We start from the raw sequence: 64,482 nt of genomic DNA, 5'->3' as shown, positions 1-64,482 counted from the left end.
GTGAAAAAACGACGTTGTTTTGTTTTTAAAAAAGAAATATTAGATGGTAAAATTATATATATTAGATAGTAAAAAAGAAATATTACATTTCTAAAAAAAATAAAAAATCATATATATTAGATAGTAAAATTATTTGTACCAATAAAAAAATATATAACAATTATTAACCTGTTTTGTTTTTAGTACAATAATAAAAAATACAATTTTAGCACAAAAAAATTAATTTTATTAATTTTGTTTTAAATAACATAATTAATCATGTGTTTGGTTTGTAGTAATTGTCATATGCGTCTTAAAATAAAAATATGTTAATAAGTAATTAACCTTCAAGGAACATCTGTATTGTGATGTCTGAATTCAAAATCCCTAGTCTTCCGTTCAGTTTAATTCCATACTATACTTAATTTATCCTTTAATTTTTTCAACGAATAACTAACTTATTAGAAATCTTCATTTCATTATCATAACATGAAATTTTAGTTTACTTTTTGTTGGTCTCAATGTATTACATTTTAAGATCTCATATATATTTTTTCTTCAATATAATTAATTATATATTATTTACACTTTAACCTAAGAATGTGATGCAAGAGAATCTTAAATTTATTGTCATGCACATTCGAATTGAGGAACTTATACGTGTTAAATTTATGACCAGGGTATCATCCATAAACTATAAAAATGCCCTCAATTATAAACTAGTTTATCATATATGTTTCTTCAAGAGTTGATGTTTTACCTCAGTTTACGCAGAAAAAACCTGTATGAGTCAGCTCATTTCATACTAAGACAAAAAACACCCAAAAGACAAGCTAATATCTTTACCACTCATTCCAGGGAGGGTGAATAGATTATAGGAGACTGAAATAAGAAGCAGTACTCAAATAATTCACACAAAGCAGTCTGCTTGACAGATGATAATTTGACCAAGAGTAGCAATTTATATGCAGAAACAAACATTAGAACTTCCGAATGTCGTTTAAGTTACTAAATCATCTTTCAAGTCAACCATTATTAGCCTCTATTTTTCCCATGTGAAATGTTCACATGAAATCTGTTTACTGGTTTTAAGAAGCTGTATTGTTCGTCCACGCTCCGCCATCCTCCATCTTCCTCTCCTTCATGCGGCTTTTTCAATAACAGGAGCACCATTTTGATAAGCGCTGGTAACCGACTACTCACTGCGTAACCGAATACGCATGCCTTCGTTTTCATCCTCTTCAGCGTAACCGGTTACACCCTCCAATAACCGATTACACCACCCTCAATTTTAACTTCCTTCACCCGTAGCCACATCTCTGGACCGTAACCGAATAACCATGGTTGTCTTCTTCCTCTTCAACCGCATGGTTCATCTTCACCCAACCATTTGCTTCCCTTCAAAACACACCACCCTTCTTCGTCTTCAACACCGGCCCTCCACCACACACATGCCTCCAACCTGCAACAACGTTTAAAACTTTCACACCTGTAATGGAAATAGCTCAGGGCAAATGTGTAAATGTGGTCACAATCCGCGCAAATCATCTCAGTAATGCGAAGATGGATCATCCCGTGCTTTCCCACAAATCCATCATTTTCTGTCTTCGACAATCGTTGCAAACGAACATGTTCAGTGCCTTCCATCCTCGCTCGCAAATCACTGTAAATAGTGAATTCCCTCCAACCGAACACACCCTAAGAGTGACAAAAAGAACAAAAAGAGTAGAATATGTTTCTCGGCATGTATTTGTCTCTTTTGTCTTCTTGCGTTTATTCTAGTTGTTAGAGTTGTCAAAACGGGCCACTTGGCCCGGCCCACCACAGGTTGGTCACTTAGTGAGTCAACCCAACCCAGCTCATTTATTAGAGAGCTAGAAAAATTCGAACCCGGCCCGACCCACCACGGGTTGGTGGGTAAACGGGTTGACTTACTTAATTACAATTTTTTTTAAATAAAAAAAATTACAAACTTTCTATAATTTAAATCTAAACAAATTTCACTCACAAGAGTGTTTAATTAATTTTGAAAATAAGGAACTTAAATAATTTTTTCAACCAAAATAAAATAATAAATATTTTTTTATAAAATTAAAATTAAATTTTAATAAAATAAAATTAGGTAAGTAGATTGGTGGGCCAACCCGGCCCACCACGGGTTCAACCCGCATGAGTCGGGTTTAAATGAGCTGGGTTGAAATCTGACCCGCATAAAAAATTTACAATTTTTTCAAACTCAACCCGGCTCAAACCCATGGTGGACCGGATTGGCCCGCGGGTTGTGACCCATTTTGACAACTCTACTAGTTGTATTACAACTAGAATAAACACAAGAAGACAAAAGAGACAAATACACGCCAAGAAACCTATTCTACTCTTTTTGTGCTTTTTGTCACTCTTAAGTCTCTTCATTGTTGCCCCATCTATGATCATATCACTTTAGATATAAACCTTTGATTTTCATTATGATTTGGCTTGAATCTTAGATGCTTCTAATCTTTAGACGTTTTTCTCTCTAACTTCTTTTTCTAATTAAGTGGGCATCTAGATGGTTCATTTGATGGATGCTTAAATGATTATATGTTGTCAGTTATCTAGTGTTTAAATGCTCTCTTTCATGACACTCGAGAATGTGATTTTATTCTCTGCATGATATATCTATGTTCTTTCCTTTTTTTTTTAGACATTTGATTACCCAAGGTTATTTTGTTTAATGTTGTTTGTTAAACTTTAAAATCAAAGATGTTTTAGACGATCTAATATCTCTCTAGACAATCTTGTCTCAACATGATGAGATTATGTACATACCCAACCCAACAAATATGCTAAGTGATACGACCTAACAAGACCTATTCAATATTGTTGACCTAAAGTGATTACATAATATTCTAAGATATATTTATTAGTGTAAATATTCATATATTAACAGAATATGTATGATCAAATCTTAATAGTTTGATTACTTTATGATATTCTTTAATACCATATATCTACATAATATTTTGTTAATAAAGTAAAGTATGACACTATTATGATTATTTTGCTAATTATCATATATATGATAAACTATTATTTTTATTGATATTATTTGATATCATCTTAATGTTATATGTTCTTACCACGTAAGTAATAGGGTTTGAAAATCCTATAAATACACATTGTATTTTACTAGGAAATATACATTCATTTTCTCTTTTACTCAAAAAGTTGAAACTCTCTTACGAACTTGAACGTGAGAGAGTCTTTTACAAATGGATCTCCTCCTATATTTCAATCCTTAAGAGTACACATCAATATTCTTTTACTTTCTTAGATCTTGTCACCTGTTTAAAGATCTAAGTTTAAAATCCCAACGAGAATAGATTAAAACTCTATAAAACAAAAGTAGACACCACAGTTTCAAATATCTATGTTTGCATATATAAGGAAACACAAATAAAAGTAGAGAAGAAAAAAAAAGTAGAGAAAGACACGTTATATATACATATAGAAATAAAACAAGAGAAGAATAGATGTAAAATTATAATATTTTTTTAGATAAGAGGTAAAATTAACTTTTTGATGAAAAATATGATATTTCGTACTATCTTAATTTACATCATAAATAATGTGAAATGAGAAATACATTTACCATATCTTAACACTCAAATTAAATATATAACAACTACTTATATGGTCGCTAACTTAAAAAATTCGTAAATACTAACATGTAAGAAGTGTTCTTTCATTCACGTTATTGGTCACCATCCATTCCATTTGAATATTTCACTAAATCACTGTTACAAAAATTACGTTAGTAAACTAGTATTTAATTATTTTTAGTATCGAATTTTGTTTTTGAATATTTCTATTTTTGGTCACTTTTTTATCACTTACTTGAACCTATAGTCTTAGATATTAGAAAGATGCACAAAATTACTCAAACCTAATTCGATTTTTTGTACACACAAAAAGAGAGAATGAAAAGGAAAATCTTGCATTGAGCTCCACAGACTCACTCGCAGTTAGCAGTTACTACTGATTTACAATGCAATCGCACCTTGTGGTGGGATCCATCTCCATAGGACGCTATGGTGGCGCCGCCGATTCCAGCCCCTTCCACTCCGCCGCACCTTCCTGCTGGACCAACCCTCCTCGCCGGTGCACTCCACTCGTCGTGGCCTCCTCCTCGCCCACTGCCATCAACGGCGGCCAGAATCACTACGCCGTGCTCGGAGTCGCCCGCAATGCCACCGCCGTCGAGATCAAACGCGCTTATCGCCTCCTCGCCCGCAAGGTATTCTTCGATTTCGCATGAATACTTGATTGATTGATTTTTCGTTTCGAGTCTGCGTTGTAATATGCTACGAGCTGTAGTGATTCTCGATTTGACGTGAACACCTAAGAACTGTGTTATATTAACTTACAGAAAATTGGATTCTTTGGCATTTCAGTATATTGTAATTGTTTCAAATTATTGACAATTTCTGGTGCCTGGTGATTGGTTATGTAATATTAGAATAATTTTATCTTTTCTCGTAAGAGGTCAAACCAAAATAATAAAATTACACTAGTAATACACTAAGTTTTGTATATCCATAACTTTAGTTCTTAATTTTATACTTTAACTAACATTCGCGGACATATTTGAAGGACTTTTTAATATCAGGGGATTATTTAGCTTGATTTTTTGTATCTGGGGATTACTTATATATTCTCTCTACTTTAGAGACCATTTAGGAGACAGGGTAATAGTTTGTGGATGGAGTTGATGATTTATATGAAATGGATTTCTCCAGGCTTGGTAACTATTAGAGAAGAGAGCATTAGAAAAGTGAATCTAAACCATATTACTATATAGCCAATCCTGAATTGCGCATGGCAACTTCTATTGCGAAGTCTAGCACAAAAGTATGCATATTTTTTACTTTTATATCATACACATATAAATACTGAAAAATAGAAAATTTACAAAATTAAAGAGGAAAGACAAAGTTATAATTAATCAAAATCAATTGTGATTGTCACTACATTCAAATCCAAGACTAAAAAAGGACTAATAATCAAAGTAAGTACTTTGCCTAGTGCTTATTACAAGTGATTCCTTAAATAGAATTTCTATATCCACTTTTAAGTTCTTCCTCATCACCATTCTCTTGTTTATCATTATCCAAGATGTTCGTTCTCCTCCTTCTCCTTAATATTTGCAATTGCGTTAAGTCTCAAATGCTGTCTAGGGACTCTACCCGGTTGTCTAGCTCACCCAGCCAAACCCACTTGTATCACCAAAAAAATCCCCATGTCAAGCTATCATACCAAAGATCAGTTCATCTTCAACTACTTCTCCATCTTCAGCCATTTCTCCTACCTACCACTTATTTCAATCATGAATTTCATCTAGGAGAATAAGGTCAATACAATCCATGCTGTCACCACTACAATCTTTAAGGGTTGATTGTACTTTAAAAACCATGTCTTGGAGCTTTTTACGGTCAAACTTGCTTCTCTTCTTAGAATGATGACTTTATATTATATAGTTTTTTTAAAAAAAGTTAGTTGTGCTTTAATGTATTCCAGTTGTGCTCAACCGTGATGTGCTACATGGGAGGCTTAACACTTCAGTTGCAATTGTTTGCAAATCTGGAGCATGTTCCCCATGATTAGGTATCTCAATTTTCATTTACCATCTATGCCCAACTTCACAGATTGAGTCCATTCAATGAAATTTTTGCCATTATTGTAAACTTAGTTCTGCGAGGAAGCATCAAATGGTACTGTGAGAGTGCTTTTTAGAGGCTCTGTTGAGGTGTTTGGTGTATTTCGTTACTATGGTTTAAAGGTGTTATAGCTGAAGCTGTGACATCATCTAGTTTAGAGAAAAATATAGTTTTTCTCTATTGACAAAAAGAACACAGGTAGCCGTGGTAGTTGAACTTGGATACAAATTGTGAATCAGAATCCTTTTTTCAAGCAAATCGAATCATGAATAGAAAACCTCATAATAAAGAGGAAGAATCACTTGTAATAGGCACTAAGCAAGCATACTTTGATTCTTAGTCTTTGATTAGTGTTGAATTTTTATGTTACTGAAAACGGATATTGATTGTTAATATTGACCGTGTCTTGAATTTTGTCTATTTATAAAGGCCACTATAGATGTAGCAGTGTATTTGGTATATGAGTTTGTAAATACTACTTTCACATTTTGTCTTGTCTTTTATTTTGCTGAGAGTGCAGTACCATCCCGATGTTAGCAAGGATCCGCATTCTGAGGAGTTATTCAAGAGCATCCGTCACGCATATGAAGTAAGCAATTGCTTTTCAACTTTTCTTGATATATCGAAATAGTTTCTGTTACAATGGATTTAATTTCATTTTTCTGGGGCAAGGAAAAGTTATACATTTTTAATTAGGGACCGTACTGTACACAGTGCAGTCATACTGGTTCCACAACAATTTACTTCGGCAGAGACTAAAAAACCAGAATAGAATGTGACTAATTGACATTCATTAATGGTTTTTGGATAGAGAGCATAGCAAACTTCTTTGCTATGCTCTTTTTCAGTTTCCAGATTCAAAATAAGATGACTACAAATGTAGTCAAGTTTTTCATCCAACAAATTTAGTACATTTATAAAGTAGTTTATGAATTTTGAAACATTTTATGAAGTTCCTAGAATTCCTTCAGTAATATAAGGATTTCTTATTTGTTTTTCTCGGGCTTCGGAGCATATCTCGGTTTATAAATCAAATGACAGTTTTGGTTCTGTATATCCATAAACAGGTACTATCCAATGAAGCAACTAGAGTTCAGTATGATCAAGAACTTCACTTTAGTCACAACTCTCACAGGGAAAAATGGAGTTACAGTACTGAGTTTGAAGATCAGGTAAGAGTCTATAGATGGGCTCACCTGAGGAAAAAAATGCATAGTGAAAGATACTGGGAGCATGGCAATGTTAGTGAGGATTACAACAGTGAAACTGAGGAGGAAGAAGATGAAGAAAATTTAGATGAACAGAGGGGTTCTTTTATTGAAGTGCTTAGATCAGCGTTCTTGTCATTATTTTTGTTTCAGACGTTTGGATCCCGACTCTCTCTTACATTTAGTGGCCTGACAGCATTGCTTGATCAAAAGTTAGACACGGGCTATAAAATTGGGTATGTAATAGCATGGATTTTGGGCGGGAGGGGTGGCATATTGCTAACATTGTGCTTGTCTTTTGCAAGTTGGGTTTGCGGGAAAACCAGTAGTAGTGTTGTTGCACTAATTGTGGTGGCCATGTGGGTTGGCTCCTACCTTGCAAGGTATGCACCACTTCCCCAAGGTGCTCTATTGGCGCTTCTCTACATGTCCATTAAGCTACAGTCTGACCTAATATAGACACATTCTCGCATTGCAACTAGCATATTTTCTGAACTTGTATATCTGCTATGTTATCTATTATGGTGTTTGTACAGTATACCATATTCTGGTAAATGTAAATAATTGTATTTTCTGATTATAAATAAAGTGCATAAACGGTTGATTAGTTGGATTACGCAAATTTCCATATAGCCCCTGAGTTTGAACATGTGTGCAGTGCTGGCATAGAAGGGAGAAAAAAGTGTTGAGAATGAGGCACTAGGCTTTGGAAAATAAACACCGAAATTAGTTTGCAAAATTAGTAGAATTGTACAAGCTCTTTCCCATTTACCTATCAAGCATTTGCAGAAAGAAAAGGATGACAAGAATTTACAGGTTTCTTCAAACTGGGAGTGAAAATAAAACAATGAATTAAAAGTTTCTGCATCAACAATCAAGATTTGAGAAGTTCCAACATCTAAGAGCTCTTTACTTGAACAACATCTGTCCTGGATATCAAATTTCTCCATATATACCTCCCGCTGGCCATGTCAACAAATACCCAGAATCCATTCTGAATCATCTGAAACCGAAGAAAAAGGGTTAAAAAGAAGAAACTCATGAATGGTGGTGAATTTTATTAGAAAAAAAAATGGAACAGAGGGCACCTTGTTGAAACTGAAATGATCCTTATTGGAGGAGGCTTTGTTGTTCTGGTCTTGGGTGGTGAGGTCAATCTCTGGGGAGGAACGTACGGTGGTCCAGGCAAAATAAGCTGCCAATGCGGCGGAGAAAAAGACAAGGATGAACCTGAGAGGACACATGTCTTGCAAGGCAACAAAGATAACTGAATTTACAACAAGAGTGAGAAAGAAAGAGCGAAAACTGAAGACAACCGAAGCAAGTCAAGAATTGTTTGTATGATATGTGCTTTGAGTATTTGGAGGTGGAGTTGTTTTTATATGAGAATCACCATAGTTGGAAGAATGAATGAATAAGTAAAAAACGTGTAAAGGCAGACGCTGCGTTGTACGGGTCTTTGTGACTTTTCTTTAAGAAGCAGTGTTGTTTATACTCTCAAATGTAACGCTTTCCCTTTGTGCATGTTGGACTTTGTAAAACCTTGGAATGTAACAGCAATGGTATACGTATTATGATGCATCAGCCGGCCCCCCTGAAAATCTTTTGGATCCACATCTTGGTTATGCATCTACTCCACTGACTTATTCTCTGCTGCATTATTGCGTGGTTTGATATTTCTTTTGCTTCCTATGTTTTGTTAAACTTGAACATATCCTTTTTGGTCTCACCAAAAATTTCATTTTTCCCATTCAGGCAATATTCATTATTAACATACTCACTTGCACACAGGGACCGAGTCTCAAAAGTTTGTTGAGGGTGATTGAAATTTAAGATATGAATCAATCACGATCTATACTTTTTTTATATAAATTAATTTATTAATTAATGTACCAAATTCATTGCAATTTATAACTTAACATATAAACGAGAAAACCTATTTTTAAAAGATATTAAAATTGTATAAAAAAATAATTTACCAAATTTTATGGGGGAATAAACTCCTCTCAATTGAATTCCGTTTTTTTATATAAATAAAAGGAGTTTAACGTTAAATCAACTCAATCAACTTTTTTTCAATGTCGACATGTATTCAATTAAGTCGTCTAAATCGTGAAGCATACCATTAGCATCGAGTATATGTCTAGGGGCTATATGTCCTTGGAAAAGTATAGTTATACAAATAAGAATTTTTTTTTTCAAACATTTAATCAATTATAATAAAAAAGTAATTAAAAATAAACAAAGCTTATTTAACAATTTCTTTTTTAAAAATCCAGTGGATTGCGCGGTTAAAAAACCCTGGTGTAGCACATAGCCAGATTCCTCCGTCTTCCTCGTTTTCTCTCATTATTAGCGGGTAGAACACAACACAAGGGGTACTTCTTTTTTCCTCAATATTTTTAACGAAAACGCACAACATAACCCTCATGCAATGTTCACCTGCACTGATTTTACTATATAAAAGGAACGGGAAAGATAGATTCTTGTATAAAATGATGTTCACTTCCAAATGTTGAAAGGAAGAAAATAAAGTAATTAGCGAGATACATATTTAATTTATCACCTAGCAAGAAATTTACAAAAAATTGATATAAAATATAATTTTTATCCTTATTTTATTTTATAATTTGTTGCATATGTAATCATTGAAATGTGATATTTTTTCATTTTGTTTGTTTGAAATGGGATATTTTTAATATTAATATTTATTATTTTCAAGATATAATTTTTAAGATATAAAACAATTTGTTTTCCACTTCAAAGAGCACTTTGTTTCTTTCCCCGATCAAGATAAAAATGTTATTTTATTTGATTTTACTTAAATTAAAATTTATTTTATTTTAAAAAATAATTTTCATTTTTCTCTCTTATAATTTTTTTTCTAATAAATATATTATTAATAAATATCATTTTACACTAACAAGTATATTTTGGTAATCTTATTTTCTATTAACTAAAACAAATTTTTATCTATGATCAAATTCTAGTTTAACTTTTACAAATTTCTTTTCTAAATTTATTCTTGTTTATTTCTAAATTCTTTATAAAAAAAATTATAAATTTAGTCTTAAATTCTCTTTTACAAACTTTCTTTTGATGGTCTATTCTAACTTACCTCTAAATTTTTTTTTAAAAAATTAACAATAAATTTAATATTAAATTCTCTCAATTTCATGGCCACTCTCGTCCTGCGTGAACACAGCCTCAGCCTCTTCTTCTCCCCACAAGAGACGCAACCAAGCTTTCTCCTTCACTCCCTCATCCACCGCGACCACAGCCGCCTCCGCCTCAGTTCGCTGGTCGTCGCCGCTGCCAAACCCTAGCTGGTTCATGTCCTCCTCGACGACCCTAGGCCGCCGCCAGACCCTCACCGCGCGTCTACAGCCATCCCTCGCCGGAGTCTTGATCACCTTCATCGGAGCTGGAACCACTTGCTAATCGTCGTCGATCTCGTCCTGGAAGCTTTCTATCTCGAGCTCGCCGAGGTTGCAGAGGACTACCTTAGCCACTGCCTTGGGTCGCCGCAGCTATCTCCGGCGAAGCTTCTCAGAGCTGTGGTGAGTTGATCTTATCTATACCCTAACTTCTGCTGGTGTTGTTTGGGGTAATTTGAAATGTCATTTGGTTTGTGTTTCTGATTTTTGGTTTTCGGCGAATGAACATAATACAATTTTGATTGCTCTGTATTTGTGTATGGTATTGTGTTATGCTTGTGATTGTGATTAAACTTTTGTTAAAAAGCTGACAAAATCACAGATTCAGTGCTTAATTATTTATCCGCATTCCTCTGGACACTAGAACTAGTAACTCTAAAAAGAGTTAAAAATATACCTCTAGATACAGGACTACCAGAACTAGTAAGTACCTCTAAAAATTATACCCGCCATAATATAAAAACAAGTAAGTTCCGTGATTTGGAAGAATCACATTGCTGTAAGTACCACGTCGACTAGGCCAATTTAGAGTATATAACAGGATGCAATCCTCATTTTACAAGCTGGATTTGTGGGGTTGAGTTAGACTTAAAGTCCAGTCTTAACATGATATCAAAGCTATGGTTAGAGCTTATTCTAGCGATAATGTTGGAAGTCTTATATCGACTAGAGATAATGCTAATTTAGAGTATATAAGTAGGTGCAAACCTCACCTTACAAACCGGTTTTGTGGGATTGAGTTTGGTTTAAAGTCTACTTCTTAATGCACATGATACCTATTTATAGGTAGAGAAGAGTTTCCGAGATGAGCTAAATCCCATGAGTTGAGGAAGATGTTGGGATAAACTTAAATTTTAGGGATTCATTAAAATCTTATTTTATTAGTTTTGGGTTTAGCCGTCCACTAGGCCTTCTCATGCTCGTATCACTTACAGCTTAATGTCGACTACTTGGTGATCGACCATTAAACAGTAATATAGTCTACTAAACGATCGACACATAACCCAACCGACCATTTTCTGGGTTTTCTTATGTTCGTATCATTTAGAGTTTGACGTCGACCACTTGGTGATCGACAACTAAACAGTGATGTCGCGACAAAAGTCTCGCACGACAGTTCGCATAGTTACATCAGTATATAAGGCGCTCGACATATGACGAGCGTTATCTTAAACTTAAAAGGTGTAGCGGTTAGAAGTTACCAGCTACAAATATCGGTCAATGCCATAAATCACGGGAATAACTGACCCAGTATCAGACACGATCTAGCAATTATAACTTCCAGATAGTAAACTTTGGTAACCATCCGGACTTTCAGGTAAACGGTTTATTTTACTGTTTTAAATACACAAAGCACACGAGAAAAAAGGTACGTTTTCCCCCTTAGAGAAATTAAGAGAGAGAAATTATTCTTCTTCTTCTTGATCACTTTGAACTGAAAAGATTCAAGAGATCCCTTTTCTGACTTGAGCGTCGAGTGCCTTTGCAGGTACCCAACCCATTTTCCCCTCAGAGAGCATAACACAGAAAGAGAGATATCACAGTAGCGGCGTCACAAGAAGGAGCAGTTGAGATTTGTTAGGTTCGTATCTTGGTTTCACATCCATACTGAAACATGTTCTCCTCTTGGCCTGAAGATAAGATGACGATTGAAGAGTTAGAGGCTCTGAGTGTGTTGACCTCGTTGCCCCGTCCCTTTTCTTCCCGTCAGCTTATAAACTGCCTTGAGTTCGATGACGCTGATGCGAGGGTGTTTGGTATGTGTCTTTGCTCGTTAATTTTGTAAATTGCTTTGTTGTTGCTGACTGTTCTAGGTATACCCTTGTTTTGCAGAGATAATGGGGAGAAAGGGAAGTGGCAGAAATTGGTTCCAGTCCATCGGCAATGAGAGGGCTGAAGGTGACCGCCCAGGGTCGTCTTCCAGACATGCACCTGGTCAACAACGTACCCAAGTGCAACCAACTGGTCCAGCTGTGGTGTCGGTCTCGATGGACGAAACAACGGGTGTTGAAGAGCAACCTTTGATACGAAAAAGGAGGGTGAAGGCGGTCGACGCTGGCGGAGCTGCGTCGAAGAAAAGAAAGGAGGTAGTTGATGAGACAGAGCGTCCCCTCCCACTCGGCATATGGGACCCCTCCTTTATGCTGGGCCATAAGGTCGATCTCAACCTGGACGACTCGGAGAAGAAGGTTGTAGAGAACATGACCGAGCAACAAATTGCCGACGCCATGCTGGAAATGACGACTCGGGCTCAAATGTTGGCTTGGCATATGGCCTACGCCTCTGATAGAGGTATGCTTCGGGTTGAGCTGGAGAAGGCGCGGACTCAGCTGAAAGAACTTACTGAGGCTCATGCCGGATGCGACTCAAAGCAGAAGCGTTCAGAGCAGCTCGTTAGAGAGGCTGAAGTGCTGTTGAATGAAGCCCGGAATGTCGGCCTGACCTTTAAAAAGGAGCGTGATCAAGTGTCGTGCGAGCTGGAGCAGGCCAAGAAGGCAATGGCGGCATTGATCAAGGAGAGGGATGACTGGCGGGCGGAAACCTTAGAAAGCAGAGAGCTAGTAGAAGAACTGAAGGATGCGATAATGATTGAACATACCAGGGGCTTCCGGAAGGCTCTGAGGCAAGCCGGACACTTACTGGAGGTGTCGACGGAGGGAGTGGAGTTTGACGTTCGGAAGGACGTGTATGAGGGTCAATTGAAACCTCTTAACGAAATTCCTGAAGATGCCTTCATGGACGTGGAAGAGGATGAAGAGGTGATTGCGAACGATAGGCCTGAGGAAGCGGCCGCCGTGGATGAACCGGCTGTGGAGACTGTCGGAGATGCTGCTGGCGACACGCCTAATATTGTAATAGACTAGGATCTTACATGGGGATGTAAATGTAAACATAGATGTTTGTTTGAATGTTGAACTTGATTTCTTTGAAATTTTGACGACTATGAACTTTGTAAATTGTTTAAGTGTTCGTGGATGTTGTGAACTTTCTTTGTAACGAGTTACGTGTTGAATATTTGTCTGAATGAACGAAATGTGCTGAACATGCGTCTGAATGAACGAATGTGGAAAAGGATGATCGACTAAGAAGATCATATCTTTAGTGTCGATGTCGGGCGTGTGAATAGCGCCGCGTGTGACCGTCGAGGGTGAGGGTCGAGTAGGGGAATACCGGGTGTTCATGGGAGAACAGTTACCCGTGGGAGTGTATCCCGAATGGACTGGGTGTTCAAGGGAGAACAGCTACCTATCCCGAATGGACTGGGTGTTCAAGGGAGAACAACTACCAGTGGGAGTGTATCCCGAACGGACTGGGTGTTCAAGGGAGAACAGCTACCAGTGGGAGTATTTCCAAGGCGTTCGGAAGTGGACGTACTTGGGGCGATCAACGATGACCCTGGGACTCGACATGCGAGAAATTATATATGAACTGAAATGATAATAATAATGAAATATACTTCTTATTTGAAACTGCAATGAGTAATGTGTCAGCAAAAAATGAATGCTAACTGAAATAATATTTAAGATGAGTAGCATTCCACGTGTTGGGAATGGGCTGTCCGTCGAGGAGTTGGAGGCGGTATGCACCATTCGCCATGTCCTCGACGATGCGGAATGGGCCTTCCCAGTTGGCAGTTAGTTTGCCGTGCGCTCGATTCTTCCTAGCTTCTCCTCGTTTTCGCCAGACCAGATCGCCACTTTTGAACGCTCTGGGTTTGACCTTGGTGTTGTAACAGCGAGATAGCATTCGCTTTTGTGCCTCTGCGCGGACGGTAGCGACCTCTCGACGCTCAGGAAGAATGTCGAGATTCACCCGTATCTATTCGTCATTAAGCGTCATATCAGTGATATTCCGTCTTAACGAGGGTTCGCCGACCTCGACCGGGAGCATGGCATCATGGCCATAAGTCAGGTTGAATGGTGTGTCCCCTGTGGATCCGTGTGGAGTGCACCGATATGCCCACAAGACCTCTGGTAGCTCTTCTACCCACAACCCTTTGGCTTCGCCGAGTCGCTTTTTTAACTCAGTAAGTATGGCTTTGTTTGCGGCCTCGGCTTGGCCGTTCGTTTGAGGATGCTCGACCGAGGAGGTGACGTGTTTGATGCCCAAACTGCTGAGGAATGCCTCTAGTTTGCGTTCGACGAACTGGCGACCGTTGTCCGTAATGATCTTCTGCGGTAGGCCGAATCGATAGATCAGGCGCCAGATGAACTTCTGCACTCGCTGAGCACTGATGACGGACAACGGCTCAGCCTCTATCCATTCTGTGAAATAGTCGACCGCCACGAGGAGGAACTTGTTCTGTGCTTTGGCAAGGGGTAAAGGTCCAACTATGTCGAGACCCCATTGAGCGAAGGGCCAGGGAGAAATGATACCATGGAAGTCTTCGGGAGGTGCGTGGATGTCGTGATCGTGGGCTTGACAGGAGATACACTTCTTGATGAACGTCTCACAATCTCGGTCGAGCGTAGGCCAGTAATATCCTGCGCGGAGTATGCGTGCTCTGAGCATTCGCTTACCCGAATGAAATCCGCATATGCCTGTGTGCAGCTCGCGCAAGACATAGTCGGCTTCCTCCTCTGATATGCATTTCAAAAGAGGAGTACTGTGGCCGCGGCGGTATAGGTCGTCGCCTATGCACAAAAAATGCGCAATTCGTTTTGAATCAGTCAGACTAATGCTCTCTCCCTGTTCCTGTTGCACCATTAGAGCCTTGATCTTCTGCCGCCAGTCTGTTGCCGGTGTCGACATATCGGTGACGAAAGCTTCCACGACTGGATGGTCGAGCGACATCTTGATGATTGATGATAGCTGTGCTCTCTCCTTAGAGTGAGTTAACTTAGACAAGAGATCTGCTCTTGTGTTTTGCTCCCTGGGTACATGGACGATGTTAACCTCGGCGAAGTTTTGAAGTAGAGTCTGAGCTTTGTGGAAATAGCGCAGTAACTGATTATCTTTAACCTGATAAGTTCCGTTCACGTGGCCGACCACTAACTTTGAATCCATCCGACACTCTAGACGAGGGACCGCGAGCTCTTTGGCTAAGGATAGACCAGCAATCAAGGCTTCGTACTCGGCCTGGTTGTTGCTAGCAGAAAATTTGAATGTGATGACTTGCTCTATGACTAAACCATCTGGTCCTTCTAGGACAACCCCGACTCCTCCCCCTTTTGTCGGAGGATCCATCTACGTTGAGGAGCCACTTTGGTGTTGAGTCATCAGGTGCGGGTATTAATTCAGCTGCAAAATCCGCCAAATGCTGACCCTTGACGGACCCCCGCGACTTATAACGTAATCCGAACTCGGAAAGCTCCACTGACCAAGAGACCATCCGTCCTGCTAAGTCAGGCTTGCGGAGGATCTTGGCGATCGGGTGATCGGTCCGGACTACTACTTGGTGGCTCTGGAAATACGGTCGGAGTCGACGCGAAGCTGTGAGTAGGGCCAGCGCGATTTTCTCGATGCGAGAATATCTTTCTTCCGCCCCCTGTAGCGTACGGCTGGTGAAGTATATTAACTTGAGGGAGGGTGCTTCTTGTATTAAGGCAGCGCTGACGGCTTGGTGGGATGCTGCGATATACAGCTGTAAGTCGGACCCAGCGTCCGGTCTAGCCATAATTGGAGGACTAGTGAGAATGTGTTTGACAGTGCTGAATGCTGTTTCACAATCACCATCCCAGTGTCGTGTGGTGCCCTTCTTCATGTTCTTCAGGATGGGCTTGATGTGTTCGACTAGCTTCGGAATGAAACAAGAGAGGGCTGTGAGTCTACCAACTAGACGTTGTACCTCCCTGAGGGTTGTTGGGGCTGCCATGTCGAGTATGGCTTTGCACTTGTCGGGGTTGGCTTCGATGCCTCGACGAGTAAGCATGAAACCTAGAAACTTACCCGCAGGGACTCCGAAGGTGCACTTGGAAGGGTTAAGGCGCATGCTGTACCTTCTGATTTGGCCGAATACTTCTTTTAAGTCTTGCAGGTGTTGTTCCACAGAATTGCTCCTGATTACCATGTCGTCGACATAGACGTCCATGCATTGTCTTATCTGATGATGGAAAACTTTATTCATGAGGCGTTGATAAGTAGCCCTGGCATTCTTTAAACCGAACGACATTACTTCATAACAGTAATTAGCGCGTTCAGTAATGAAGGCTGTTTTGCTCTGATCGGACGCGTACATGGGGATTTGGTTGTATCCCGAGTATGCGTCGAGGAAGCTGAGTATAACATGACCGGAGGCTACCAACCGATCGATGCTAGGCAAGGGATATGAATCTTTAGGGCACACTTTGTTGAGGTCGGTGAAGTCGACGCACATTCTCCACTGGCCGTTCGACTTCTTGACCATGACGACGTTCGACAACCACGTAGTGTAATTTAACTCTCTGATGAACTGGGCGTTCATCAACTTCTCGATCTCAACCTGAATGGCTTTGCGCTTCTCTTCTCCGAACCGTCGCTTCTTTTGCGTGACAGGGCGTGCCTCTCTGAAGATGGACAACTTATGGGCCATGACTCCGGGGTGGATTCCTGGCATATCGGAGGTCGTCCACGCGAACAAGTCTGCGTTGGTCCGGAGCAGACGTCTCAGATCCTGTTCATCCTTCAAAGCGAGGTCCCCGCCAAAGTTTGTGGTTTTGGAGCCGTCCGCTGCCAATGAAAGGAACTTGACATCGCCTTGTGGATGGAGACGCTCGTCTATGTTAGTTCGGGGGTCCAAGTCGACCGCCGCTGTTTCAGCTCCTTTCGCCCTTTTGGTTGGTACAAAAGGGGTGACTTTAAGCCCGACAACATAACACTGTCGAGCCGTTCGCTGATCCGCTCTTACGGTGCAAATGGTGCCACGTTCCGTGGGAAACTTCATGGCCAGGTGAGGGGTGGACACAATGGCTCCAAATGCATTCAAACAAGGTCGCCATAACAAGGTGTTGTATGATGTGTTGGCCTCGACCAACAGAAAGCGGACTCTAAGTTCCGGTGCCTCCTGACCCGTTCCCAGGCGCGTTCGTAGGTCGAGGTACCCCCGGGTGTCGAGTCTTTCCCCTGAAAAGCCTACAATTTGCTCGTTGAAAGGAGCAATGAGGTCCTCTGATAGATCCATCTTTTTGAAGGTGGACCAGTATAGGATGTTGACCGAACTCCCCTGATCGACGAGTACCTTGCTGACGTCGTATCGAGCTATTTCGGCCATGATGACCATGGGATCATCGTGATCAGGGTCGGGCGCATGGAAATCTGCATTGGTGAAGGTAATATCAGGAATTGACCGAGGTTGTCGATCCACCATGTGTACCGACTTCAACTGTCTTAGATGTCGTTTCCTGGCGGAGGATGACACTCCCCCCCGGCGAAACCACCCGATATGGTGTCGATTCGACCTCGGACTGAACGTTCTCTCTCCGTTCGTCGGGGTTGGCTGCGCGATCGCCTGCGGCGTCGGTCATCCCGAGGAGGTGATCGCTCGGGGCTCCGTCTGGAGGGATCCTTACGGTGAGGAGTTGTGGCTCTGGTGGAGATTCTGTCCTTAACGTAGTTCTGGAGGTAGCCTGCTCGGATGAGTCGCTCCAGCTCGTCCTTCACCAAGTTGCATTCTTCCGTATCATGCCCATGATTCATGTGGAGGCGGCAGGCCTTGCTGCTGTCCGCGTTCTTGGGAGTAGCTCTTCGCCGCACAGTTAGGAGTTCGGCGTGCAAAGCCTCCTCAAGCACCTTTGCTCTGGGTGCGTTGAGGGTCGCGTAGCGATCGTACTTAGACGTCCACCCTGACTCTTTTCGGGGCGGTCGGTCTGATTTATAGTCGTTGGTCGGTCGTTTGGCGGGTTTCTTAGCATCATGGTTGGAGGTATCCTGCTGCTGCTTCTTCCGAGAATTCCGAAGATCCTCGATGCGGATGAACTTTGCAATTGTGGATTGCAGTTCTTCCATAGATGTTGGAGGGTCAGCATATAATTGTTCCGCAAAATATCCTGGCCTTAAGCACGAGGGTAGATTGCTGATGATGAAGGTGTGATTGATATCTTTCACACGCCGGGCCGTCTCGTTGTATCGTTGCATGAACGGTTTTAGGGTTTCATCCTTCTCCTGCTTGGTATTCACAAGCTCAGCAGCAGTCATCTCCGATTTTCTGTTGGTTGCGTACTGTTTTCGGAACAGAGTTTCGATTGTCGCAAAACAATCTACTGAATTCCGTGGAAGAGTGTGGAACCACTCCAAGGCCTCATCCTTAAGGGATAAGGAGAAAGCTCTGCAAATGACGGGGTCATTGTCTGTGTAGAACGCCATGGCGTCTATAAAGTTACGCAGGTGATTGTCGGGATCGGCGGAGCCATCATAACGGTCCAATGCTGGGGGAGGTTTATCTGGCATGTGCGCTTGCATGATGGTCTCCGTGAACGGGAGCAAGTTGGTGAGACGCATGGAAGGAGGACCTTTCTTGCCCCCGCCAAATGGGTCAGACGACCCTCCATGGTGGCTCCCTTCATTATTGTCATGCCGATTAGAGGCTGACAATTCTGGCGGTGGTTGTTGCACCCTCAGTGCCGCCAGCTCCTCTGCCTGCTTGCGCTGGAGTTCTTGCTGCTCCCGTATAGTTTGTGCTTGTGCCTCGATCTGTGTCTGCAGCTGCTGGATCAAATCGCGAGTGTTGAAGTCTTCCATAGCTCCGGTGGTCGTCGTTGGGATATCAAATCTCGGCCCCACGGTGGGCGCCAAAATGTTTCAGTATGGATGTGAAACCGAGATACAAACCTAACAAATCTCAACTGCTCCTTCCTGTGACGCCGCTACTGTGATATCTCTCTTTCTGTGTTATGCTCTCTGAGGGGAAAATGGGCTGGGTACCTGCAAAGGCACTCCGACGCTCAAGTCAGAAAAGGGATCTCTTGAATCTTTTCAGTTCAAAGTGATCAAGAAGAAGAATAATTTCTCTCTCTTAATTTCTCTAAGGGGAAAAACGTACCTTTTTTCTCGTGTGCTTTGTGTATTTAAAACAGTAAAATAAACCGTTTACCTGAAAGTCCGGATGGTTACCGAAGTTTACTATCTGGTAGTTATAATTGCTAGATCGTGTCTGATACTGGGTCAGTTATTCCCGTGATTTATGGCATTGACCGATATTCGTAACTGGTAACTTCTAACCGCTACACCTTTTAAGTTTAAGATATCGCTCGTCATATGTCGACCGCCTTATATACTGATGTAACTATGCGAACTGTCGTGCGAGACTTTTGTCGCGACATCACTGTTTAGTTGTCGATCACCAAGTGGTCGACGTCAAACTCTAAATGATATGAACATAAGAAAACCCAGAAAATGGTCGGTTGGGTTATGTGTCGATCGTTTAGTAGACTATATTACTGTTTAATGGTCGATCACCAAGTAGTCGACATTAAGCTGTAAGTGATACGAGCATGAGAAGGCCTAGTGGACGGTCGGTTGGGTTATTTGTCGACCGTTAAGTGGACTCAGGTATCCTACGGTACAGTAATATTTGATTTGATTTTGATAGAGATAAAATAGATATAGGTAGTTTTGATTTTCCTTTTATTTAGGAGAATATTATTTTATTTTATAAGATATAGATAGATTAAGAGATTTTATTTTTAAGATAGTTGATATTTTATTTTTATTCCTCGTAATATTGTAAGTGTTATGGCTATTTAAAGCCCTTCAATTATAATGAATAATAAGACTCAATTTCAAGAAATTATTTGAGTGTGTGTATTGTGAGATTTTCCCAACAGTGGTATCAGAGCCGATGGTTTCTCTTGGTGACTGGCTCAGACGAGTATAATGATCCCTATACCGAAAGTCTTCCTGGAAAAGGGTATCCAGGTAAGTTCCGTTAAGATACGGCGGTTGGAGAGGGCTACTCATAGTTGGGGTTGGTTGGGAATGCTTCCGCTGGAAGGGGAATTTAAAAATTTGAAGGAGAAAGTGGTAGATCAACTCGGCAGAAATGGAGAGTCGCTGCCTGCCAGTCGAGTTGTGGAGAAGAGTTTGAAATCATTGATAGATGATTTCGAGAGTTTTGTGTGCGTCGTCGAGGAGTCGAAGGACCTATCAAAGCTCATGGTTGAAGATTTTGATCAGGTTTTGGAGGCGTACCGACAGCGGAAATTTTAGCCACTAGTTCAAGTGCTTCAGGAAAAGTTTCACCTGAAGGGGAGCCTACTGAAGGAAGGAAGAATTTAAGTTTATGAGGGAGTTTGTTGGGATAAACTTAAATTTTAGGGATTCATTAAAATCTTATTTTATTAGTTTTGGGTTTAGTAATATTTGATTTGATTTTGATAGAGATAAAATAGATATAGGTAGTTTTGATTTTCTTTTTATTTAGGAGAGTATTATTTTATTTTATAAGATAGAGATAGATTAGGTGGATTTTATTTTAAGTTAGTTGATATTCTATTGTTAGTTTTTATTATTTGTACTTGGTTCAAGGCCCTATTTGCACCTATTTAAAGGTTGTCAAGGTTCAATGAAAAATAACTCCAGTGAATTGAAGAGTATTATTATTTATGTGGGTCACGTTTTTCCCAACAGAAGACTCCCTGCACCACATTGTGGCTGAAAGCTAGCAAAGACCTCGTGATACTTGCGGTTGCAATTATTGGGGATTGTCAAATAACAAGTTTGTTTTAATGAGTTCGGCCAACAAACAAGCTTGGCCAACACGAAGAGAGACAATGATGACTTTTGCAATATATATATATATATATATATTTATAACACAGGTTTTATAACAATCACATATTGTAAAAGATAAAAAAGAAAGATTGAAAGAATAAAATCCCGAGTCTGATGTTTGGTTAAGCAGAGGGTTTGAGTTCATTTCTAGGATAATTGCAGATGTGTATCTGAGAATCGAGATTGGGGAAAGAATTGAATCCTGAAATTTGAAAAAATACGGAGTATTTTGTTTGATTGGTGAAAGTTTGAATGTCCCTTTGTTTGAGGGGAGGATGTTGGGTATAAACAAAGTCCCACATCGGATAAAATACGAAATAGACATAGGTTTATATGCACATAAGATACTTTCCTTAGTAAGAAGTCTTTTGGAGTGGTACCTGTTAAAATGTATTATGTTTATGTTGTTGTTTGATGTTGTTTGTGTGTGTACCCAACTTGAGAAGTGGGTTATATTGTGTCATTGTGTTCTGTCATGGTATTCTATATATATATATATATAGAATACCATAACCTTGTAACTTACACTTTTCATATATGAATAAAATGTCTTAGTGTTTTAACATGGTATCAAGAGCCAGACCCAGTGTGCCACTGCTGTAGCCGCCAGTTTCCGCCGCCGCCGATGCTATCACTGTCGCCACCGCCGCCGTCCGCCGCCGCCGTTTGTCAGGCAAAGTTGAGGGTTAGGTTCGCCTAGAGAAGCGCGACCCAACCCTGGTGGCCGCTTCCTCAGAAACCTCCACACGCTCCTCCACGCGCAGCTTCTCTCCGATCTACGCCGGCCACCGTCACGGTTTTGACTGGTGACCAGCAGATCTGGACCGTCTTCTCGAGCGACGGCCAACCTCGTCGGAGTCAAGAGCAGACTCCTCTTCACGCGCCGCTACGCGCCACCTATCTCCATCAAGTTCCCGGCGCGTGGTCCTCACGTGCCGCCTGTTTCCGGCGATTCTCCGGCGCGTGTTCCTCACGCGCAGTCTTCTCTGTATTGGGTCGACACTGTGCCGTTGCAGACAGTTTTGTCGTAGCTTCCTCAGCGTGTTTTGGCCCTTGCTTCGCTTGTTTGGTAGTTGTTGTTTGCACCTAGGGTTTTCTCTCTTAAATTTCACATTGATGAGCTTCATTTCTTAGTATGGTTGAAGAGGGATTCTGATTTCCCATAGTCATAAGACCTTGTTTCTTTTTGGATCCTACTCACAAATCTAGAATGACATCGTCTACTAAAACTAATTTCTCCTTATCTGCCACTTCAAGGAACGGAGCTAATGGAGGATGCCATAGTAGTCGAAGTGGGTATGTGCAATGTTCAAATGAAGAGTATCAAGAATTTTTGAGATACAAGTTTGAGAAATCCACTGGCCATTGTCAGTTTCCTTTAGTGCCAAGTGTGTCAAGTGTACGTATCTCACAATCTGCGGAATGTCAAGGTTCATGGATTCTTGATTCAGGTGCCTCAAATCATTTGTCTGGTAACACTCGTTTGTTTTCCTCCATTACCTCTCAAAAAGTTCCTCAGTTAGTTACTATTGCCAATGGATCCAAATTGACATCTCAAGGAATCGGCAAAGTGTCTTTATCTCCCTCACTGAACTTAAATTCTGTTTTGTATATTCCTCATTGTCCTTATAACTTAATGTCCGTGAGTCAATTGACACGTTCATTAAATTGTTCTATAACCTTTACTGCTACTTCCTTTGTCATACAGGAACATGGTACGGGTCGTCGAATTGGAGAAGGATATGAGTCAAGAGGATTGTATTTCCTAAAACCTACCTCTTTTGTTTCTTGCATTTCAACTTCATCTCCTAAAATTTTACATGATCGTTTGGGTCACCCAAATTTGTCTAAGCTGAAGTTGATGGTTCCAAGTCTTAAACACATTCCTGTCTTAGATTGTGAGTCTTGTCAGTTAGGAAAACATGTTAGATCTTCTTATCCAAAGAAATCTGAGACACGATGTAAGTCTATTTTTTCTACCATTCACTCTGATATTTGGGGACCGAGTCGGGTTACTTCCTTTGGTTTTAACTATTTTGTAACCTTCATTGATGAATTTTCTCGATGTACGTGGGTTTATCTTATGAAAGAGAGATCTGAACTTTTAGCCATTTTTATGTCCTTTGTTAATGAAATTCAAAATCAATTTGGAAAGACAATTAAAATTCTCAGAAGTGATAATGCTAAGGAATATTTTTCTGCTGCATTTTCTTCATTTTTATCTTCCAAAGGAATTTTACATCAATCAACATGTCCTCACACTCCACAACAAAATGGCATAGCTGAGAGAAAGAATAGACATCTTATTGAAACAGCACGTTCCCTGATGTTAAATACTAATGTTCCTGTTCATCATTGGGGGGATGCAATCCTCACTGCCTGTTTTCAAATCAATAGGATGCCGTCTTCCTCTCTTGAGAATAAAGTTCCTTATTCTGTTATTTTTCCAAATGACGCCCTATATCATATTCCCCCACGTGTATTTGGGTGTACATGTTTTGTCCATAATGTTTCTCCTGGTCTTGATAAACTTTCTCCCAAGTCTATTAAATGTGTCTTTTTGGGATATTCTCGCATTCAGAAAGGATATAGATGTTATTCTCCCTCCACAAGAAGGTATTATATGTCTTCTGATGTCACCTTTTTTGAGGATACACCCTTCTTCTTGTCTTCCAAGGAGTATCCTTCATTTGTTGAAGAGATGCTTCCTATACCATTATGTGATCCCTTGGTCATTCCCGCTTCTCCATCTTCAGCTTAAACTCAGAATGCACAAGATATTGTTGAACCACCTTCCTCCGTGCCTGAAGATCCTCGAGACTCAGCTCCTTCTCCATCAGATTCTCAGACCATGGATCCTTCATCCTCCTCGTCCTCTCTTGACTCAAATCAGGCTTGGCCTATTGCTCTTCGAAAAGGTATTCGATCTACTCGAAATCCTTATCCTGTTTATAATTTTTTAAGTTACCATCGTCTGTCTCCTACATATTTCTCCTTTGTTTCCTTCCTTTCTAACATCAAAGTTCCTAATAATGTTCATGAGGCACTTGATCACCCTGGATGGCGACAAGCCATGATTGATGAAATGCAGGCACTTGACAAAAGTGGCACTTGGGACCTTGTACCTCTTCCTCCTGATAAGAAACCCGTGGGATGCAGATGGGTATATGCTATTAAAGTTGGTCCTACTGGTGCCATTGATCGTCTTAAAGCTCGTCTAGTCGCAAAGAGATATACTCAGGTTTATGGTCTCGACTATTGTGATACTTTTTCTCCGGTGGCCAAAATCAGTAGTGTTCGTCTATTTCTTGCCATGGCTGCCATTAGACAATGGCCACTTCACCAATTGGATATTAAAAATGCCTTTCTTCATGGTGATCTGGAAGAGGAGATATACATGGAGCAATCTCCTGGATTTAGTTGTGTTGCTCAGGGGGAGTCTAAGTTAGTTTGTAAATTACGTCGTTCACTCTACGGTTTGAAACAATCACCTCGAGCTTGGTTTGGTAAATTTAGCCATGTTGTGCAATAATTCGGATTAAAACGATGTGAAGCAGATCATTCAGTGTTTTATGGGCATTCTACTCCTGATAAATGTGTTTATCTAATGGTTTATGTTGATGATATTGTAATTACAGGAAATGATGTTGCGAGAATTGCTCAATTAAAGGATCCTTTGTTCAACCACTTTCAAACCAAAGACTTAGGTCGGTTGAAATACTTCCTTGGTATTGAAGTGGCACAATCAAAAGAAGGAGTCATCATTTCACAAAGAAAATATGCCCTGGATATTTTGGAGGAAACAGGTCTGACAGATTGCAAGCCCATTGATAGTCCTATGGACTCAAATAAAAAGTTAATGAAAGACCATGGTGAACCTTTCTCAGATCTAGAAAGATACAGAAGGTTGGTTGGAAAACTAATATATCTCACCATAACAAGACCTGATCTTTCTTATCCAGTGGGAGTTATGAGCCAATTTATGCAAAATCCTCATATTGATCATTGGAATGCCGTGGTACGCATCCTTAGATATGTAAAAGGGAATCCAGGTCATGGACCATTGTATGAGAACAAGGGAAGTACTGAGTTAGAAGGATATTGTGATGCAGATTGGGCTGGTTGTCCGAATGATCGAAGATCTACTACAGGATATTGTGTACTCCTTGGAGGGAACCTTGTATCATGGAAAAGCAAGAAACAAAGTGTTGTTGCTCGATCTAGTGCAGAAGCTGAATACCGATCTATGGCCATAGCTACATGTGAACTTATATGGATCAAACAACTCCTTCAAGAATTAAAATTCTGTGAAAACAAGCCTATGAAGTTGTATTGTGATAACCAAGCAGCTCTTCACATTGCCTCCAATCCAGTGTTCCATGAGAGAACAAAACATATAGAAATTGATTGTCATTTCATCAGAGAGAAGTTATTGTCCAAGGATCTCATTACAGAATTTGTCAATTCTAATGAACAATTTGCAGATATTTTTACTAAGTCTTTAAGAGGGCCTAGGATTCAGTTTATATGTTCCAAGCTTGGTGCATATGATTTATATGCTCCAGCTTGAGGGGAAGTGTTAAAATGTATTATGTTTATGTTGTTGTTTGATGTTGTTTGTGTGTACCCAACTTGAGAAGTGGGTTATATTGTGTCATTGTGTTCTGTCATGGTATTCTATATATATATATATATAGAATACCATAACCTTGTAACTTACACTTTTCATATATGAATAAAATGTCTTAGTGTTTTAACAGTACCAAAAACAAATCCATGAGGGCTTGAGTCAAAGCGGACAATATCTTATCCGTGTGGTGATCTATGGATATGTGTGTATATTAAACCTACACAACAATGACTCCATTTCAATTGTGAGAGATGGCTTTTAATTGTTGAAATTTTCCTTCTCTACCAATGCATACATATTTTGTTTCTTAATTTGAGTCTATCACTGTCTTATATGTTTGCATCTAGTTGGACCACTTTGCACAAGCTGTTTTACAATGATGGAAGTTTTTGAATCAAAATATAGTGATGTAGCTTGAATTATATGAGAAATGCGTAGTTACTAGAGATGATATATATGGGTCTATCATCATACAAGTTGAAATGTTCATTTACATACATGGTAATTTAGTCTGAAGTATTTAGATCACCGTTCAATTCTTATTGCCGCTTATCTATTTTCCAAACTTTTACTATGTATATTTGGTTTCACGTTTCTAGGCCCAATTGCAGGATATAGTTACGAACACAGCACATAGGGTTTATTGTGTTGTGTTGAAATATGGAGGGTGCTCGACGACTACAGGGACAATCTATAGCAGTTTTCAATGAAGGAATTGGATTACTCCTTTTCCGCTGGTCGGCTCTTCAAACTGCTGTCGAGAACGAATGGGGTGGCCGTGAGTCCCGTGTCAAAGCCGATCAACTTGTCACTGATATTCTTTCGTGGTTCACTCAATTCAAAGGTATATCAATTGACGCAACAAAAGACAATTCAATTCCGGAAACTCTTTTAATTTTTTGTTTTTAATTGTTTTGATGGATGTGTTCCAGAGCCACTGTACATTGATGACTTAGAAGACATACTGGATCAAGGTATGCTTTCTCTCAATGTGGAGGTCGAAGATGGCAGTATTGAAGAGGTATACATTTTCTTTTTCATTTTTTTAATATGTTTGTTTTGTTATATTCACTTGTTCTTATTTTTTTTATGATTATTTAGGTAGCTGAGAAATTAATGGTTATGCATGAAGAATTCTTGGACGGAAATTTTAGTTCTTTTGAAAATCTTAGGAAAGCCAATCTCGAGCAAGCAACTCGTCCTCACACAGCGCAGGTACATTAGTGATACAGTATGTGCACAATAAAATTTTACTATTTTTTTAATATCATATTTATAGGGTTCTATACTGGTTTAATTTTACTATTTTTTGATATCATATTCACAAATATGAAGTCATAACTATTGTGTGCCTCAATGCAAAATCTCATCTAGTACATCTATTTTCCCCTCTCACTACCTTTCAATTTCAAGTCTTGAAACCTTGCTTAGTTACTGGAGCAGCCACTAATTTTTTGTATTTATATGGGTACCTCTCCATTTGCATTTCACCATCTTCACTCCAACGGAACACTTTCTTATCAATCCAGGTCAGTCTCTGGGTTTCCTACCTTTTATCTTGAAACTGTTTCCCCTTAAAAGACATGGAAATCCTGTGAATTTTCTTTTTGATTTTGAACTCCTTTGCTTGAAACCAGCGATTGCATGTAACTTGATCATTTAAAAAATGTATTAAATCAGATTATTTGTTAAGGTTAGCGGGGTACGAGGTTTAATTTTATATAATATACAGAAATATGTATATAAGTAATTTTCAGGCATTTTACTCATTTTATATGGAAAATTGAACCATTTAGCCTTTGTTGTAAGATGTGTAATTCTCTTGGTTAATGCTTCAAATAGAAGTGCTTGAATAATGTTATTTTTTAAAATTTCTGGTTGTTTGGGTTATGCGTTTTACAAAGAGGAGTGTCTCTTAGAGACCTAGTTAGATATTATTCCAAATATATGATTTTGATCATGATCCCTAGTCATCCTAGGAGAGCTCCTGGATGAAATTTTAGGAAACTGTATCTATAATGGTTCTTTTTGAAATTCATTCAGCAAGCTTTTTTGTTAAAACACATTATTTAAACATGTACAAGTTAAATGAAATGCCAAGTTTGTGTTTTTACTATAACCAAATCCTCTTTACATTTCGTGGTTTTGGTGGGGACAATGAACACTTGATTTAATCTGAACAGTGTTTGCAAAACAGGTTTTTCTTGAATGTCTTAAATGTAAAAAGGAATGGGCAAGGTTTACAGGTTCTATGCTAGTTTAATTTAGGGTGGTTCAATTTCTACATGATGGGTATTATTCACAAATATCAAGTCATAGCTGCTGTTGTGTGCCTCAATGTAAAATGTGATCTAGTTTATTGCTGTTGTTACATACGTTTACAGAGCATGCTTTTGCTTGATTTGTACATATTTCTCCTTTTTTATGTACAACCAGGAAAAAATTGTCTTATCTTCCTCTTTACTTGAATTTGAATGCTTTAATAATAATGTTTGGCGTTTAACCAAATAACAATTGGATGATCTTCCAGTTTCGTTGAATTTGAAAATGGTAGACGTTTTTTTATGTTTTAGATTGTAAATGATGGTGAAGATGACAGTGACGAAGATGGTGGTGATGAAACCATGAGTGTAGATTGTAATTCTTCAAGCATGAATACGGAGATTCCGAGATCTTATTCAAACAATAATTCAGTTAATGAGCCCCGGCCGAATGTTTCGGGCGGAGCAGATGATGGATGGGCTGTAGTTTCAAACAGAAGAAATAAGGGGAGGAAAAATTAGATAAAAAAATATCTATTGTTTTTTCAAAGTTTTGTTTCAAGCGGGGTAGTCCTTATACTTTTTGAGGTTTTGCAGAATATCTTAAGGATTTAGAAAAAATAGTTATCCCGGTTATATGCATTGGAAAATCGTACGTTATGTTTTATACATTTTTTTTGCCTTGTGGTTTCATTTTATGTGATCAAGCCGGGCCAGTTTCCGGATTTCGTACCTTTTACCTTGAAACTGTTAACCTTAAAAGACTTGGAAATCCTGAGAATTTTCTTTTTGATTTTGAACTCCTTTGGCCGAAACCAGCGATTGAATGTAACTTGATCATTATAAAAAAGTGTATTAAATCATATTATTTATTAAGGTTAGCAGGGTACGAGGTTTAATTTTATGTAATGTACAAGTCTGTATATAAATAATTTTCATATGGTAAATTGAACCATTTAGACTGTGTAAGATGTGTAATTCTTAGTTAATGCTTCAAAGAGAAATGCTTGAATAATGTTATTTTTTAAAATTTCTGGTTGTTTGAGATATGCTTCTACAAAGAGGAGTGTCTCTTAGAGACCTAGTGATATATTGTTCCAAATATGATTTTGATCATGATCCCTAGAACTCAGAGGAGGCGAACGAGAAGACACAGAACTAGGAACAACAGATTTATATGTGTCAACAAGATATTGAAAGACTCAAAGGTTGTCTTTTGGTTTCAAAGGAGAAGTCTTTGGAATCAGAGAAAAAGAACAGAGTATCTAAAAGGAAACAGAAGCAAAGAAAGAGAGAGAAAGCTTATAGAAGAAAAAGAAAAGGTTCTTCCGTAAACTCTACTCATAAGGGGAGGAACGACCATGATAACTAGTAAAAGAAGAATGGGAGGGAATATGCTTGGTTTTGGAGTGGAGAACAGGGTTGGATACCAGCATAACAACACTGAGATTACCACAGAAAACTATGAGAACTTTGTGTGACAGAAAACAATTTTTGGGGGTGTTTCAAAAGTAATTTTCTAATTCGGAAAATATATTTTGGAATTTTTTTTATTTTGGATTGAATTTTCTCAGAGGTACTTTTAGATCTGAAAATACCTTTTCAAAAAATTGAAATAAAAAAATAATTCCAGAATAAATGTTTCGAAATATATTTTTAGATCTGAAAATAATTTATGAAAAACTTTTTAATTTTTTTTATTCTAAAATAATCATTTTGGATTTGGAAATTTTTTTCAGTAAATTCAGAAAGTATAAAAAATAAAGAGGTGTAGAAATTTTTATTATAGTTTTAATAAGGAGTATTTTAGGCTTTACAACATTTATGGGGGTGCAGGGAAGAAAGAAGAAAGTCCCACTTGCACTTCTTATTCATTTCACACACCCACAAATATACTATTCCTGCACCGCGTTTTTCAATAAGCACACACTATACTTGATTTTAGTTTTTTTTTTCTTTTTTTTTTTGGGTTAGACTTTTGATTTATTCTTTTGGGTGTTCCCTCCACCATTCCAAGTTTTTCTGTACCTTTCTACTATTTTCTTTTATTTCAAAAATACTTTACATCTCCATACTATTTTCTTTTATTCCAAAAATACCCTACACCTCCCCACTATCCTCAACAATCTTTCTATTTCTCTCTTTGCATTAATGGAGCATTTATATGGTTTAGATTTAAATTTGTGATATATTACAAAATATAAAATTCAGAGGAAACTTCAATATTAGTACTTCTATCACTTCCATTTTATAAACTTAAAAGTTAGATGCAAATACAAAATAATAAACATAATAATATTAATAGTAAATAATATATTATTATTATTATTATTATATACTAACTTTATAATGATGAAAGAACTAAATAAATTTCAAATCTTTAACAAATAATTTTTCTTTTATATTTTAAGTATTTAATAATATTTTTTATATTATTTATCTAATAAATTAAATACTTTATTCAAGTTATTTTAGTCAAACATGTCGGTAAGTTAAAACATAATATAATGTTAAAAATTATAGATATTAAATGTAAAAAAACACACACATATATAAATATTTTTCTAGAAATTTAGAGTAAAATTTTACCATTTATTAAGTAATTTGAAGAAAAAAAAAATATCGAACAATGAAAATAAGATTGAATCAAACTTATTTAAAGGAAAGTGTAAATAAAATTTTGCAATATATCACAAGTTTAAATGTGAGTCATGTGAATGCTCAATTAATGTGGAAAGAAAAAGAGAAAGATTGTTGAATATAGTAGGGAGGTGTAGAGTATTTTTGGAATAAAAAAAATAGTGGGGATGTGTAAAGTATTTTTGGAATAAAGAAAAATAATGGAGAGGTGTAGAAGCACTTGGGGTGGTGGAGGAAGCAACACCCTATTCTCTTTTATCCTTCGTTGGTTTTATTTTTTCATTTGGGTTGTTTTAAATTTTGGACCTTTATTTCATTTTTGAAAATACTTGTTTTTTAATTTCCATCTTTCTTGCTTTTTAATGTCTCACTTTTTCATAAATATCACCTGCCTTAAAAATAAATAAAAAATATAATTTTTTCATAAACCAAAATAAATATGTTTTTTTTAAATAATAAGTAAAAAGAAGATTTTTTTTAACATTATTAAAAATTTAAAAATTTAAAATAATTTTTTTTTCTTTTTCTCTTTGATGTATGTTTGTTTAATATCCCACGATAAAGTCCCACAAGGTCTGATTAGTGATAGTTTATGTCATTCTAGTACTTGTTATTTTTCTTTTTCTCTCCAATTAAAAATTACAAAGAAAATATATTTTTAAAACTTAAAAACATAAAAAATTATAGAAAATATAATATATATATATATATATATATATGAAATTTTTTTTAAAAAAATGTAACATTTGCTTTCTTTCGTCATCTATTAGTTTCTTATAGGTCCTCTCCATGAGATTGACCAAATATTTTCTTCCGTGGATTGTAACTCTCTCCTTGAAAATGATTGAGTTCATGATCAATTAAAATCTAAAAAATTACAAATTTTAAAAATTCTGTTTATAAACTCTCCAGAATGGATAATACCTAAAATAACTACTTATGATACTATATAATTTGTACATTTAGATGTACATGTAATTTAGTGAACTAGTATAGAAATTATATTTTTCATAATTTATTTTTCTTTGATTATTTCAAATTAAATTGTGAAAAAAAAGTTTAAGACTTTGTCCATAACCTTTTAAAAATAACTACATTCAAGTTAAAATTATGCAAAAAAGAGTTCAAGGGAAAATAGGGGTTTAGAAATAAAGTTTGTTAAGATTTAAGTATGTTTTTTTTTAAGATTTGATATGTCTAATAATGTGTTGTATATATACATTTTTGTTAGAACATAATTATGTAATTTCTGTAGATGATATTTTAATAAAAGTGTGACATATGTTTTGGTATATTTGTTGGATTGCAATATCTATGTGAGGAGTTGATTTGATGGTAGAAGTGTTGACTAGGACTAAATGGATGTGGATTCGAGAAAAGTTTAAGAGAAACTTAGATTTTATTTATATTTTGCCTAGGGGCAAAAAAAAATGATCTTTTACCTTTTATAAATTGGTGCAAAAAATAATTAACAGGGTGTAGGAAGTAAAGGGTTCATTTTAAATATCTGAACTAAAATTTAAAAAGAGTTTGACGTGAATCTGGGTAGGATAGGCAGTTGCATTTTAAAAGTTTAGTTGACATATGATAGAGTAAAAGATAGGTGGTTTCAATGCTTTTGAAACAGATCTTTAAATTAAAAGATAAGTTTGAAAATAAAATAAAGATAGAAAGGAGAGAGAAGATGTCTACATCTTTAAAAACCTTAAAATCAAACATGAGAGAAAGATAGAAAAAGAGGGAGAAGGAGAATTGTAGATAAAGTCGTTCCGGGAGAAAATAAAAGGATTTGTAAAAAACATTAGTGCAAAGGGGAGATTGGTGGTATTTGGAGTTGTAGATAAAGTCTCAAGATTGACCAAGGTATGAAAAAACTTACCTTTGTTTTATTGTATGATGAATGTAAATATATTCTTGATTTTCTTGAGGGGTATGGAAATACTTACGTTTGTTTGTTGTATGCTATGCATTTTTGATATTCTTTCATGGAAATCCTTATTTTGATACGTGTTTATATGATTATGATTATCTATTGTTATTGTTGGGCAAGGGTTTGTGTATGCATGATGATAGGGTTTATATCATGTTTTTGTTGGATTTTTCCTATGAAAGTTTGTATGTTTTGTTAGGTTATCCCATAATAATATGTATTGATGCTAAAGGATGACATATGTATGTTGTTTGGCGGTTTTACCATGTAAATATATGTTATAAAGAGTGGTATGATGATCATATGCAGTATGTTGGGTTTGTTTAAGTTGTAATCTGCATAATGATGGATTTTAGATGATTCAAGGGATGCAATGTATGTATTAGGGTTTGTTCATAAGGGTATACGAGACTTGAATGTATGCATGCTGTATTGGGTATGTTTGCTTGTGGTTTAGGGTGAGTGTGTATATAATTTGAACACTTAAATTCTATTGAAGATGTTTTTTGATTCGGTAATAATCGATTATCACTAGTTATAATCGATTATTTACGCATTGGTTTTGATTTTTGTTCGAGAATAATCATTTCTCTGGGATGATAATCGATTATCCTTTCATGTGTGACGAATCTAGGAATTTGATGTGCTAGAACCACTGAAGTAATCAATTATCTTAAGTGATATTCAATTATCACAATATGTTTTGTGTAATTGTGAACTTTTCGGGAATAATCGATTATCACTTATGATATTTGATTATCCCAGTGCATTTTTATTAAAAATGACAAACTTGATGAAGAATGGATGTGAACCAAGCTTGAGGAGCTATGGAATGGGATGATAATCAGAAAATGAGATTAGTAGTTATGTTTAGGGTCAATTTTGACTTGTGTTTGAGATTGGAGCATGAGCGAGTGTTGGGAGTACCTGTGTGTATGGTTGATGAGCATAAGGGTGATGGATAGGTCTACCTACTGTACCTAGTAAATCTTGAGTTTATCTATGGATAGGTGCTCCCTTTGGCATTGGTTGTTGAAAAGGGAGGGATATTCTCTTTTGCAAATAGTTGTGGAAAAGAGAATGATGTTCGACTATTGAACCTTCCTTATGTGGGGGTAATGGTGTTTTCCTTGTCATTGTGTGGCACGAATACATGTTCCTTAGCTGGATTACGGGACTCCTAGAACAAATTTGTAGGGGAGATGATGAATCATTATTTTCCTCACTTCACTTAGTTTATTGTACTAAAATTAATCGGGGAATTGTTCTTAAATGTCCAGTATTTTCCCATTTTTCTGAATTGTGCTTAATTTGGTCAGAAATTCTTATTTTAACTAATTTGAATTATCTGAGCTTATTATTTTCATTATTGATTGTAGGGAAATTTTTGGACAATATTTTGGGACTTAGGGAAATGCCATATCCATTTTATTTTAAGCTAAAATGAGAAAAGAGGTGTGAAATTCAATTATGGGAGTGCACGGAGCTTGATTGGAAAAGCTTATTTTAAAATAAAAATGTGGTGCTGGATGAAAATAGAATGGAAGTGCACGCTGCTGAAGAAAAAAAACGCATCATGGTAACAAATTGAGAGAGTTTTACGGTTCTTATATACAAGTTCAGAGAAAAGATGTTGGAGAAATTTTATACATAAAGTGGCCCACAAAGAATTAATTTTAGCCTAGTTTGGTGAAGGGGCAGCAGCTCATACTACGTTATTTTTACAACTTGCCATCCAATAATTAAACAAGTGAAGCTTGATTGAATAAAGGCCACCTCACGGTTTTCACTTTGAATTGGTGCAGAATTTTTAATTTGTTTTTTTCCAATGCTCATGGTTCTCTTAATTTATTTGGAAGATAGCAAATTACACGGCCCCATGCAGCTGCCACCTTAGGAGGAAGGCATCTTTCACACATCAGGAAGTGGAGCTCACGGTTTGGGCCCATTGAAAAATCATTTTGAAGAAAAAGCATTCAGCAAATACACTTGGAATCAAAAGTGGGGCTGTCACTAAGAAGGAATATTAAAAGCATGACATATGGACGTGAGAGGCCACCACATTGGAAGCTCACGGTTTCTCTTTTTTCTTTGGAATGGTAGAAGCACACTACACGCTCATGTGAGGACCAACATATCCATCCACACACAACGTCCAGCAGCTTTGGGAAAGGTCACGGCTGCTGATTTAAATTTGGAAGCTGGGAGAAGATGGAGACGGAAGGAGCAGTCCAGCACGTGTTGGAGCAGCTGGTCCATCTTGGAGAAATGCAGCTCATGGAAGATCACGGTCCAGTAACAAGAAGTCCAGCACTTTCAGCTGAGTTGGAAGAAGAAGCGTTCTAGCAGCAGCCACCTTGGATGAGAATAAATGGAGTGTTGTAGATGAAGGGAAGCACACAGCAGCTCAAGGCCCTCACAGAAGCAACACACGTTGATGAAGAGCTCCATCCAGCACCCTTGGAGAACATCACGGTATAGCAGAGAGCAAATCCAGTAACAACTTGGAGCAGCACCTTGAGAAGAAGAAGAAATTCACGGTGGTGTAGCAGTCCATGCAGCAGCTTCACGGGCCTGAGTTGGTGTGCATGAGGGCCCATGATTTATTATTATTAAGTGATGCATGGTGGACGGCTGGAAAGAGCTTCTACATAAGACAACAAGGAAGGCTCACGGGGTTCAGAATTCTGGCTATAAAATGGAATGGGCAGCAAAGGAGAAAGGCATCAGGATTTAGGAGTAGAAGTTAGGAGAGAATTTACGTTTCTGGCTTTGGTTTTCTCCTCCCCTCTCGGGGAGGTTTTGTGTTTCATTTCATTTTCCAGTTCCATGTATTACATTTAGTCAATTACAATCTCAATTCTGCATTTTAATTCTAATTCGGTTATGCTATAAAATTCAGTTGAACATCTTAATTTTGTCAGAATTTTGTGCATTTTTTCAGTTGATGTTATTAAAACTTTATTTTCATCTGCGAATTACCGTTCATTTACAATTTCCACTGCACGTTTTTAAACCTTGATCAAATCACTGTCAGTTTTCAATTTACTGTTTTCTACACAATTTTTACCGTTTTGAAATTATTTCAACGCTTTTGTATTTTCGTTTAATTTCCAATTTTATTTTATTGCATTCACAAAAACACCATCAAACCCCCCCCCCCCCTTTGTGTAAAGAATCTAAGACTGAACCCCAGTATTGGTCCTTGAGAGACGACCTAGGAGTCAAATCCTAGTCTATACTGCATTCTTTTCATGCACATAAAATTTGTATGACCGCGACAGTCGTACCAGGAGACTATAAATTATCTATAGGGGAGGCTGTAGATGGCCTGTAAGGGAGGCTACAGGTAGGTGAGGTAGGGAGGGTACAAGAGTGCGGCTGATTCTTTCCACTATGATGTTTATGATTTTGTGGAGGCTCATGGTAGTGGCCATGATGAGGTTATTCATGATGGTGATACGCGTGTTGATGATCGTAATAACGATGATGCTCTAGAGGAATGTTATGATAATAGTGATGGTATCATGTGGTGTAGTTAACATAGGTGTTGTTGAGAGGATAAACGATTAGTCTAAGTTTATGATGTTCGAGATAACATCGAGGATCGAGCAATTTAAGATGATTGAATTGTTTGTGTAATAGGATTGTGAATTCTATGATTATTACTTCTATGTGTGGGTGTTGTATTATTGTTGATATAATTAGTATGTATACATCTTATTTTATAATTGTTTTATCGGTAGCTTACCCCATACGTGTTTGTGTCGTGTGTTGTGAATGAACTTATCGGTGATGACAATATAATGTGTTATACGTGAGTAGATGATATTGCATATGATATTGTAGATCACTAGTGCAGAAACGGCTTTTCACGTCCCCGAATAGACGTCCGTCCAACGAATCCCCAACGTATATAATTGACCGGTGGCATAATAGTAAATATGTGGAACTATAGACGTCCGTCCTAGGTCGACCTGGACGTTTATAACATTATAGACGTCCGTCACAAGGGGACGGACGTTTTAAAGGCTGCCGTTGTCAATCTCTGAACGTCCGTCCTGGGTCGACCTGGACGTTTATAACATTATAGACGTCCGTCACCGGGGGACGGACGTTTTTCAAGGCTGCCGTTGTCAATCTCTGAACGTCCGTCCTGGGTCGACCTGGACGTTTATAACATTATAGACGTCCGTCACAGGGGGACAGACGTTTTTCAAGGCTGCCGTTGTCAATCCTTGAACGTCCGTCCTGGGTCGAGCTGGACGTTTATAGTATTATAGACGTCCGTCCAAGTGGGACGGACGTTTTATAGGCTAACGTTGTCAATCTCTGAACGTCCGTCCTGGGTCGAGCTGGACGTTTATAACATTATAGACGTCCGTCACAGGGGAACGGACGTTTTATAGGCTAACGTTGTCAATCTCTGAACGTCCGTCCTGGGTCGAGCTGGACGTTTATAACATTATAGACGTCCGTCACAGGGGGACGGACGTTTTTAAAGGCTGCCGTTGTCAATCCTTGAATGTCCATCCTGGGTCGAGCGTATTATAGACGTCCGTTTTGAGGGGCGCGGACGTTTAGCGGACTTTAATTAATTATTACCCCAGCCACTCTGTCAGTCCTCTGAACGTCCGTTCTGAGGGGCGCGGACGTCTATAATATTATAGACGTCCGCGCCCCTCAGAACGGACGTTCAGAGGACTGACATGGGTAGTTGAATCGTTTAGGTTTTCATCAGAATTATAGACGTCCGTCTTGGGACGGACGTTGATAAAATTATAGACGTCCGCGCCATTTGAACGGACGTTTAAAGCCCCACGAAATTCAATTTTAAATTCATTACAACGTCATATTAGTGGTGGGCCGGACGTCTATAATATTATAGACGTCCGGCCCATGTGGGACGGCCGTCTATGATCATTAAAATGGGAAGCGCGAACCGAGACCATTCACCGTTCGTCTTCTTCCCCGCGAACGGCGACTCTGCTGCTGCGCCATTGATATTCGAGGTTGGTTTTCTCACTTTTGGACCGTTTAAAATTACATTTAATCCGATTACATTGCTCTGTGATGAAATGTCTTTGATTTGAACCGATTAAAAATTGTTTTGGGTCCGTTTTTTTGCAGACTCTTGCGTGTTCTTGGGCGGCTTCCTTGACTCTTTTTGGACTGCGTGTTAGGCCGTTTACTCCTCCACTTCCCTCCTTCTCATTTGGAATCTACTTTTCAGGTTAGCTTGTTGGTTGAAAATTTTGTGTATGCATGTATGTGGATTTTGTGTATGGATGTTTTTTACTGTAAAATGTGTATTAGTTATGTTATTGTGTTAAACGATTAATGCGAAATGTGTATTAGTGTATGGACGTTTTTGACTGTTAAATTTTGTGTATGCATGTATGTGTTATTGTGTAAAATGTGTATTAGTTATTGCCATACATTGAGTGACACTTAGTTCCCGTTTGAAATTTAAGACAAACGATTAATCTTTTAATCGTTTGTGTTAAATTTTGAATTGTCCGATTGGACAGTTTGAGAAAATTAATTTTCATAATTTGCAATACCATGTCAATTGGAGTTTAAGGATAAGATTGATGAAATTTCGGTTCAGTACTTGTGTTGTTCTCCGGATGCAAATTTGATTGTGGTCATCGTTGACTACTCTCATTTCGTGTATTTTGGAGACCAATGCGAAATGCTGCCGAAATTGTATCAATTTTATGACGTAGACTTCAATGCACGTGGCTGAGCAAATTATGAAAATTAATTTTTTTGAATGGGTAGGGCCTAACCTTGTGAGAGTTAAAACACTTGAACTGATGATTTTACGAACATAGTATGGATCGAAGATGGATGAACGAACGTCGCATGAGTGAAGAATATGACAAGGGTGTTTCGCAGTTCTTGCAATACGTTGAACAAAATGCTAAGTCTGTCAACGGGACATATTTTTGTCCTTGTGTGCGTTGTCTTAATCAAATACGCCAAGACTTAGGCAATGTGCGTGACCATCTATTCATGTACGGCATAATGAGGACTTATACCGTTTGGACTTGGCATGGAGAAGTACTTGAGCAGCCTACCACGTCACGAGGAACAAATTATGTGGAAGAATGGATGAGTGACCATTTAGAGGACATGATACGTGATGTCGGTGAAGATAATTTTGGAAGGGCTAATTTGTATGATACTCTTATTAATGATTCAGAGCAACCGTTGTTCCCAGGATGCTCAAACTTTACACGCTTGTCTTCAACTTTAAAGTTGTTTAGTTTAAAAGCAAGGAATGGATGGACCGATAAAAGTTTCACCGAGTTGTTGGAGTTGTTGAAGGAGATGCTTCCAGAAAATAATACTCTACCTATTCGTAATTACGAGGCCAAAAAAATTTTATGTCCAATGGGTCTTGAATATCAAAAGATACATGCTTGTCCTAATGATTGTGTTTTGTACACAAAGGAGTTTGCTTCGTTAAACTATTGTCCAACATGTGGTTTATCCCGTTTTAAAAAGAAATCTGACAGAGTCACTGGTAATGAAGGTAATGATGGTGCACCTGCTAAGGTGATGTGGTATTTGCCTATAATACCTAGGTTCAAACGTATGTTCTCTGTTAAAGAAGATGCAAAGAACCTTAAATGGCACTCTGACGAAAGAAAGTGCGATAATCTTCTTCGACACCCTGCTGATTCTCCACAATGGAAAAAGATTGATGACAAATTCCCTGAATTTGGTGCAGATCCAAGAAACTTAAGGCTTGCACTTGCAACTGATGGTATGAATCCTTATGGAAACTTAAGTAGCAAACACAGTTCGTGGCCAGTTATGTTGATGATTTACAATCTTTCTCCTTCGTTGTGCATGAAGAGAAAATATGTGATGTTGACCATGATGATATCGGGTCCTAGACAACCTGGAAATGACATTGATGTTTACTTAGCACCTTTAATTGATGATTTGAAATTGTTGTGGGAAGAAGGCATCGACGTGTTTGATTCACATGTTCAGGAACAGTTCCGTTTGCGTGCAATGTTGTTTTGCACTATAAATGATTTCCCAGCATATGGAAACTTGAGCGGTTATAGTGTTAAAGGTCATTTTGCATGTCCCATATGTGAAGAAAACACTAGTTACCTTCAGTTGAAGCATGGTCAGAAGACAGTATATACAAGACATCGAAAATTTCTTCCTCGTAATCATCCTTATCGTAGATTGAAAAAAGCATTTAATGGAAGTGCTGAGGATGAGGTTGTGTGCAGACCCCGGAATGGTCAAGAGGTGTACAACGAAGTCAAAAACATTGACATTGTGTTTGGAAAACATCATAAAAGTACCTCTGCAAAGAACATTTGGAAGAAACGATCGATATTTTTTAAGCTTCCATATTGGTGTGAACTTGATGTTAGACATTGTATTGATGTGATGCACGTTGAAAAAAATGTTTGTGACAGTGTCATCGGAACTTTATTAAACGTCAAAGGGAAGAGCAAAGACGGAATAAAGGCAAGACAAGATTTGGCTGACATGGGAATCCGATCTGAGTTACATCCACAGATAATAGGAAGACGCACCTATCTGCCCCCAGCCTGTCACACACTTTCCAAAAAAGAAAAACAAAGTTTTTGTAACTGTTTAAGAAGTGTGAAGGTTCCGCAAGGTTATTCTTCAAATATTAGTAACCTTGTGTCTATGCAAGACTTAAAGCTAGTTGGTTTAAAGTCTCACGATTGTCATGTATTGATGCAACAATTGTTACCGGTTCTTATTCGAGGCATATTACCTCCTTCTGTTAGGGGTATTCTGACACGTCTGAGTTTTTTCTTTAATGCCATTTGCAAGAAAGTTGTTGACCCTCGAGGTTTAGATGAATTGGAAAATGAGGGAATAAGACTACTATGTCAATTGGAGATGTATTTTCCACCTTCCTTTTTTGACATCATGGTACATTTGATTGTTCATCTAGTCAGAGAAATTCGAATATGTGGGCCGGTCTTCTTAAGGTGGATGTACCCAGTTGAAAGATACATGAAGATCTTAAAGGGATATGTCAAGAATCAGTATAGACCAGAAGCTTCAATCATAGAGCGATACGTTGCAGAAGAAGCCATTGAATTTTGTTCAAGTTATATGCCATCTTGTGAACCCGTCGGTCTTCCCAAGAGCAAAAACGAAGGAAAATGTGAAGGTAAAGGTGTTCGAGGTGTGACAATTCAAAGTGTTAGCAGAAAACAAATTGACCAAGCTCATTTGTACGTCTTAAACAACACTGTTGATGTGATTCCTTACATTTCTGACCACGTTAATGAAGTAAAGGCAGCAAACCCAAAAATGAGTGAAAAATGGCATCTTAATGAACATGTGAAAACCTTCTTGGGATGGTTTAAGAAAAAGGTGTATGCGACTCCACATGTTTCTGAAACTTTATTGAGGTTATCTCGTGGACCGAACACAGAGGTCATTACATATGGTGGGTACTATATAAACAATATTTCTTTTCAGACAAAGGTAGAAGATGACAAAAGCAGAGTTCAAAATAGTGGTGTCACACTACAAGCTGAGTCTGTGCACTTTGCTAGTTCTAAAGACAAAAATCCAATCACAGCATCCATCAGTTATTTTGGAATAATACAAGAAATATGGGAAGTTGATTACGTTACTTTTAGAGTACCAGTTTTCAAGTGTAAATGGGTTGATATAAATTCTGGTGTCATGATGGATGACCTTGGTTTCACATTGGTAGACTTGAACAAGATGAATTACACTGATGAACCATTTATCATGGCTAGTCAAGCAAGACAAATATTCTACGTAAGTGATCCATCGAATAACAAATGGTCAGTGGTTTTAGAAGGTAGAAACATGCATGGACATGATGATGACGATTCTCTTGATATACTTGAGACAACATCTGTTGCATGTAGACCCACTGAAGACCTAGTTGATGACGTTGCCGATGTAATGCAAGCAATTCGTAGTGATCACAACGAAGGCATTTGGGAAAAAACAATTAATTAATAGGTTAATATTTTCACTTTTATTGACTTTATATGTATGTTCATCATAATTGAATTATTTCTAACGTTGTCTAATTTTTCAGGTATGTCGGCCTCAGACTCAGGATCGGGAAAGAGCAGACGTGGACGAGGCGTCACCCGAGTGGCAGATGTGACATCCGGACGCGTGGATGGTCAGAGGAGGCATGTTGACATTGACCCCAGATCAGGTCATCCATCAGGGCCAAATGCTGATAGGTTTAGGAGTTATCTGGGCAAGTTAGCAAAAAGTCATGTCTCTATCCTTCATGCATGTTGGGATGACGTCCCAGAGGTCGACAAGAACCTCTTATGGCAAGATGTTTTGGTATGTTTAGACTTCATGCAATTTGTGATATACTTATCTGTTAACTTTTCTCTTGGTAACAAGTTTTTTCTTTTAAACAGCAACATTTTGATATTCCAAACACATTGCAAATCAGAAAGAAACTGTTATCGCATATAGCGATAAGATTTAGGGATTTCAAGACAAGGCTGACACGACTATATGTCTTTGGAGATAGACAACATGAAAATCCATCTCAGCATTATACCTTCACAGAGGAGGATTGGATGCAGTTTCGTGCATCTAGAGAGTCTGAAGAATGGAAGGTATGTTTCTTAAGATCATCTTTCATTGAGTTTTTATGATTTTAGACTTACTTACATACATGGTTTCACAGGATAAAAGGTTAGCCGCCCAAGAAAGACAAAGGCTAAACGACACACCCCACTTGTTATCACGAGGTGGATATGCAAAACTGGAGAAGAAACTGAGAAAGTCTAGAGCCGATGCCTTGGGACTTGAGTCGCCTGACCTAGCACCTGCACCTGCTAGGTACGAGCTGTGGAAGGCTGCTCGGACTAAATCTGATGGGAACATGACATCTTCCTCAACTGCCTTGATCTCACAGAGAATTGTAAGTTCAAATTATAAGCAGTTATTTGATTGTCTATCTATCACAGCATGTCTTCTAAGTAACTTGGTTTTTTTATGTGCAGGATGAGTTGGTTGAGCAGCAGACTCAGGGGACATTTGCTGGCCAAGGTAGGGACGACATTCTGACAACGGCCATTGGAAGGCCCGAGCACCCAGGACGTGTACGTGGAGTTCCAGGGGCGATTGGTCTTCGTGACTATTTTGGCCCTACACAGAAAACCCCCCAATCAATGAGTCAGGAGACACTGAGGCAGATGGATCTTCAGTGGGAGGAAAGACTCAACCAAAGCATGAGATCAATGGAGCAACGATTCATGGAGCAGCTACATGAACAAAAACAAATACAAAGAGCGCTTGAAGAAAAGCTGCATTCCATGACGCAAGGCCACATGGGGGCCGATGAAACTCCTACAACACCTCGTGTCAGCACTAGAGGATCATGCTCTGCTGTAGAACCCAATGAGTATAGCGGTCAATATGAGCTGTTGGTTGATGGGGATCCCCCACGCATTGTGGCTGTCGGACGAGTGCTTGAGGGAGGGGAGACCATTCATGGTGTTGCCATATTACCCCAGCACGTGCGTGTGACCATTGACGAGGTTTGGGATCCCCAGGCTCAGGTGCATGTACCCACTCCAGAAATTAACTTTGTGGGGGAGGCCATAGGAACATTTATTGCCTGGCCTAGAGCATTGATCATGTCCCACATCGCGACTCCACAGGTATAATGTCTTTTTCCTTAGTATTTCTATGTTAATTGTCTTCATATAATTGTTTATAAAGCTTTGACGTAAATTCTTATCTTCAGTTCACACGTCCTCAGAAGCAGCCAATTCATGATACAGTCATACATGAAGATGATGACATGGCTGAAGCAGAGGATGATCCTATATCAAAGTTAGTGACAAAATTACCCAGATTGAAGAAAGCATCATTAGAACTATACTGGGATTTGAGGGTATTTGGTCTTCCCCCACATGTGCCAGTTTATATCACATTTTCTGATGCATTGGAGGTGATTGAGGGAGACAGGATGTTGAATATTTCCATCATTCAGTTGTGGTGCATGTAAGTTAGTCAATTTGGTCTTTGATATTACTTTTATTTACATTCTTATATAGTTTCTAACGACTTAACTTTGTTGTTTTAGGTACATGGACACAATCGTTGTAGACCAAGGTCGGTCTTCCATGTACGGATTTGTTGAACCTCAGACCATTCAACCGTCTGGTAACACACTTCAAAACAGACAACATTATTTGCAAACATGGATGGATGAGTCCAAAAGAGACATATACCTTGTGCCATACATTGACGGGTACGTGTTTTTATATGTGGTCAGTTTATTATTATAGTTTCCTTAATTAGTTGAATAACTATTTGTCCTTCGTGATAGGTCTCACTGGCAGCTGATGGTTATCATTCCCAAACAATGTAAAATTATATGGTTTTGTTCGTTGCACAGGAAGATGAAAAATGACTTGAGAACCATGCTTCAAGGGTAAGTGTTTCTCCAAAAAATGACTTCAATTTGATGTTAACCTTCAACTTTTATGATAAGATAGTCATATTAATTATACTTTGTGTTTTCAATCTGTACAGAGTTATTGGTAAATCTCGTGGTCAATTGGTTCAAATTTTGTATCCAAAGGTTGTAAGTCATTTATAGTTTCTAATTCATTTATGTTATTGAATGATCTAAATTTTTAACTATTTAGTTTGTTATTTTAGTGTAACCAGCAGGTAGATTCATGGGAATGTGGCTTCTATGTGATGTGTTGGATTAAGACCATCATTCGAGCTGTCATTACAGATGACTGGAATGAGGTAATGATGTATACCTTCAATACATTACAAATCAAAATCATCTTCAACTATATATGAAACAATAATGAATCTTTCTTGAATTTTGCAGCGCTTCAAGACTACATCGCCTATTGCAGAGGACACAATTAACCAGATAAGGCAGGAGTGGACCGCTTATCTTCTACAAAGATGGAGTTAGGAATAGTTATATTTCTTCTTGATTGAACATTGTTTGGTTTTAGTTTTATTTTTATGTTAATAGTTTGGTAGTGGATTGAACATTAAGTAGAATTTTGTTTATATAAAACGCATATTTATGTTATTGGAGAATTGTTCTGGGAAATTTTTCTGTTTTTCAGGTGTGGTTCTATTGAGAAAACAAACAAATTTTTAAAAAAAAAACGCCCACTAGACGTCTGTTAGTGTACAGTCGGACGTCTATAGACGTCCGTCTGTGCACATACGGACGTCCCACCCCAGCCCTACACCAAAAAAACTCAGCGAGGATGACGTCCGTCCTCAGACAGCAGCGGACGTTTATATGGACGTCCGTCCTCAAACAGCGGACGTTTATAATAAACGTCCGTGCTCAGGTAACAGACGTTTATATAATAAACGTCCGTCCTCAAGCCACGGACGTTTATATAAACGTCTGTCCTGATGCACCGGACGTTTATATAGACGTCCGTCCGCAGGCAGAGCGGACGTTCATATAGACGTCCGTCGTGGCAAGACGGACGTCTGAGGGACGTCTACCGCATAGACGTCCGGCGTACGCCGGACGTCAAAAGGCCAAAATATCGGACGTAAAAAGCAATTTCTGCACTAGTGGATGTTCCAGATGCATGATAGATTTGTGAGATGACGACGAAAAGATTTGAGTTTTCTTTAAAGTTCTTTTAATTGGACTTTTGATACAATGTAATTCAGAGTTATTTTTATTTCCTTGGTCATTTTAGTTAACTTTGAAAGATGTTGCTTTTGGAACTAATACGATTTGATTTAGTTATGCATGTTGAATAATGAGATTTGGTAAGGTTTTTGGAAAAATATGTTTATGGGCTATAATAAAGTTTTAAAATTATCGATTTTTGTAAGAACTCATGATACCCGAAATTTGGAGCGTTACAAATATAGAATGTGAGGGGTGTGAATAATATTCCCTTATAAGATGATGTTCAAAAAGAAGTGGAGAGATGGATGAAATTTTAAGATAGCATATTACAGAGCCAACTAATAGTTGCAATTCTGATTTTATGGATGGTGTCTCATTTCCTGATAATGTTATCTTTCCTCTATATGATATTTTCTCCGTAGTAATTTTAGCCAATTTTTTGGCTATAGTATCATAAATCAAAAGTGACTTATGATCTAAAAATTAGTTTGTGGCTTATGTTAATATGATAAAGAAAAAGTGTTTTTCCTTAAGAAAGATTGTCTAAGTACTCCAAGAAGGATATATATTGGAATAAATGGTAAGTAGTTGAGTGTGTTTTTCCTGTTTTCCTTTATTTTATTTTACGAGAAGACATGCTTGAAAACGTTTGTGATTGTGCTATAAGTTTTATTAACATTAAACAAGAAACAAAACTTAAATATACAAACAAATTTTTAATTATGATAACTTTTTTATGGATATGAGTGTCTTCGTAATGTTCTCTAAGAAGTTAGGAGTACAATATGTTAGGTAATAAATAATAAGTTAGTTATGTTCATTGATTTGTCTAAATGAAATAATAAGTTTTTTAAGATTTCAGGTGTAGGGTGTAGGGTATATAGTATTTAGTGTTTAGAGTTTAGGTTCCAGGATTAAGATTTAGCGTTAAGAGTTTTTAGGGGTTTAGAGTTTCAAATTTGGAGTTTAGGATTTAGTGTCATTCCAATTTTAGTTTTTGATTGGCTGATTTTTACTAACAAGTTCCTTCATAGGTGTTTTACTAACTTGCTAAGTAGTTTTGATATTGGTTTAGTTTCTAACTTGGTTCTGTTTTGCAAGTGTGGTAGAGGTAAGTTGATTTGATTTAATTTTACTTTGCTTTGTTGATTTTTATCTTTTAAAATGTTTGATTTGTTTATTGTAGTCTGCATATTTAATTTTTTTTAGTAGTTAAATTATTTTGTTATTTCTTAGTTTTATTCTCGTATTCATATGCACTTTTAAATTTCTTTGTTATTTTTATTGTTTAGTCTCCATTTTGAACTTTCATTTCTAGTTTTAAACTTGTGTAGCTAGTGTTTTTTAATGTTTTAAATAAATTTCAGTTTTATTTTAAGAGTAGTTTTGAGTCTTTGTTTTTTTAGTAATTGTTTCAAATTTGATAGTGAGATTCTTAGTTAATTGTTGTTTTCAGATATGGACTCTTTTTATAACTTTTTCTTAAGGATTTAAACTTATTTAGATTCATTCCTCACAAAATCAAAGGGGAAAAATTTATAACTCATAAAGACCTTATATTTCACGACCAGCTTATTGACCGAGAAAAGCCCTGGTGCTTGCAATGTTTTGACATCACTCTCTACCCAAAACTTTAAGGTAATGAGTTAATGAGTCTTTCATCTTTATATAATACTTTACTTCCTCATTTCTATCTAAGGGACTTAGACTCACACTTGGATTCCCAACAATCTCCCCCTCAAGGGTGAGTCCCTTCCACATAGGTACACTACCCCACACACATACACATAGATCTCCACACTAGTAAGATATTGTCCGCTTTGGACCAAACCCTCATGAATTTGCTTTTGGTACCACTCCAAAAGACCTCTTACCAATGGAGGTATCTTATGTGTATATAAACTCATGTCCATATCTTATTTTATCTTATGTGGGACTTTGTTTGTACCCAACATAATGTGGAAGGGACTCACCCTTGAGGAGGAGATTGTTGGGAATCCAAGTGTGAGTCCAAGTCCCACATTGGATAGAAATGAGAAAGTAGAACACTATATAAAGATGAAAGACCCATTAACCCATTGTCTTAAGGTTTTGGGTAAAGAGTGTTGTTGATCCCTTACATAGTTGGCTCAGATGTTATTGGTGTTTGTGTAACCCACAGGGAACCTCCTTCTCGATAGACCTAACAGTGGTAGCTCAAACGAGTATAATGATCCCTTTAAGATGAACGACGGTTGAAAATAGTTACTCGTGATTGTGGTTGCTTCCGCTGGAGGAGAAGTGTGGTGTTTGTGTACATGGATGGTGAATCATGATACGCAATGTCACTATACTCACTGGTCATTCAAATGCATTATTATATAGGTCATCACGTTATGATTTTAGAAAGATGTTTTTTTTTTTTTCAGTTATACTTTACTCAAACTAAATTAAAACTGATGCATAAATATTGTCTCTGTCATGAAAGGATGTGAATATAACGCTGAAGTGTAGTGTTCAAACACTCCACCCACGATTGGTCACAATTATACGAATACTTTACAAAGCCTTTTTTAAGTTAGGTTTTTTTTGACTCATTATTATAAAATTTATAAAAGCATACTACTACAAAATTTCAAAATCAACTAATAAATTCAATCCATTCTAATACTATATAAAAAATTTCGAATTTTTTTTATAAAGGTAAGATTTTTTTTATTTTTTTAACAAATAAATACTTGTACATCTACTTAGGCAACAATAATAGAATTTCCTATTGAACATTAATAATAAAGTAGATTAATTTGATTCTAATATAAAAAGAAAATATAAAAGCTGAAAAATTATATTATAATTTTTTTAATATAATAAATATTTGTGTTAATATCCAATTAGTATCGATTATGATAAATATTAAAAGTAATAAAGTGGGTGTTAGTTTATTTGACACTAATAAAAATAATATGATAATTATATATATATATATATATATATATATATATATATATATATATTAATAAAAATAAGGTTAGTGCAATGAATATAAACTATATATTACTTTTAATTTAAATACTCATATTTAAAGACAAATCTTGTCATTTATTATTTTGTTCTCAAACATTGTATATAAATATAATTAAATTTATCTTTTTTATTGACATTTATAAATCTCTCCACCCTTATCTCTTTCATACATATTAATCTCTTTCCCTCATATTCATCTTCTTTATTCACACTTGTCCACTCATCTCCTTTATACACATTTTTTACTTATATCTTTCATTCACATTTGTCTCCTTCATCCACTATAATTTTTTTTTCTATTTTTTCGTTTACATTTTATTTTTGTAAACATAAAGACATTGTATGGGAATTTTTTTAAAGTTAATGTCATTAACGTCGATTTTTGCTCGTTAACTATTCTTTTTAGTGACTCTGCCTTATCCAACCAAAATCTAGAACTAAGAGCACACTCTTATACAATATGTGAAACAAATGGAAAGAATAAAATATTTGTGTAAAAGAGAAGATATAATAAATGAGATTTGAATAGTTAACAATATTCGTATATAAAAGACTTTGCATTTTAAAGCTAATAATAAAACTTTATCTAACATAATGGGAGGGGTTTAGGTTGATTGTAGATCACTTATAATTTGTCTCTTTAATAAGTTTTGAAAGAAAATATTGAAGAATGATTAAAAATTAAATAATATAATAAAATATTTTCAAGAAAATGCTAGAAATCATAGAATACATGTTTACATTCAAACTTTATGATATAAATAAAATAGTGACTCACCACTTGTAACCTAATTCATAAGAATGTAGAGTTTATTATTTTCACAAGGAGACACATATAAATGAAATGTTTTCAAATAAGAAACAAATAAGAGAATACTAATGTTAATTTGGAATGATATTCTCATTCGTAAACATGATTTAATTATTTTTTTATTTAATGAGAACATGTTGATAATTAATAATGGAACACACTTTATGTTGCATTTTTAGGAAGGAGTTATTCATATTTTAAACTCCAAGTGAGTTTGGAGTTTGAATATTGGCGATGATTGTGTCTAAGGAAATTTATCTCGATGATGTATATTTACAAACTAACATGAAAATGTAATTGTTGTCTATATGAATTAAACATGCTCTAGGTGTTTATTTTAATTTGAATTTTTTATAAGTGTTAGATGCTAGCAGTTATGATAATCATGGTTGAAGTGGAGAAACTTTATAAATTGTATTGAAGAAATTTGATGTTGCAAAAGACAATTTCAATGTTATGGATATGGAGATATCTTCATCATCAAAGCCTGGCCATATTGATTAAAAAAGAAATGATTGTTTAGTAAAAAGGGATGCACTTTAAAGATTGAAAAGCACATAGTTAGAGAAATGTTTCAGTGCATGACAAGTAAGCAAACAAGGGCATCCACTAAGAAGCATCATTCCTATATAGCACATAGGAGTGATACTAAACAACATTACATGAAACCACATCACCTCCAAGTGATAATAAACATATTTCATTCTCTATAACCTATCATCACACATAACCTACTTACCAAAGTAGTCAAGTCTGAGTCATTTTGCCTGGTTACCAAAGCATCATGGCCAAAACATGTCTCCCCTACTTCCCAAAAAGCCTTACGAGTAAAAACTCTACTTGCTTACCAAAAACCTCCTACCAACTTACCTCAAGCTAAAGTCTTACGAGCAAAAAAAAATCTCCTTCTTCCTCAACTTACCAAAGTCTCAAGCAAAAAGGAAAAGGAAATGAACCTTTCTCTTCCCTAATTAACCAAAGCTCAACCGAAAAGGAACGAAATTTCGCTTTACAAGTTACAAAAATAAGATATAGAACCAAACCCATCTCCTAATAAAAATTGAGATGGCAAGACAAAACATATCAACCGACAACCAAAAAAACAACTTTGCAACATAAGCAAATAGCTCAGACACAACCAAAAGTAAGCATGACAACATAGCCAAATAGTATAGCAACAGTCCAGAAACACACTCAAACAACATAACAACAATTCAAAAACATACCCAACAATATATCAACAATATGGAAACACACCCAAATGATATAGCAACAGTCTGAAACACCCCCAATAACATAGCAACAATCTAAAAACACACCAAACAACATAGCAATAGTCTAAAATGCACCCAACAACAAAGCAACAACACAACACCAACAACGACAATATTCAATCATACAATATACCTTACACTACACACGCCTCGTACGACATTGGCAGAGATAAAAGGAACAAGAAAACTACGACGCCTATGGTATCAGTTTCATGCAAGACAAAGCTACACAGGGCATGATAATTACATTAATTGAAACACGAAAAGGGTTGCACATCATGGCTTAATATAATCATGGAAAACCAACTCCAGCTCAACTAATAATAATAAAAATGTATATAATGGGTAACAAAGTCTACACCCAAAATTCACCTAATTAATTAACCTAATTACATTTATTATATATATATATATATATATATATATATATATATATATATATAATCTAAGTTAACATCAACGTGTCATGTTAATGTATTTTTAACCTTGTTTAACCAATTTAATTATAAGAGTCTACTTTTATCAAATTTTAATAAATAAAGACTCAATTGAGAATAAAAATAAGTGAGAGATTCATTTAAGACAAGGAACCAAAAATAGGGACCTCGAGAATGATTTAACTTAAAAAAACACACTATATAACTTTTCTCAACAACACTTTCACTCATAGAGTTCTCATTCCAAAGACATTTGTCCTCTAACTTTGACATGACAAAGACTCTTTAATACCATGCACACTCAAACATCGTTCATAGAGTTCTTTGTCCAAAGACATCCATCCTATGGCTTTGGCATTCTAAGAACCATCTCTTCGTGGAGCTACCAACAAAGAGGTATTCTCTCAAGGAACACCCGCTCTAATAAAACCTCAAACTATCATCATATTCACAACTCTCAACTAGAGTGCACCCATACAAAAATCAAAAACACCCTTAAAAATTCAAACTTTAAAATAATAATTTAAAAATCATAACTTTCACAACTCACACATCCCTGTACCCATAAAACTCATAAAATCATGAAACAAAATATTCTTTCATCAAAATATCATCTTTTTTTTAAAAACACCCTTTGAAAGCCTAAATCAATTAGTAATTTCTCAAAATTCAACATTTTTCAACTAAAAACCATTTTAAACTTTGAAAGATAATAATCAAATAAAAAATAATCACAATTTAACCTAACTCATCATACACACAGAAACTAGAAGACAAGAAATAAAACAATAATGTTAGTTCCCCTACCTCTTTCACTCATCACTTCTCTTTCAAATCTACTTAGTCACGATTTATCTCATCCAATTATAACACTCACTCACTCGTTTAATATGTATATTTATAAGTTTCACTCTTCCATAGATACTTTTAAGAAATTTTAAATATTCCTTCTAATAGCCATAAAATATTACATATATATTTTCTTACCCTTTTATTTGTTTTTTCTTAAAAACATCTCTTTAAATTTTTTATATATAATAAAAATCACACATGTAATAAATCTTATATATTTTAATAAGTTGGTTTGAGAAATAACTATTATATATAACTTGTTTAAAATAACTATTTAGATATTTTTTAAGAAACTTATACTATAATAATTAATTTATATATCTTTTAAATAAAATAATTTTTTTAAATAATAATTAAATTATATGTCTTTTTAAAATAAAAAGCAATAAATTATTTAAATATGTAGTTCCTAATTATTGTAATTTTTTAAAGTTTTACAAGTGACCTACTTAAACAAATATAATACAAAGAGAGTGAGTGATGGATCTAAGTTTATGGATTCCTTAATATGGATAAACATATTATGTTGAAATAAAAATAATAATAACTATCATAGATGTGAAGACCTGAAAAATGGGCCAAGAATAGTTGGGCCTTATGTTGAGGCAGCTAGGCCTGTAAGACTAAGGACACTATGACTTTAGAAAGGGCTTTCAGATCTAAGTTCATTATCTCAGTTTCCCATTCTCTTTCTAAAAAGCTTGTTCCTCCATTTTTCTCTACCTTCTCTCTACCCCTTCACCAATTTCGACCGTTGCATTGTTGATTAGGTGGTGCTCAGGTGACCGCGGCGTAGAAACCTTCGCAACCATCCGAATACATTTTCATTCTTCAGCGGGTAAGTAGCTCTTCATTGTTCTCCGCTGTTTGGGACCTAGTGTTCCCTTCTTTACGTTTTTTCTCTGTTCGTTCTAGCTCTAAGAACTGTTTCTATCGCCATTTTGGTGATTTGTAGATTGGGGTTGTGCCCTTGCTGTGTGAGGTGCTGTAGAGAACGGTATTGTAAGCTGTGCTGTAAAGTTTTCCAGGTAAGGGGAGCTAATTATTTTGGGTTGAGTTTGTTTCAAAGTATGCGTGTATGATGATTTATAAAATGATATGATGTTTGGCTGCATTTTTTATGTTCCGTATGTTGGATGGTATGAACTGAAAATGATGATGATGATATTGGGAGTTCTTGTCTGTGTGCTGCGTTTGATGAATTCTAATGGCTGAAATTGGAATTGTTAAGATCATTTTGTTGGTAGGATAGAGGAATCTTAAAAATCGGAGTTGGTACATCCCTGATCATAGAGCAGCCCTGGTCTGATCCAGCAAGTTGTAACTAGTCATCTGTACTGGCGCTTATGGTGAGTTTGATGCGTCAAACATTTGATTCTTCTCCGATGACCAATTGGGCTGGCAAGAAATGAGTGGGGTAAGAATTATGTGGTGATGGTAGTTGGATAAACAGTTTAGAAATTTTGAAGTATTTAAGGACACTTTGAGAGGAAGTAAGATAGTGAATTTGGGAAGTAGGGGTTCTGGGAACAATGGGATTGTTGAGACATCTTAGGCAAGTCAATTGTGACTTGTTAGGATCATAAAACTGGACTAAAATGAGTTACAAGTATTAGAATTGGATTTGGGTCCCTAAGTTGTTGATTTTGGTGTTCTATAGTAGAAATTGAGTCTAAATCACTTTAGAGTTGTAATAGGAACGTTTATAATCACCTAGACAAGTTTAATTAGGTGTAATACAAGAATTAGGAGTGTTAGAAGTTGGGGAAAATAACTAGAAATGGTAAAGGGTGTAAGTTGCATAATTATGCATAATTTACGTTCTGTAGACTATGCAGACTCGCTATGCGAGCTGTCTCGCATAGCGAGACCCTGTAGAGAGTGCTCACTGTTTGAGTCATTCGTTGTGCGAGTTGGTGCGCTGTTTGAGTGACCAGATGGTGCTACTCTCTGTTTGTGGATTCGCCTGGCGAATCTTGTCGCTATGCGACTGGTGGTGGTTTGGAACTACTGCCCTTTTAATTCGAAGAGCGAGATGGGCGCATAGCGAGTCCTCCCAAGGGGGTGCTCTCTGTTTGAACCATTCGCTATGCGAAAGAAGTGCGTTGTGCGAATGGCCAAACAGTGGTGCTCTCTGTTAGATAATTCGCAAGGCGAATCAGGTGCGTTGTGCGACTGGAGCTGGCCTAGAGCCTCTACCATAAGTAATTCGCAAGGCGAATAGTCTGTGTGCGCTATGCGAGAGTCTCTGGTTTCTTTGTGCGACCAGGTGGGTTTTTCACCCTTTTCTTCTCCGGTTTGGATTGATTGATGTTGTTTGCTTAATAGATTGTCATGTACGTTTATGTATGAGGCTTGGGTGGTTAGAAAGAACATGATTGTGAAATATAATGATGCATTTGAGTATGAATTGGACATCTCAAGGTGAGATGATTGAAAGTGGTTGTAGGGGTTTGTTGTTGTCTTGTATAATTGTATGGAGTTTTGAAATGGTACGTCTATCCCTACACTCAAAGCATTGTTCATGCTCAAATAGAGAAGGACGGTGTGAGTGGTGAGAGTAGAGGGAGGTCATCATCTATAGTCTTAGAGTTTAGACATAGACTGGTAAGAGGATTCACCTTGCGTAGTGTTGGGGAGGGCCAGCTGAACTATGCAAGTGCAAAGACGACCAATAGTTCGACAATTATACACTTGGAGCAAGTACTAGAGGATGTTGACGCTGCAGTGTAGTCTACTTAGGATTTCCTCTCTTCGAACTCATGACATTTTGAATACTCTAAACTGTTTAAGTTTAAATTCTGTCTTCGTTTATGGATGACTGTAATCTCATACTTAATCGCAAGTCATGCTCTAACTGTTCTCTTTATTTGGATGTTGACGTCTATGTTATATGATTGTAGTTATTATATATTTGGGATGTCACATATGGGACTATACAATTGAAGGATAACTTAAAGGGATTGAATTGACTACTCATATCACAAAAATGCATTTGCTTTTCAGTAACCTAAGTCATAAGAACTTCATGGTTACGCGTGTTTAGCCTGGAATAATTTAGGGATGGGTGACCTTCTAGGAAGTTTTCCCAAAAAATGTGCGAGTGAGGACAATACACATTGGAAAGTCTCATGTTGATGTGTGGGGATAGTCAATATTCTCTCTAAGTCGTAAGTAAGAAATGTTTCTACCCAATAAAAAGTATAACAATATAGAAGAAATTTACAAGAAAAAGATTATTAAAAGTTTAATTGTTTAAAATCTTACATTTAATAAAAATAAAGATGATAAATAATACATAAAATGAAAGAGTGACAAACTCAATATATTAAAACCTTATATTGAATTGATATTTTTAATAATGTTTATAAGTTTGTCTATAATTTATTAGTTTTAAAATTCATATTAATGAAGAAAAAAGAACAAATCATGGATTGACAACCAACAGAGAAGGAAAATAAAAAATATGGGTACACCAAGAATGATAATGGACTACTTAATTTTAAATACAACAAAGTAAACTATGAATATATTTTTTTAGTGTGATGAATTTAGTGCATTTTACTTTTTATTAATGGAAATAGTACTATTTTGTACTACTAAGTGGAGCAGTTAACTCATACTCCGTGTTAGGATCACCAATACGTTGATAATTAATTAAGTATGAAAAACATTTCTAAAATTGAAATATGGTTTTGCAGTAATTTTTTACTTATTTTGGAAATACAATTTCTAAAAGATGTGAGATTAATCTGAATCAAATAAAAAAATAATTAAAGTATAAATATAAATTATTATTTTATTTTTTGTTTTAAAGTCGATATTATGCGCTATTGTTATCCTGTTGTTACGGCGGAGCACTGCCAGCACACGTGCTCAAATAGATAATAAATTGTTTAGTAAATTTAAAAATGCAATAGCTTGTAAAATTGACTATTTAGAATTATTTTAACAGACATTTTTCTTAAAATTTTGAACTAAGGTAACTAATTACACTTTAAGAATACTTTATATCATTCTTATTTTAAATTATATAATATCATTAAACGCTTTGAGGAACCCGAACACTGCTTTACTGAAATTTATTAAAATTAACTAACTTTCATATGCGTGTGATATATATAATATGAATTCCTTTTAGGCACTATGATGTGAATTCATTAATGTTTTTACTAAATAAATATCATTTTAATTTTTTTTCCTTTACGTTATTTTGGATGCTGGGAAGGGGATAGAATTTTAAAGGGTCGGTTATGTACCCGAAAAAAGGGTAGATGTTTAAAAAGACAAAATACATAAGTTCAATGAATATCATATTTGGAAGAATAAATTAAGGTGGTCCAACTCTCGAGTATTTTTAATCTTGCAATACGTGGGGTAACCTTTTCTGGTCTCATGTTATGGATGATGAATGGGTTTGAAATTGACAAAATGCTTCAATAATATTCTTTTACTTTAAATACTAATTTAGTTTTTATTTGTTTAATTTAATTTAATTTTTATTTTATTTTATTATTTAATTAAGTTTCAACTTTTTTTTAATTTTGGTTCATTTAGTCAGTTTTGTTTAAATAGTTAACATTATAATAAATAGGTGGCTTATTTAATCTTATATGACTCATCTTCATCATTATCATCCAATATTTAAATCATGTTATTAAGAAATACTAAATTGACAAAAATTATGAAATTTGAAACTTAGTTGAACAAGAAAATAAAATTATAATTAAATTGAATAGAAATAGGGACTAAATTAGTATTTAAGATTTTTTTCCTCTTGTTTGTATTATTATTTTGAAAAAAGGATTTGTATAATTTATAATAATTTGTTGATGGGCAAGTAAAATAAAATTGTTCTCACTTTTATAATCTCTATTAATTAGATGAAAAGAGAAATTAAACAAGAAAATGTATACTCTTTATTGATAATAATGTTCAATATTAATTATTTATATTACAAGTTTCTAACTTATATATATAGTATAAGATGTGAGATTAAAGGTAATTTAAATATATTTTTTATTTAATTGTTTGAGTTATTTTTTAATGACAAAAATCCTAACACAAAATCTTAGTTTCAAAACAAAAATATTTTCATTGCAGTCATTTATTCTAACAATGTCATTATACCGAACTAAGGTTAAAAAATTGGTGTTGAAACAAAAGTAAGCTTCTAAACACAAATCTTCCTTCTTTAAAAGTATTAAAACTTTCCTTCCCTTAGCCATCAATTATGGTAAATGAAAAAGTGATTCCAAAGATAAATTTTTGTTTTCCTTAGACCATAATTGGGGGTATTTATTTCAATACACTCAATAATCTTATATTACTTAGAAATGGAGAACAAGGACAATTTGAATACACATTCTCCTTCAATCTCCAAAGATTCTTATTCTTTAGCAAACATTTATTAATTAATTGACACAACAGCAGGGTTCAAAGTCGTAAGCTTTGTGGATGCTTACTTCAAACATGTTTGTATCCCAAAGATGAGGAAGAAATTATATTCATGGAAGAAATAACTAATTACTATTACCGTGTAATTCCTTTAAGGTTGAAAAATGCAAGAGTCACAAACTAAATATTAATGAAGATCTTGAAGAACATGTTAGACGAAAATGTATAGTGGAATAGATGGATAATATGATGATCGAATTCACACTATGTAGTCACTATAAGATTAATTTAAAGGAATTTCTCAACACCAGCAATGAGTAGCAATTGAAATTGAACTTGGATAAATGTGTTTTTGGCGTTATTGAGAAAATTTCTTAGATTCATGTTAATACATTTGACATAAAAGTCAACCCATAAATATTCTTGAAGATGTTTTAACGATGAGGATTGTTCATTGTATTGTATGGTTTAACTTTCATGAGTGAATATATATCATTCATGCATACAACAAAGCTTTAATCTATGTTTAAAAAGTGCAACTCACCACAACTTTTACAAAATGTTTAAAGATTTTCAAAATTTTATTAAAATAGTTTTAGAAACAAACTAGTCTATTATCTCTTGTTAGAATCAATTCTTCTTTTGAATAATCAATCATTTTGATGATAATTCATTATTTTCAAAATCATTTATTTTCATTGTTAATTGATTATCTTAATGAATACTTGATTAAGTTTTTAGTTAGACAAAAAAACTTTACTTTCTTTACACTGATGATTTAACATAATTGATTATCCTTCTCTAATGTAATAACTTTGCTTGCACAAATAACTTATTAAATGGAAGCATAACTGATTGTATTCTTCCAATTATACTTGTAAAAACAACTTAAATAAATTAGTATTACTTAGGCTTAAATGTTTACTTCGTCTCCATGTTAAGAGGTGAATTTCTGTTTAGTATCTGGTTTTAAAATTGAATCTATTGAGTCTCAAAGTTGTAAAAATTGTATAAATAAAGTCCCCTCCGTTAAATTAACATAAACGGAGTTAAATTGGTGTTGACTTGACTATAAAATAAGACTTTTTTTTCTTCTCTCTCGTCTGTTCTTTCTACAACGTTCAGCTTTTTCTCATTCTATATTAATGATTTTCATAATTTTCATAAACGGACATTTTGTTTTGTTTTTTTTTTCTCTTTTTGCATTTGGTGGTGACGAGGGAGAAGTTGTCATGGGCGGTGGTGATGAGGATGTAGAAGTGGAGGAAGAGGAATAGGGAGAGGATGGGAATGGAGAGAGGTGTGTTGTGGGAAGTGGACCACCACAAGCTACCACCGCAACCTAACACCATCGCTGATCATCTTCACCGCCATCAAACCCTATTTTGCCTGACCACCACCACCATCAACACAGACCTACAATCAGAAATCCTCCAATCGCGAAGCCACTGCGAATCCGTCACACTCATCTTCTTCACCAAAAACCTCCATAGCTTCGCGTAACCATTTCGCCTGGACCTTTCCCGTGTTTTCTGATTGCACAATTCCCCTTATAGGTCCAGGTCGAGGCTCGGTGAGGAACCATGAGAAGCATAGCGGAAGACAGAGAAAACAAACGGTGAACCCTAGATTGAAGGTTTATCGATGTAATTTCTAGGATTGAGGATTTGGGATGTTTTAATCGGTGCAAAACCCTAAATGAAGCAGAGACCATAAGATGGACCGATTAAACGGTGGGAAAGAGATTGATCGGAGGAAAACCTTTTAAACGGAGTAAAGGAAGATTTAAAGGTGGAAGTGGCTAGAATCCGATTTCAATCGGTGAAATGGAATGTAAATGAGATTCTAATCGGGCAGAGATGAAGGAAAGAAGATCTAAGGGAAGAATGAGGAGCAAAGTCGAAATCAATTGGTGGATTGATTATAAACCTGATGAAGAGACTGTCCTTGGCTTGGATTTGTGATGGAGTCGAGATTTGGTGAAGCCAACAATGGAGGTCGTCGGGGAGAGAAGGAGTTAGAGAAGGCAATGAAAAAGGTGGACAAGAAGGCAGGTGTCGATACCCGTGCCGAAGGTGATGAAGGTAGAGCTGAGGCGATGGCGGGAAGAGGAGCAGGCGGAGGCTGAGAGGAAGGCGGAGGAGGTGAAGAAGCGGCAGAGTCGCACTGCTACAGAGGATGAGTACAAGAGAATGGGGAGTAGTATTAAACTGGACTGTGTTCGTGAATACAGATGAATGAAGATTAAAGAAGGGCTTCTGGGTTTCTATGTGTAGGTTCTTGGGTTTTCTGTGTATGGGTTTCTGGGTTCTCTGTGTGTAGGTGGAAAAGATGAACTCGGTTGGAGGAGAATATAAAATCGTAGAAGATTGTGGTGGACCCAGAGAAATAGAAAAGGGAGAGAAAATGGTGGCAGGAAGAGCAGAAGAGAAAGAAAAAAGGTGCAGCCACATAAGCTGAAATTAACGTTGTTCCTACCAACTTAACGGAGCGGACTTTATTTATACAATTTTTACAATTTTAGAACTCAATAGATTCAATTTTAAAACCGGGTACTAAACATAAATTCACCTCTTAACATGGGGACGAAGTAAGCATTTAAGCCTATTACTTACCATAGTCAATTAAGCCACATGTGAAATTATTTCTACAAAATGGATTTTTTTTAGTTTTCTTTGAAAAACATCCATTTTCAAAGCTACTACTCAAACATTAAAGAAATTCTTCAAGAAGCTCAAATATCTACGAAAACATCACTTTCTCTTTAAGATCAAATTCAAGTTTGTTTGTGAAAGTTTTGGTTGTTTTATTCATTGATTTTTGTCTTTGTAGTTCATCACATTAGATAATATATATTTTTTTAAATCGTATAATTTTTGGTAATACATTTGTTTGACATATTGGTTGTAGAGTATATATGTATTTTTTAGAATTTTCCTTAACAATTATTTGAGGAAATTGTAGGTGCATTATCTTGAATGTGATTTGATGTCATCAATAATGGACCTATTGTTGTTTGATTAATCATATGATTAACTTCAACTTCAATTATTAAAGTATTATATTATTCATCGTCTAATTTACTAATGGGATTAACTTTTAATATAATTTCTTAATATCATCAATAAGGGATTATGCATAGTTTGACCTAATGATGTGATTAACTTTTACTTTAGTTGCTAAAATATTGGATGATTCATTGTTCAATCTATCTTTCTTATACTCATTTCTTTATTATTGTAGGAATCCTAACTCTTTTATTAAAAGATTAATTAGTAATTTGGTCCCTATATTTAGGTATTTGATTCATTTTGGTCCTGTATTTTTTTATTCAATTGAGTTTTTATATATATTTTTTTTAAAAAGATCAATTGAATCTCTACTTTTTGTAAAATAGATTTAATATAGTCTCTTCCATTAAATTGATGTTATCCCCTTTTGTATCATGTGTCAAACGTGTCAAAATCCATATCATCTTCTATTATGAAGGTACCACATGTCAAGATAAGAGAGATTTCAAGTAGAAAATGACTCTGACTTTGATATCTTGCAGACCTAGATTTTGACATGTGACTAACTTAAATTTTTCATATATGACATTTCCAAACAATATTAATATCAATCTAACAGAATAAGTCAAGTTGAATTTCTTTTATAAAAATAAAGACTTAATTGAGTAAAAAATAAATATATGGATCAAAATGAATCAAAGATCTAAATATAAATATTAAATTACTAATTAAGCCTTAATCAAATATTACAAGTTTTTCAAAATCTATTAATAAAAAAAATGTGTTAAATTTACCCTAATTTACTTATACAATTAACTTCTATTTTAATTCTTAAACATTATCAATAATGGACCTTTGTCCAATCTAATTATTAATCATTCACTTTAACTAAGTTTTTCTTTTCAAAATTATTTGGATATTTCCTCGAAGACATATATTTCTGACAAAAACATTCAAAAAACGATAAATGAGAAACTTTAAAATTACTTAGTTCCAAATTCAACAAGAGTAATTGAATAAATTCCTATAAAATTACAGCGAAAAACACACATGTGAAACACGATCCAATCACACTTCCAAATTATCTTCCTACAAACCTCTTGAACAACCTCAACTAGTATAAAAATAATGTATAACGTCACGATTCCTCTTGAGCTCAAAGAGATATTACAAAACTTATGCATATGCATAAACGTAGCGCACAATTATTCATGAACAAATTAAAAAAGAACGAATAATATATTACCTTAAAGTGATCAATTTATATAGTATAAAACATCGATCATTCACACGACAAGAAACCGGTTTTATTTGTGTTCTGAATCAGTCTTTACTGGTTTTACTATAAAGCAAAATTCGACTTATTAGATAGGAATATGCGAATCTATCATATATCAGCATCTTCACCTGATCAGTTTAAAATAGGGGTTGGATACCCTTGTGTGGAAATTGTGCCAACCTATATGTATATAGGAATTGAGCCAATTTGCAACAACACGAGCTTTATAGAGCACTACACTCACAACTAGATATTCACTTAAAACGTATCTCTGCTATATCGAGTAATAAATTGGACCACTTTGATCGTAACACATACCAACTTACAAAATAAGTATATGACATCCTCGTAAATCAACTTTACTTGTTTTGTAAATGTCTAGTGTCTGTAAAATAGACCTAGAATTTTACAGAACAGACAATTCACTCTTTAATGTTTCGATTATGGTCCCAAGAGACTTTTAACTAAACATTTAGCAAAGGTAACATCATCAATGGGGTTTTGAAGATTTGATTGGTTAGTGTTATGTGTGGGAATCGCGTTGGATTCCCGTGTGTGATCAAACCATGTATATTTATAGTCACTGGGCAATGACAGTACAACCCTGCTAATAATATTATGCTTATGTTCCCTTCCTCCCAAGTGTGTTGTGTGTCAGTGAAGCGCAGTGTTGTGACTAATGGTGGAGAGTGGTTGAGATATGCTATATAGTGCCAAGTGGGATATAGGAAAGGACATCAAACACTTATCTTTCGTTCACACTCGCATCATATTCTGTCAGTGCAAAATTGTAGTTCTCAGTTCTGATCAAAATCAAAGTACATACATATCTTGATTTGAGTGTTTCTGCCATATTTGGGGTGTCTGCAAACTACACAGGGATTTTGCTTTTCAATTGAATTAGATTCCTTTTGGAATTCAATTCTGATTCTTTCTAGGGTTTAGTTTTCTTTCTTTTCTTCCCCTCTATTTATATCTGGCCTGGTATTCTGCTAATCAAACCTTGCCTTGCTTGCTGCAATCCAGCTTCATACTGATTCCATTCCTCCGAGTCTGATTCTCCAAGTCTTGTAAGTTTCTCAATTCATTTTTTTATCTGAAATGTTAAAAATTTGTTAAATAAATTTGGTTGCCTTAATTTCTTTCTGTTTTGGAACTGCAATTCGATGATACTAAGGTGTTTAATGTCTTCAATTAGAGAATGAGTTGGTCTTTGCCTTTGGTACTATGGCTTTGGTTTTTATTTCTGTAGAGTCATCAGGGATTCTGGATCATGATGCATTTGCTTTTGTAAATAATATACAACACTCAGTACTGACAAAAATTTCCCCATTACCTGTTCTTAGATAACATTGTTCAACAAGCATGAGAATGATGATGACTTTATTTATTTGGATAAACCATGATCATTATCAGTGCAAAGTTCTGACCAAAGTTGAAGCAAAAGACCCTGTTTTATTTAATATAAATAACCAAATCACCATGAATATCTCATTTGATGGAAGATTATTAAAATGACTCGTGTTGCATTTAATATCTAAGTTATCCCCTTTAGTCCGATGTGACTTGCTTCATCAATTAATAACTTGTTACTCTATGAATTTAGCTGATATATAGAACATGCCCAAGATGATAAATTTGTTTACACTTTCAGAGTTATTTTAGCACAGTAAAATTATAACTAATTGGAATTTAAGTATAGGAGAAAATTCAGTCCACATAATTTGAACTGATTTATTCATATATTGATACGAAAATGACGTCTACTTAAAGTGATTGGATATGTGCAATGATTAAATAAATTTCATAAACTTAGTAGGGAGGGAGTCAAAAGATTATTAAGCTCATCCCTCTTGCTTTGAATAACTAACTATACAGATTCTGGATGTATCAGTATATCCTAACCTCAGCATTTTCTTGGAAACCACTTTCAAAAGAAAAAGGGTGTGATGTTTTTCATCGTGTTGTTCAGCTCATTGAATTTTTAATTAATATTATTAGTCCTAATGTGGGGTTTAAAAATTAATACGTGTGTTTGGACAGTCACATGTGCCATATGGCATTACAAAAACTTACTTTTTGAATGAAATCTAACTTTTTTCTGTGTTTGTTGACCTCATCAATGATGCAAAACTTGAACTACCCTTCTGATAAACCTTTTTTTCATTTTGGTAACTTAGACTATAAATATTATTGATTTCACATAGTACCAAAAACCAATTTCAGTGGTTGAAGCAGTGAATATGATGCTGGCTTAGCGTGTTCTCTTTCACACACCCAAGAGTAGCTCGAACAATTAAAATGTTTTTAATGTTATTGTTATGACAAGTGTTATTAGATTGGACTGAGGACTTGTGATTCAAATATAAAAGCAGAACAAGTTGGCAAGTGGGGCAGGTCCATATATATTTAAATCATTATAACAAAAGTAGAAAAGAAAGGGCACATAACTTTAAACTTGTTTCTTTTATTATAAAAATATCTAAGAGCTAGAAGGTTGTATCATCAATACCATTTAGTGGGGCATCGTGGAAGGCAAGTACTCAGAAAAATAATTTAGTGAAGTTTGGAATTGTCACATTTTGTAATTGATATATGAACTTTGGAACAAAAAATATATATAATCTATGCACGATCCGCAACAAAAGCCGTGAAATCTGTGTTTGTCTTAAATGCATAATTTATGTTCCTTCTTACCCGTGACAGGGAAACTTATTTCTAAGAATTGTTTATCAATATTATTATTATTCTCATTGCATATATTAGATTATAAAAAATTGATATTTATGTATATAAATTACAATCTCTTATAAATTATTAACCATAGAAGAAATATGAAATATTAGAAAAAGAAAGGATATTTTTGAGTTAAAAAACTCTTAGAAGATACTCAATTTGAAATGAAAATTAAATGATTGTTTATACAAAGAGCATTGAAGATTGAAAACGTGGCAGTAACAGACAAGTGTGAAAGTATCTGTGGATGCAATGAATTTCACTGTAACCAACAAGTGCATGAGCCGTATTTAGATGTTAGACTTGTTAAACAAAATTTTGCATCTTAGAGGGTAGAATTTTGTCGCTTTTGTTGAGAGTATCTTACTTCCCACCTCACCTGGATAGTGCCTCTTCAGATGATTTTTTAGCCATTGAGAAACTTCTAATTCTTAAAAGTTTCTTCTGCATGGAGATTCCAAAGAAGTTGGCCCTTCTTGATGTTGTATTCCTGAGATTCTCTTTTTGGGTCCATTAGCAAAGGCTTTGCCCTGTAGTACCTC

General features: G+C 36.1%; 7 protein-coding genes across 16 annotated transcripts in view; 5 read left to right on the top strand and 2 right to left on the bottom strand.

The window, feature by feature from the left end:
* The first annotated feature begins 3,871 nt into the window (after positions 1-3,871).
* LOC108329486 (uncharacterized) lies at positions 3,872-8,467 on the top strand. 2 transcript variants are annotated; one of them, XM_052872292.1, is made up of 4 exons: positions 3,872-4,255; positions 6,196-6,264; positions 6,743-7,119; positions 7,189-8,467. In XM_052872292.1, the coding sequence occupies exons 1-4, from the start codon at positions 4,007-4,009 to the stop codon at positions 7,340-7,342; spliced, it is 849 nt and encodes a 282-aa protein (XP_052728252.1). In that variant the 5' UTR covers positions 3,872-4,006; the 3' UTR covers positions 7,343-8,467. The 2 variants fall into 2 exon arrangements, with proteins under 2 accessions (XP_052728252.1, XP_017419198.1); XM_017563709.2 differs by having other exon boundaries at positions 3,874-4,255; positions 6,743-8,467.
* Positions 7,552-8,127, bottom strand: LOC128195208 (uncharacterized). Its single transcript, XM_052872293.1, has 2 exons — positions 7,972-8,127; positions 7,552-7,886 (listed from the first exon to the last, which is right to left on the bottom strand). Exons 1-2 carry the CDS (start codon positions 8,125-8,127, stop codon positions 7,782-7,784), a joined length of 261 nt encoding a protein of 86 aa, XP_052728253.1. The 3' UTR covers positions 7,552-7,781.
* A 1,582-nt stretch (positions 8,468-10,049) lies between the features above and the next one.
* LOC108328924 (uncharacterized) lies at positions 10,050-28,629 on the top strand. 4 transcript variants are annotated; one of them, XM_017562831.2, is made up of 5 exons: positions 10,052-10,443; positions 26,248-26,480; positions 26,569-26,657; positions 26,738-26,851; positions 28,210-28,629. In XM_017562831.2, exons 2-5 carry the CDS (start codon positions 26,297-26,299, stop codon positions 28,417-28,419), a joined length of 597 nt encoding a protein of 198 aa, XP_017418320.1. In that variant the 5' UTR covers positions 10,052-10,443; positions 26,248-26,296; the 3' UTR covers positions 28,420-28,629. The 4 variants fall into 4 exon arrangements, with proteins under 4 accessions (XP_017418318.1, XP_017418320.1, XP_017418321.1 ...); XM_017562832.2 differs by having other exon boundaries at positions 26,236-26,480; XM_052872290.1 differs by lacking the exon at positions 10,052-10,443 and adding an exon at positions 13,202-19,785.
* LOC108327512 (uncharacterized) lies at positions 17,626-18,975 on the bottom strand. The gene has a single exon (XM_017561206.1). It carries the CDS (start codon positions 18,973-18,975, stop codon positions 17,626-17,628), a length of 1,350 nt encoding a protein of 449 aa, XP_017416695.1.
* Positions 24,614-25,576, top strand: LOC128195207 (uncharacterized mitochondrial protein AtMg00810-like). Its single transcript, XM_052872291.1, has one exon. It carries the CDS (start codon positions 24,614-24,616, stop codon positions 25,574-25,576), a length of 963 nt encoding a protein of 320 aa, XP_052728251.1.
* An 8,992-nt stretch (positions 28,630-37,621) lies between the features above and the next one.
* LOC128195206 (uncharacterized) lies at positions 37,622-44,579 on the top strand. Of its 2 annotated transcripts, XM_052872288.1 has the most exons (6): positions 43,081-43,161; positions 43,248-43,507; positions 43,590-43,940; positions 44,042-44,090; positions 44,171-44,266; positions 44,355-44,579. In XM_052872288.1, the coding sequence occupies exons 3-6, from the start codon at positions 43,852-43,854 to the stop codon at positions 44,442-44,444; spliced, it is 324 nt and encodes a 107-aa protein (XP_052728248.1). In that variant the 5' UTR covers positions 43,081-43,161; positions 43,248-43,507; positions 43,590-43,851; the 3' UTR covers positions 44,445-44,579. The 2 variants fall into 2 exon arrangements, with proteins under 2 accessions (XP_052728249.1, XP_052728248.1); XM_052872289.1 differs by lacking the exons at positions 43,081-43,161; positions 43,248-43,507 and adding an exon at positions 37,622-37,700 and having other exon boundaries at positions 43,836-43,940.
* A 17,157-nt stretch (positions 44,580-61,736) lies between these two features.
* Positions 61,737-64,482, top strand: part of LOC108329202 (glutamate dehydrogenase 1) — a 6,532-nt gene continuing 3,786 nt past the window's right edge. For 2 of the 5 annotated variants that reach the window (XM_052872285.1, XM_017563298.2), the window contains exons 1-2: positions 61,737-62,022; positions 62,231-62,274. The gene's annotated coding sequence lies outside the window, so the exon portion shown is untranslated. Of the gene's footprint in view, positions 62,275-64,164 lie in introns of those variants that run through there. The other 3 variants (XM_052872287.1, XM_052872286.1, XM_017563297.2) reach the window with 2 other exon arrangements.

This window comes from Vigna angularis, chromosome 2 (assembly GCF_016808095.1).
Source record: "Vigna angularis cultivar LongXiaoDou No.4 chromosome 2, ASM1680809v1, whole genome shotgun sequence".
NCBI classification, from domain to species: Eukaryota; Viridiplantae; Streptophyta; class Magnoliopsida; order Fabales; family Fabaceae; genus Vigna; species Vigna angularis.
Note: the sequence above shows the minus strand (reverse complement) of the source record. Positions and strands in the feature narration are given on the sequence as shown.

Coding starts and splice junctions, on each gene's coding strand:
- LOC128195206 (XM_052872289.1), top strand. CDS start 43,852: ATGGTTATCATTCCCAAACAATGTAAAATTATATGGTTTTGTTCGTTG. Junction 43,941..44,041: donor TTGAGAACCATGCTTCAAGG/GTAAGTGTTTCT, acceptor CAATCTGTACAG/AGTTATTGGTAAATCTCGTG. Junction 44,267..44,354: donor TTACAGATGACTGGAATGAG/GTAATGATGTAT, acceptor TGAATTTTGCAG/CGCTTCAAGACTACATCGCC.
- LOC108327512 (XM_017561206.1), bottom strand. CDS start 18,975: ATGGAAGACTTCAACACTCGCGATTTGATCCAGCAGCTGCAGACACAG.
- LOC128195207 (XM_052872291.1), top strand. CDS start 24,614: ATGGTTTATGTTGATGATATTGTAATTACAGGAAATGATGTTGCGAGA.
- LOC128195208 (XM_052872293.1), bottom strand. CDS start 8,127: ATGTGTCCTCTCAGGTTCATCCTTGTCTTTTTCTCCGCCGCATTGGCA. Junction 7,887..7,971: donor ATCATTTCAGTTTCAACAAG/GTGCCCTCTGTT, acceptor CTTCGGTTTCAG/ATGATTCAGAATGGATTCTG.
- LOC108329486 (XM_017563709.2), top strand. CDS start 4,007: ATGCAATCGCACCTTGTGGTGGGATCCATCTCCATAGGACGCTATGGT. Junction 4,256..6,195: donor ATCGCCTCCTCGCCCGCAAG/GTATTCTTCGAT, acceptor CTGAGAGTGCAG/TACCATCCCGATGTTAGCAA. Junction 6,265..6,742: donor GCATCCGTCACGCATATGAA/GTAAGCAATTGC, acceptor ATCCATAAACAG/GTACTATCCAATGAAGCAAC.
- LOC108328924 (XM_017562829.2), top strand. CDS start 11,936: ATGTTCTCCTCTTGGCCTGAAGATAAGATGACGATTGAAGAGTTAGAG. Junction 12,078..12,153: donor CGCTGATGCGAGGGTGTTTG/GTATGTGTCTTT, acceptor CTTGTTTTGCAG/AGATAATGGGGAGAAAGGGA.